The sequence below is a fragment of the Stegodyphus dumicola genome, chromosome 8 (assembly GCF_044657685.1).
Source record: "Stegodyphus dumicola isolate Sdum_Otavi_A_Nest chromosome 8, ASM4465768v1".
NCBI classification, from domain to species: Eukaryota; Metazoa; Arthropoda; class Arachnida; order Araneae; family Eresidae; genus Stegodyphus; species Stegodyphus dumicola.
In genome coordinates, this window is record NC_140775.1 from 21,947,809 (window position 1) to 22,019,897 (window position 72,089).

Genomic DNA, 72,089 nt, shown 5'->3' on the forward strand with positions numbered 1-72,089 from the left:
AGCGAAAACTGGTGGACCTCTGGTTTCATATAATGTTCGATGTTATGATTTTTAACTTTATTATTAACTACATTCAGTTTTAACAAATCCGGAAAATCGTTAATGATACGTTTATATGGATCATTTACGGCATTTAAAATCGGAATATTATTATTGTTATTTTGAAAACAAGGAGTTCCATTGGTTGTTAAGAATGTAGTACCATCAATCAACTTGCGATTTTTAGAATCTACCAAAAGGTTAAAATTTGCAAGAAAATCCATGCCTATTATCGGTTTGTTTATGTCCGCAATTACAAAAGGCCATGTGAATGATCGTCTGAGTCCAAGATCAAGCTTGAGTAATTTTTGGCCATATGTTTTAATTTTCGTACCATTTGCAGCAAAGAGTTGTAATTTTGAGATTTTTTTTTTATTTGCAGGCAAGGGAGGAATGACAGAAATTTCTGCCCCAGTATCTATTAAAAATTGGGTAGCCTATTCTTTGTCGCTGATGAAAAGACGACTCAGCTGCACCCCTTGTCCCTCCGTCGTCAATGAGAGACGGGGAGCTGGTTTTCCGGACTATTTGTCTGTGATGTTGATGAGTAGTTGCAGGGTTGTTTACACTTAAATGACTTATCACCGAATTTTTTATGATAGTAACAAATATCACTAGATCTGTTACCACTGTAACTCCTATCTCTTGATTTGGATCGGTTACGACAATAGGGACGACTGTGGCGTTGCTTGTTTAAAGCAGAAACTTGTAAGCTAAGTTCACTAACCTGTTTTTGTAAACTTTCAATCACTTTCGTTTTTACCGTTATGGATGAGTAACAGGGTTTAATTCCCAAATCTTATCGGCCATTGTAGCCACTTTTGACAAATCTTCACTACTAACAGATATAATGTTACGCATATTAACGGGTAAACGTTGTAGCCACAATGTTTTTAGGAAAGTATCTGTTACTTTATCGCCAGCCAAATTACGCATCTCACATAGCAATTGAGATGGCTTTTTGTCATCCAGTTCTAACTCACTCAGTCATTTTTGGGTTTTTTGAGTCTCTGAATCAGCATATAATGAAATTAGTCTATTTTTAATTGCTTCATAATTATTATCTTGTGGTGGACTTAGCAAAATATCAGATACCTGTGACAAAATATCGGGTTCAATGGAACTTATAACATAATCATATTTTGTTTGATCTGCATTAATTTTTGCATTTCTAAATTGTGCTTCTAGTTGAATAAACCATATTTTAGGATCTGGCTTCCAAAAAGGAGGAACTTTAACGCTTACCTTGGCGACAGATGCAGTTGTTGCTTTAATTTCGGTTTCGTCTTCGTCAACCATTGTAGAATTCGATCACGCCGGGATACACCAGTGAAGTGTGTGGTGTGCAAATATAGAAAAATAACACTTCCCTGACTCCTATGGAACCAATATTTTATTCCTTACGATGTTATAGATTCTTATTCATAAGATTTATTTACATTTTACATGCACGTAGCATCGCGTGACAAAAACTCGAAGTTTGTTTACTTCGTTCTTCGCGGAGACTAGAAGGTGTTGCCATTCCGCTTTAACTAAATTTTTTTAGAAACTTGACGGAACTGAAGCGACACTACAGTGATTTTACATTTTTGTGCTACTGAGCAGAAGTGGGTTCTGAAGGTAAGTTTTTGATCTAGGTTGAGTCAAAAAATATTTGGTTTCTTAATCCAGTCTATTTCTTCGTCAAATATTTCAGGGGGTAAGTTTCTAACGCAACGGTCCTCTGAGATTGGTTGAATTTCTTCAGTTCCTGGCGGAGTTCAGCCGCCCGTGTTATTTTACTACTTTACTTTGAGGTCTCAGCCTAAAAATGGCCATTGCCCGCCATAAAAAGCAAAGAAAATAAATTTTGAGTTCTTAATTTCTAACTGCTATTTCGATTAATGATCTTTTCATTTAATTAGCCAAACAAGAAGTTTTGCTGCGCCACCTGTCGGTTAGCTCAAATGGGTCCGGCGAACGAAATGTCGGAACGACTAGTGGTGGGCTGGCGACTTTTCGATGTGTGTTTCACGTTCTGGATAGGAATCTGAAAGTTATGTTATTAGTCAACCGAGTCGATTACTCGTGCGATTCCTGAATACTATAATACTTTATAACTTTATTTTATTCTATAATACCATTTACGAAGAGCTGATTTTGATTTAATATGGCTTTACTATCGAAAAAGACTACGGCTAACCAGTTTGGAATCATGATAGCTTTTTTCGAAAAATACCCTTATTTGATAAACAAGGTAAATGATAATTTTAGTAAAAGCGATGTTCAGTCTAAATGGCAAGAACTGGCGGAAATTTTAAATGCAGAGACAAACGGGCCATCCAAGAGCATAGATATGTGGAAAAAGGTAAGAAACCACTTTATTTTAAACAGGAGAAGATTAAAAATGAGAAGAAATAATATATTTTTTCCCGACATAGTACGTCAGCAATAAACTTTATGTTTATGCTAATTTTTCTCGGTTGAATTCTTCATTTCATTGCTGTTTTTCTTTCAAAATGTCTCAATGATAATTTTTTCTGAAAGAGGGCATGTTGTTTTGTCTCTTAAAAATGCAGTAATTTTCTAATTGCAGTGTTTAAAGATTGTTTTATAGCAAAATGGTCTGTGTTTTGAGTTTGGGATATTGGGAGAAAGAAATTTGCAAGGTCTTATTTACTGTAAGTGAAAATGAAACAAAAATAAATTTTCAACTCATAAATGTAAATGAATAAAATATGCTAATAAATTGCAAAATCTTTACTTTTTATTTAAAAAGTCAAAGAAGTAATTTTGAAAATATTGACACAAGTAGTCGTGGTGGTAGTATCCAAAATGCAAATATGTTAGATTCATTAGAAAAGTTACTATTTATATGAAGTTTAACAGTATTATTTATAACATTGTGTAAAGTTAATGTAACATTGAATTATTGTAAACAAAGAGCAGCCTTCAGTTTGCTAAATGAATGATGGAAATTGCAATCACAATTTGACTAATTCTTAGAGTGATTGAAGCATATAGCACACAGTATGAATATTTGTGACACCTTTCTTGAATAACAAAGTAAGAAAGAAAGGAAGATTATTTTCTGAATTAGAAGAAGATGTAGAGCAAAACAGTCAGGTTAAAAAAATTTAGATGTTGCTTCATTCTCAATGGTCTTGAATCCAAGTGGCATGTTGACCAAATGCATGGTCTGAAAACAGCTGCTTGGCCAGAATTTTTTTAAAAAATTTTAATAAAATGAAATTTCTTATTTACAAAAGAAAAAACTTGTGTTTTATTACAGGTTTGTGGATTTGGAGATTACAGGTTTTGGATAACACTTTTCAAAACCAAATTTATTTGTCAGTATTACACAGGACTGTTCCAAAGATACATTTGCAGTTCTCGAACAACTATGATAGACACACTGAAGCAATCAACAACACAACCTTCAGGCTATAATGGTGAAGACAGCTTTATGGCTTTATGGTCGCTCACTGTCAAGCTAATCTCTGAACTCAAGACACACTACTATACTACTCAAGGTGTTACTTTCTCTGCATACAGGCAGGGTATATATAGCTTTAAACTATCTTCAAGAATATTCTTGGGAAAAACCATTAACAAATGCTTTCTATAATGTTCTCGCTCCATCCATGGTATATCGCCAATTTTTTCCCTACCACTTTCTGGCAACCTTAATCCCAATTTGTGGCGAAGCTATCTTACTGCAGCTGGGCATTTTGCAGCAATACGTTAACAACAATAACAGTATCACAAAAAGGAAAAAAAATCAAATTTATGTTTATTTTATATCTGAAATCTAAAGTTTGATACCTGCAAGTAATTTTTGTTGGTTGTTCTTCTTAATTCAAATATATATTATAATTTTTGTTGGTTGTTCTTCATAATTCAAATATATATTAATAACCAAATATTAAATTTTCATACTGGCATTCATTAAAAATAATTCTAACAGATTTAATTAATCATTAAATAATTTACTTTTATTTAAACTAAAAATAAATTATGAAAATTTTAAAAGATTTTAGAGAAAAAATTTTTAGTGGAATGAAACTTAAGAATAAATAAAGACAACCTAGTCACTTTCTCTTATTTATTATATTTTTCTTTGATGCATGAATAAAAATACATATGTTTATATGTAAATAATTATTAAACTTCCTTATTTCGTACTATAGCTTGACACTTGAATGCATTTGATTCTGATACGGTTGTTAGCCTTGGTGAGAAATTACTCGAAATTATCTTCATCACAAGCCGTAGATGCTCATCACTCAGTTTCTTATTAATTTTTAGCTGTGGAGAAAGCTGTTCGCATATAAATGTACTCCCAACCAAAGCGTTAATAAAAATCTATCCTCAAGTGTTCTAATACGATTTTTTATCATGCTATAAATTAGCTCCATTTATAGATTTTCTATTCTCTTATTCATGCTCAGTTTGAATAATTATAAAAATAGCATAAACTTGCACTTCAAATAACTGAACTCTCTTAAAATCTTTGCAACAAATGTATCATTAAAATGTTTTTTACAATTTCTTAAAATCGGCTTGAAGAGTCGCCAGTTTGTGCTCATTGCTCTAACTGATACAATTAATGTGCAGATGGAAAAAGTATTTAAAAATATAATTAAACTTGGAACTGCTCTCATATATGCCCTTGGTTGGCAACAAAGAAACTCCACGCTGCCATATTACTACCTAAATTTTTTGTCTACATTTCGAACTGTAAGCCTAAAATATCTGCAAAAACCACGTTTTGAACACACAATTTAAGCTAAAAATCTGAAACAAAAACAAAAAATTTAGATAGCAAAAACATAAAGTTTCTAACCAAAAATATTTCAGAACAATCCATGTACACAACGATATGTTTTAACTTAGAAAAACATCACAGAATTGCACAATCTATGCAGGGAAGGAATCTACAAACTACGCACACCTAGCTTAAATAAATTAACATAACAACAATAAATTTCGAAGAATATCATGTACACAGTGTTGTGTTTAAACTTTAAAAAACATCTATGAATTGCACGATCTAAACATTATGCACTAATCAACAAAATAAACTTAAAAAAAAAAAAAAAAAAAAAATTCAAACAATTAAAAAAAAAGGTTAATCTTTGGATTATGGTAACTTGGCGAAAATTTGGCGACCAACTCTGCTACAGCAACCCTCTATTTTTTTTTTCGCCACCATTTTGTCTTCACGAAGTAAAGACATGTTTCTTTTCTTTTTATTTACTGAACACTTTTTCCAACAATCTGCTATCCGAATTACACTTATGCTAGAAATGTTATGGAACAAAATTGCTTAATCATGACAAATATTAACTGCAAAATTGGGAAAAAGTGCAGAATCGCAAACTCCTTGCCGTGTTTTTCAGAATTGCACGTACACATAAACCATGTACACGTCGATTTATTTTTACTTAAAAAAACATCCCAGAATTGCACAAAAATGGCATTGCACACACTCTTAACTTTATCCATCTACACTGCTATTTTCTCATAAATTACAAAAATTTGCACGAAAATGCAGGAAAATTTTGTGAATCTTTAAACTCGGTAAAAAGCACATATATGAAATTACCTGATCGCGAAAAAGTATATACCCTTTCCAAGGATGAACGTTTCCACGTATAAAATAAAATATCCAAAAACTTTTACCTCTAAATTATCTATTATATTATAAACCTCACCAACGAATTTATACCGCAAACATTAAAAATGGTTGCAAATACTTAGTGTCAAATATTTAAATTATTTCCATGCACGTTTACTTCTATGGAAATGTATTCCAAAATGCTACAAACATATAATTCACAAAATAACTATCATTTAATTAAAATATAGTTAAACCATGTACACGTCGATCTATTTTTACTTAAAAAAACATCCCAGAATTGCACAAAAATGGCATTGCGCATACTCTTGACTTTATCCATGTACACTGCTTTTTTTCTCATAAATTAGAGAAATTTGCTCGAAAATGCAGGAAAATTTTGTGAATCTTTTAAGTCGGTAAAAAGGACATATATGAAATTACCTGATCGTGAAAACGTATATACCCTTTCCAAGGATGAACATCTGCACATATAAAATAAATAAAATATCCAAAAACTTTTACCCCTAAATTATCTATTATAAAAGTCACCAACGAATTTATTACGCAAACATTAAAAATGGTTGCAAATACTTAGTATCAAATATTTAAATTATTTCCATGCACGGTTACTTCCACTGAAACGTATACCAAATTGCTACAAACATATAATTCACAAAATAACTATCATTTAATTAAAATATAATTAAATTAAAAAACACTATTTAAAATATAAATAAGCACATACATTAAATTAATAAAAATTAGCTTACAATCCTAATTACGTTAAACTAAATCATTGCTAATAACAATTTTCCAATAATACCATATTAATTTAATTACTCCTTACATTTAGAACAATGCATAAAAATAATATCTTCAAATAATTAAAAATACTAACTTGCCTAATCTTCTTCAGAATCTTGATTACGTGGCAGATAAACTTTTCTTATTTCCTCCGCTAAATAAAAAGCAATCGTATGTGCGCCTGTTTAAGGATCTTTAAAATATACTTATAGTTCACAGCAAGATGTTGAAAACCTTCATCCTCCAAACAGACATATGACTTCCAGCAATCAGATATTATTATTGTACCAGGTAGAATAAATAACTTAATAAAACTTAATAAGCAATCTTTACTTCTATCTCGCACAACCTTAAAAAAACACTTATTACTACCTCTTTCAATCCCACTAAATACTCATTTCGAATTCACTTTAGATAGGGCCATGGGATCCAAAAATTAACCAACACTGTTTCACGCAACACAGAATAAAGCTAAATGCAAAATTTCCAGATTTCCCCCCCTTTTCCGATTAAAGAACTGTAATTCTTCCATTAATGTCACATGACATATCTCATGATCTCTCGTTTCCCTCACACAAAATAATGCGTAATCGGAACTGAGTACTTCTCACATTATTCCCAAAGTCCTAGGTAGTAACTTTTATCGCCTACCAAAATGTCGCCAAACTACCTGTTACCGTATTCCAAAGATTAGCCTACATTAAGTCCTTATCCAAGAAACACAGACTGAAAAAAGATCCTGGCTCTCTGCAGTTGAAGCGAAAAAGTCAGCACCAGGTGTTAGTCCAAGGTTTTTCATAAAAGGGATGATTTTTGTGATTTGGACATCCATATACAGAGTCTTCATTTTAATGACAAAAAAAAAAAAAAAAAAAAAAAAAAAAAAAAGCAAATAAGTAAAAAAACTTAGACAAGTAGTACTTACGTATTAATGTAACCACCTTGGTGCAATTGGATGATTTGGGCATCCTTGTACAAAGCCTTTATTTTTCATAAATATGCCAAACATTTAGTTTATAAATTAATCAATAATTGAAAGAAGCATAAAGATACTGCAACATAAAGGTGCCTGTGACCTTTTTTAAGTTTCCTATTTTGAAGTTAGAAACTTTGTAAGAGGGTAGATTCACCTTTATGCCAAAGCTGTCTTATGAAGGTTTCTGTGTTTTGGAACCTGAAATAATTTTTTGGCCCCAGCTGGTATAATGATTAGTAATGCTGACTACTGTACCAATGGGTCCAAGTTTGAATCATGGAAAAGGCATGAATGTTTATAAGCATATGTTGTCTGTGTGGCAAGAGGGCACTCAAAATACACAGCAAGAGGAAAGTCCTCAAGAGCTTGCAGCCTTTGAAGGCATTCTGCTGCAACAAGACATTGGGAAGTTTTCTTGAATTTCTTAGTTTTAAATAATCAAGTTTATAATACAGTGCTTTTGGAAAGTAACTATGCACCTGTCATTCAGTAGAAAAAGTAATACATAACTTTCACTTACCTCACAGTAACTGTTGAAAATGTTCACCTCAAGCCTCCAGATGTGTGCACATGTTTTTCATGTTCTTGAAAAGTCTGGCAAGTTGTGCTTGTGGAATATTTTTGGTGAAGTTACGAATAGCAGTTTCCAGTCCCAGGAGCGAGTGGGGATTCTGTTGATAAACATTAACTTTCGCATAGCCCTAATGGTAAAAGTTGGGAGGTGCTAAGTCTGGAGAACGAGGTGGCTTCAAAATCCTTTGAAATTAAATATCTTTGAATCTCGAACATCTTTCAGTAACTTCATAGGCTTGCAAGCTCTGTGTGTAGTGTTGTTGAATCCAGGCATTGTTAATTTTGCCCTCTGTTAGTTCTTTCATGAACTTGTAAATAACTTCACTATAACGATCAGAACTGATTGTATTTCCGAAGAATATTGGGCCTACTATTTTTCTCCTGAATGCTGCAATCTACATGCCAAGTTTTTTGTCACATAGCAGAGTTTCATGAAGTGCATTTGGATTTTTTACTTGACCATAAACCTGAGTTTTCTGCATGGACATAACTTAATAAATGGAACCATGCTTCATCAGAAAAAAAAAAAAAAAGTATTATCCGATATGTAGTCAGATTTCTTCCCAAGTAACTGTTGAAATTGACAAAACTGAATTCGTTTTTCAGTGTCACTGCGGACTAATTGTCGAGCCACTTTCACTTCGTATGGGATGAGACTGAGTTTCTTTGGAAGGGCTTATGTGCCACCACAACACCAGTGTTTTCCTGCAGGGCCAGTTTTTGCTTGTACTTAGTGGGGCTATGTAACATTGCATCTGATATGTCCAGCAGTTTTTCTTCAGTGAGTACTGATAGTCTTCCACTTCATGGAAAAACATTTACTGATCCAGTCTTCCTAAATCTCTTGATAAGCACTCTGACACTGTTTCGATTAGGCACAGGTGTAGCTGAAAATTTACTTGTCAATTGCTCTTTTACTGCCTGTGGTTACTGGCCATGATCATGGAACACATATCCAATAAGGACTATTCGCTGTTCCAAAGTTTAAACTTTGGAACCAAAAAAAAAAAAAAAAAAAAAAAAAAAAAATTCCTTACAACGGAAGGAAAACACTAAACTTGGATTAATTTGTTTAAACCTGAGTACGCCAACAGTGTGCTACACACACCACTCTTCTCAAGGTCAGCAGGCAGACTGACTCAGAAAAAGCCACTACAGTGTTACCAACTGCATAAAAAATGGTAACTAACTGTTGCATAGAGCATTTCCTCGAATCACATTGGTTCGAAAAATATCTCGCAATATAATCGTGCAGTGCATAGTTACTTTCTGAACACACTGCAATTCTGGCTTTCAGTTTTACAGTTTGCATGTGTACATTAATTCCAGCACTGTGACCAAAAGATATTTTATCATTTGGTATCAGATTGAAGCAGAGATTTAAATAAGTGAAACCATTTGTGATAATTATCAAAATATCTATGTTTATTGTATATTGCTTGACTTATGTGCTGTTTTATGTCATTGGTAATTAAAAACTGTTTCCCATTCAAGTAAAATATTTAATAATGAATTTCAATATTTACGTTCTGTGTAGACTTGGAGAGATTATAAATTCTGTGTTAAGAAGAAAGCAGCAAAATTTGCACATTATAAGAAAAGAAATGAAGGTGGTCCTATACCAAATATGTTGTCACCAATAGAGGAAAGAGTCCTGACACTTTTTGATGATGTGATATCAAATGGAGATGAGGAAACAGAGTCTCGAGCACATATAAAAAATTATGTAAGTACTTTTGTATATCTGAAATTTAAACCATGTATTGAAGTTCAAATTCATATTCCTGGTTAACTGGTTTTATAAGTTTAATTAATTTGCCTGGTTTTATAAGTTTTTAATTTCTGTTTTAATTATTCACTGTAAGTAAACAAGTTTTGAACATGTATTATTTTATATGTAATAAATATATAAATTATTTAAAAAATGTAAAATTCTTAATTTTTCTCGTTGCTATTTAAACCTTTTGTTTAATTAAGATAAATGTTAAAATACAACAGTAAATGTTCACCATTTTGTCAACTCATAAACTCATTTCTACCTAAATAATCTCTGTAAAATTTAAACACAACCAAACAAGTTTACTCTATCAAAATATATAACTTCTTACAACTGTTGCCACTCAAAGCAAAACTAAAGGGAAAATAATATTACACTGGTTGAATGTACAGAGGCTTTTCGCACATTTTTTAGACTATTTTGGTAAGCGGTAATAAAAAATCGTTTGCTGAAAAAGAAGTAATTGCAATTGTACTATGTTTTTAAAAGTCAAAATTATCGTTTGTGGCTTGAAAGTTTTGTTTTTATTCAAAATGGCGAATTTAACACAGTGGTTCGAAGGCTACATTTACGCTCTTTCTGAAGAGAAATATGCATACTCCGTTATCCAAAAACAATGTGAGAGTCATGGTTTTGTGATATCTAAAGTGTCGGTAGGTAAAAGGAAAAAAACGTTAAATTGGAGCCTCAAGTGGGACAAAAATTCCTAACAAGTATCCAAGGAAAAACGGACATCTTCGACTATTGCAAAGGTACGTTGTTTAATGTTAAAAGAAAATCCCCCTAGTCAAAGGAAAGTTGCAAAATCATTAAAATGCTCAGTGTCCACTGTAAACAAAATGATAAACGTTGATTTAAATCTTAAGAAAGCGAAAAAACGTAATGTGCATAGTCTTCTTCCAAAGCATATCGCTCAACACAGGGCACGCTGCAAAATTCTATATGAGAAACACTTATCCAAAGAAAAATTGAAAACAATTGTCACAATAGATGAAGCATGGGTGTATTTAAATGATTGTAACAAAAAAAAAAAAAAAAAAGCCATTTATTATCATAAAAAGGGAGAAAAAATTTAACTACATGGTTCAAAGAATCGAAAGAAAGTTTTTCTAAGTGATTCATGATTGTTGTTGTTTTTCTTATATTGGCAAGTAAAAATAAAGAGAGTGCAAAAAAATGTCAAGATTAACTCCAAATACTATCAGGAACATATTTTATCCCCAATTTTTCTGAATGAAATACCATCGCTTTACCCACAGTGCCATCAATCTGCGAGACTACATCAGGACAAAACTAGCAGTCGCACATCAAAATCCACTGTAAATTTCCTAAAAGAAATGGAACAAAAAACTGTTATCAAGGCCATACCCTTCACTGATATCCCTACTAAATCTCCTGATGTTTTTGTGCTTTTGGACTTTTAAAAACTACATTATCCAAATGTTGTTCCCAAACCCTAACAGGACTCTGGAAAGCTGTTCGGGAGGAATGGGATAGAATACCTCTTCTGCCACTTCAAAAGGCATTATTATCCTGGAAATTGTGGTGTCAAAAGATAGTTCAGAATGAGGGATGTCAAATAGAACATTTAAAACACAAGAATTTTATGTAATTTAGTTTTGTGAATACAATATTCATCGTCTAAAAAATGTGTGAACAGCCTCTGTATATGAACAGTGCTATACTTTACATACTCCCACCTTTTGATAACAGGATTTTTATCAAAACAAATATTTAATTAAACTAAAGTTTAACCTAAAAGTCCATTTTGAAGTTCACTTAAAAGTCTATATTAAAGTCGTTGAATCTAGAAGGCACTTTTGTAGCTCGACCACTTCTAGTAACTCTCTCTTTCAGTATATCTTGAAGAATTGTAGGTATATTTTCTTGTTCGGTATCTGCCTTTTCAGCCCTTCTTTCATATTCTGGTTGCGTTTCCAATGGATATAAGCAGTGAATTGGTCTTAGAATCTCTTCATTTGATACCTTAACTTTAACCAATCTGGCGTTATTGTCTTTACAGGAACACAATTTGACTATTCTTCCCAAAGGCCAAAATGCTCGCTTCTTATCTTTGTTTTTGATTAAAACAATGTCCCCAACTTTTAATTCATAAGATGACCTCTTATTTGTTTGCTTGAGCATGAGATTTCGTAGATATTCTACTCTAAAACATTGTCTTAACTCTTCCCGAAGTCTTTGCTGGTACCTTCTATTTAAATTTATCTTGTCTATATGGTGAAGATCTGGCACACCAACTTCTGAAATTTCTTGCAGGAAATTATGCAATGACCTTTTAACTCATCTGAATCTTTGGATACATAAGTTAGTGGTCTCGAATTAACTATAACTTAACATTCACAAAGTAAGCTAAGTATCTCTTCATAAGTTAGTAAAGCATTCTTCAAGACTCTTCGTAGCATTGTCTTAATGATTTGGATCAAACATTTGCAAAAACCACCCCACCAAGCTGAGGGTTGATTAAACTTCCATGTAATTCTTCTATTAGCTGCTTCACCTTCAATCATTTTCCAATCAATAGCATTAAAAAGATTATTAGCTCCTGTGAAGTTTGTCCCATTATCACTATATATTACTTGAGGACGTCCACATCTGGCAATAAATCTTTGTTAACTTAAAGCAATTTGTAGATAGAGAAGTTCCAGATTAATAGCTCTGAATACAGTGCATGTATGCAAAGAAAACCAAACTTTTGTTCCATCTTTAAGAATAAGAGGGCCTGCTAAGTCTATTCCGATGACTTCAAAAATGGTTGTTTCTCTAAGTCTTCTGGAAGTGGCACAGAATCTTTTCTCATTGCTTTTGCACTGTGTCTTCTACAAATTATTCATTTAGAAATAGCTGCTTTTATTGTTTTTCTACCGTTTATAATCCAAAATTTCTCTTAGAAGATTGGTTAAGAGCATATGAATTCCAGCATGATGTAAAATCAAATGATGTTCTAGGATGAGTAGTTTAACTAGTTTATATGTGCTTGGCAATAAAATTGGATACTTAAAATTTTTGAAGTCTTTCCTCTCTGTTAATTTTGTCTTAACTCGCAAAATTCCTTCATCCTTAAACACACTGATGAACTTTAAATTTTTAATATCTTCAGAGGAAAAGAAGTCAAGTTGTATCAGCTTTACTATAAATTTTTCTGCTTTTTCTAGCTCATGAATTTTAATCTCTCCATGCTCCTTTTTCTTCTCTTTTCTTTCAGGAGTTTTTTACAAACCTGTACATCCACCTGATCATCCTTAAAATTTTCATGCACCTCGAAAAGTAGCTAACAGCTTTTGAAGACAAGTTGTTGACAATATTCAATGCTGTTAGAACTATATTTCACCTTTCCGTGTCAATGCTCTCTTTGTCATCATTTGGGGTGTAACAAGGCCATTCTTTTACCGACAACTTCAGCCACTGAGGACCCTCCCGCCAGTGTGATTCTATTAGCTTTTTCGCTGAACAACCTCTTGATGGCAACTCAGCAGGATTCTCAGTGCCTGGTACATGTCACCACTTTGTTTGATTTTTGAGATTTCTTATCTCCTTAACTCTGTTTTTTACAAACACAGTCTATATTATCATGGATTACATGCCATGAATTCTAGTCTAGGAATTGACATGGTTTGCTTTCAGTGGTGCGATTATTGATTTAGCATTTCACTTTCACTCCTCAAGAAAATGATAATTGAATAAGATAATTTAGATACATCACAGAATGTATGCAGGCTGATGGATACACAATTTTCAGGTAGAGTAGACTTTAAGGTACCCCTTGTATTATGACGAAGTTGTTGTTTGATTTATCACCAAGTTGTTGTTTCATTTGTGGTAGCCTGAGTAGTTGAATTTTATGGAAACCCTATTGTGACGTAATCGGGTGCATGATTCTGGGAAATTTTGAATCATGTGATGTTTTGTAAGCGTTTTTGTGGTGTATGTTAAAACCGTTAAATGGATTTGAATGGGTTTATAGGAAGAAAGGTTCAGATGGTCACTATGTGAAGCATTCGATCGGAAAGAGTACCTGGTTTGAAAAAAGTCATTTGAGTATGATTGATATTTTGATTTTTACGTGGCTCTGGGTGTACGAAGCGAACTCGAAAAACATGGTAACTGAATATCTGCTTTTGGTAGTGCTTAAATGTATAACATGTTTTTTCTTTTTTATGTTATTTTATTGTTTGGTTTAAAATGTATGTCATTGAGGTTATGTATTTTTTGTTTGCCTATATTGTAGAATTTGGTGCTTCTTTGACTTTTTAAGTGAAAATATATTGATGTGTACATGGACAAAGTAAAGGGAGTGCGCAATGCAAGTTTGTGCAATTCTGGGATTTTTTTTAAGTGAAAATAGGTCGACGTGTACATGGATAAAGTTAAAAGAGTACGCAGTGCCATTTTTGTGCAATTCGGGGATTTTTTTTTTAAGTGAAAATAGGTCGACGTGTACATGGATAAAGTCAAAGGAGTGCGCAATGCCACTTTTGTGCAATTCGGGGTTTTTTTTTTAAGTGAAAATAAGTCGATGTGTTTATGGATACCGAGTTCGTGCAATTGTTTGTCTTGTTATTTTGGCTTTGTGTAGCGGCAAAAATCGCCTCTTCGCAAGCCAAAATAATGAATCAAAGAATTGCACAAAATCGGTATCCATGTACCACCAAAAATCGCCAAGTTTTGCCAAGGGGTACCCTAAACTATACTTTTACCCAGTTTTCTATTAACATATATCTTGAAATTCAAAAGATGAAAATCCTTCAAGTTTTCAGTTACATCTTTTGACAGTTCATCATCCCAACCATGTTTTGATGTCCAGCTTTCTTGAAGAAGTAATTTTGGATACAGTGTTACAGGGCAACAAAACCCAATCGGATCAAAAACTCTTTCTGCAATAGAAAGTAACTTTCTTCGAGTAAATGGTTCTATCATTTCAGTTCTTAATCAACTTCACAAGGTAAAGTGGCAGTTCTTCTATTCCACAGCACTTCTAAGACTTGAGATATTTCTAATTATGGAGTTGATATATTACAATTGGTAAACTCTCAGCCTTTCGGTTCAAATTTAGCATTTTGCATTAACTGTGTAGCAACTTCTATAAAATGCTGTGTTTCACTTTCTGTATCCAATGAAGTGACACAGTTATCAACATAAAATGATCTCAATAACTTTTCTACAATTTCTGTACGTTCTTTGCATGTGTTCTCTACAAGATGATGAATGACTGCTCCAAAAATAAACAGACTGCAGGCAACTACGAAACCTACTCTCTGGTGCTTAAAAATTTGAATTTCTTTACTTTTACTATCCTTCCACCACTGAAGTGGAAGATTATCCCGATCTTCTTTGGCAATGCTTATCTATAATAAGAAAGCCTTTTTGATGTCCATTATAATACCTTTTTTTTTTTTCCCTAAATCTTACTAACAATGACAGTATCACTTCTAAGTTGTTAGGTTCTTTTTCAAGACAATCATTAGGTGAAGGAAATCCGATCTTTCTATTTGATGCACCAGAAACTGGTCTAACCTTAGTTGTTGAATTTTTCTTGAAAATCCCTCTATGTGGCAAGTAGCAACCAGATTTAGATAGTTCTTCAAGTGGTATCTTTTCAATTATATCTTCTTTTAACCACTCCTTGAACACATTATTATATGCCTTATATTTTCCTTCCATTTTAACATAATTGTTATTTTTTCTAGTCTTCTTTCAGCTTTATACTCAGGAAGATTTTTGTCATGTACCCATGGCAATTTCACTTCATAGCTTCGCTCGTCATCTTTTCTTAAATTTGCCATAAAATGATCGTTTACAACCTTATCAATTTCACTTCTAGATTTCAATTAAAAGGGATCTGTAATGCCAATGGCTTCTAATTCCCAGAGGTTTCTGATATCTTGTTTGTGAATTAAGAGGGAGGTAACTACAACAGCAATAGAATTTTCACCTCCAGTTGTTGGCGATTTACCCATCGAAACCCATCTCTACAATGTTTCCATGGCAAAGCCTGTACTTAATTTCTGTATTTTTCCTGTATAAATATTTCTTGCAAAGTCTGAGCCTATCAAAAGATCAATCCGTGAGTTGACCCAATCAACGTCTGTAATATGAATTCCCTTTCCAGCTAATTCTGATATCCAAGGTACTTTCTATAGACTAGATATAGATCCACAAATTATAGGCCGATCTAACACAGGAATCTTGCAGCTATAACCAGTATGCAGATTCTCAACATTTATTTTATAACATTTATGATTCATGTCAGATATCCTTCCTCCAAACAATTTTTTATGAGCTTTTTGTTCTTATTCCTAAAGATTCTACTGTTGATTTTAAAACATAGGAATATGCAGATCCAGTATCGATCAAAGCTTGAAGATGAAGTTTCTTTCCTTCATGTTGAATGGCAACCACTAAAGCAAAACTCTTCCAGAAATACATGTTGAAGAAAGAGTGCTAATTTCACAATTTTCTTGATTGCATTCGACAGAAACTTTTGATTTCTGCTTAAATTCTAGACAACAAACAATGTAATACTTCCTACCACAAAACATGCATAGAACTTTGATTTTACAATTTTTAGCTCGATGGTTTGTTTTCAAAAATGTAAAGCAACATTTTTTCTTTCATAATTTTCAATTTTTCATCATGACATAAATTTTGTGCTTTGTAGCAGCAGTTTTTAATTTGAAGAGATTTTTCACACAGTATACAATTTATTACATTTTTGTTATTTATTCCTTTTGCTCCCCAAAACAAGTTGCTTGCAGTAGGTATAGTAATATCTTTCCTATCCTTATGAACTTTTCTATAGGGATAACTTTGCTTCATACCTGACTTTGTTAGAGTTATTCTTTCTTCCCATTTGACCTTGCTTGGTCACTAGGCTCTAGTGCAAGGCAAAGACTTCTAAACATCATTAACCTTTTGCTGCGCACTATACGTTAACGTATAGTGCGCAGCAAATTTCAACAAAAAAAGTTGTGTGCAGTCTATTTAGTCCTAAAGGAGTATACAGGTAAAATTTTGTAAAAATTGCACTTACCGTTTTAATTCTGTAGGTGTTCCATGAGGTGGAACACTGTGCCGCCAGAGATTTTGAAAGTGCGACTAAGCAAGCATTGCAGTGAAGCATGAAAATGAGTAAAAGCGTTTGTATAAGAATGAAAAAACTTGGTATTATGGCTGTATATATGGTTTCCTGGATATACACAATATTCTTGAATATATATAGATAAATGAGATAAATATCTATATACAAAAATATTTACAAATTTTCGGAAAGAGTTAGACCTCTCCGCACCATTTATGGAAAATTAATAATAAAGAAATTAACTATGATTAATATTAACAATAAAGGAAAATAATCCTATAATATATACGTACACGAAAAATATCTACACAATTATTGAAAATAAACGGGAATAAAACTAAAATGCGACAGCAAAAAATTTGCGCAGGTCTAAGTAAAGATGAGTCAAGCTACTAATAAAATTCCCGCGTAAAAACTACTCCCAAAAAATTCGAGATGCCAATATTAAGGCTTTCATAACACAAAACACACCTCACCCCTCAATACTGTTTTGTTTGAATTCATTCTCCCCCCCCCAAACAACGGAAACAGAAAACGTAAACAATGGATGTTCTCTCCTAAGCACAGATGTTCTGATTCGTAACAACATGAGATCGCTGAAGGCGCAGTGTTCCCGCTAATGGAACACCTGGCTTTATTCAATGATTCTGCATATGGTTTTTGCATGAAAGATTAAAAAAAAATATAGAACAAATAATTTGGAGTACAGCAAGCAAAATTATGCCTAATTTTTTTTCCAAATAAAATTTTTTATATCATTAAAAAAATAGAGAAAATTACTTGAAAAAAGTGGATTTTAATAACACATAATAAATGAAAATTCTGTGTCTCTTTGTGATATGCTTCTATCTACTGTTTAAAAAGAAAAGTTTAAAGTATATTATAAAGACATTTTTATCTATTTACGGTTGAATTTAAAGGTTTCAGAAGCGATTCAACTTGGGTGTTCCATGTAGTGGAACACTGAGCCACAAAGGGTTAATCAATCTTGGAATCTCAGGCGACTGCTGAGGGAATGGAAAAAAGCCATTATAGTTCCTACCAAAAAATCGGGGCAAGTGGATGGATCTCCCGATAATTATAGACCCATTGCTCTGACTTGTATATCCAGCAAAGTTATGGAAAAAAATGGTCCAAAAACGATTGCTTCATCATCTTGACAACCACAACCTTTTCCCAAAGGAACAATATGAATAACAGATCAGATTCTGTATCTCTGCCAGAAAATCAGAGATGCTCAAAACCTGCGTCTGACAAATCATACAGTTTCTGTTTTTCTGGATCTGTCGAAAGGTTTTGACAGCGCCTGGAAACATAAATTGATTTTTAAACTATACAAGATTTTTGGTATTAATGGAAAGGCTTTATCTTGGATCTATGATTTCTTGAGAGACGGACTGTTCAGAGTGAAGCTCAATACTACCATGTCAAATAGCTTTAAGGTGAGTTAGGGAGTACCTCAGGGTTCAGTGTTGAGCCCTATTGTTTCTCCTTGTATTTGACTGGTGCTGGAAAGGTAATAAAGGAGAGATGTGAAATAGGTATATATGCAGTTGATATTGCCCTCTGGAGCTCTGGCTCAGATGTGGATAAAATTGAGTCTAATAATAATTTTACCCTAGTAGACATGTGGAGCTTTTCCAAAGATCATAAGCTGACTTTTAATCCAACCAAATCTATTGTCAGCGTTTTTACTACTAATAAGCGGTTGTATATCAACCAAAAATTTGTTTAGCTGATATACCTCTCAAATTCGAGAAGCATCCTAAATATCTTGGTTTTACTCTAGACCCTGAATTTACTAGCAACAAGCTTGTGGAGGCATTAGTGCTGAGTAGTAGGAAATGGCTTGGTATACTGAAATATATCTCCGGACGAGATTGAGATGCTGATGGCAGGAACTTGAAGAGCTATTTATTTGGCTATTATCCGTCCCATCTTAGAATGCGGCCTTCCTATTTACTGTTGTGCGTTTACAACTAACCTCCAGAAATTGGAGAGAGTGCAGTTTAGTGCCTTTCGTGTTATGACCGGCTTACGTGCTGCCCAAATGATATTGTGTTATTTGAGGCGGACCTTCAGCCTCTGAGTCTCGGAAGGAACTCAAGGCTACTGAAGTATTACAATAAAATTTACAGCTATGGTTCCCTAAATTGTACCTCGGATTTATTGTGGCACTGGCATAATAACAAAAAACATAAGAAACACAGCCTGGTTAGTCAGTTTGAGAACAGCAATTTACTTCACCCTACGGTAGAACAATGCTTCTTGAAGCAATGCATTGACCTTTCAGTGGGTCTTGCAAGGGTCAGTTTCCATTCTGAACTACTGTCAAAGGTCACAAAGAAAAATGACATAACGTTTTGCCCTTGACAATTTGCCCTTGAAATTATAATAAGATCCCAAACGATACTATGCTTATGTATACTGATGGTAGCAAAATTGAGGATTCCCAGTGGAGTACTTATAAGAGATCCCAATGGAATTGTCAAAATAAAGAAAAGAATTCCTGACTTTAGCTCAATTTTAAAAATTGAACTTTTTACTATCGATGAGGGACTGAGCTATACATATAAATGTTTAGACCCTAAAGCTATTTGGATTATGACTGATAGTTGTAGTGCCATCCGACATTTATCAAACTGGTGTAACGGTGACAAAATTGGAACTTCAATTCTCACTAAATTAAAACAAGTCTTGTCCTCTTGTGGTGTGCACATTGAATGGATTCCCTCGCATGTGGACATTTAGGGAAATGAAGAGGCAGACATCCTGGCAACGAAGGGTGCTGAGGAGGCTCTGGCTACTTTCAATTGTATGACTTACCTTGAGCTGTACTTTTTTCGAAAGGGAAGAACGACCGTAGATAATATGCTTCTTTTAGAGACATCTATTCAAAAAGCTTTTGTCAAAAGAAGTCACCTTGTCTCAATATTCTTTGACATTGAGAAAGCTTATGATAAGGCATGGAGATACGGTATACTTCGCGATCTCCACGAGAGTGGCTTGCGCGGAAAACTACCAATTTTTATTCAGAATTTCTTGTACAATAGAAGTTTTCAAGTAAGAATTGCCTCTGTTTTGTCAGATGTTTTTGAACAGGAAGAGGGTGTGCCTCAAGGCTGTGTGCTTAGTGTAACCCTGTTTAGTTTAAAAATAAACTCTGTTTTAAAGGAACTGCCTCCCACCATTTTGGGATCTCTATATGTTGATGATCTGCAGATTAGCTGTCGAGGGGCAGACATGAGATACGTAGAGAGGCAACTGCAGATGGCTCTGAATAAGATCGAAGAATGGTCAGACAAACAGGGATTTACATTTTCGAAACAGAAAACTGTGTGCGTGCACTTTTGTAGGAAGCGTGGTCTCCATCCTGAACCTGAGTTATATCTGAATGCTACAATTATTCCAGTTGCGCCTGAAGTAAAATTTTTAGGAGTGACGTTCAATCGAAAATTGACTTTCCTTTCTCATGTTTTAAACCTGAGAAAGAAGTGTCTAAAAACACTAAATATTTTAAAAGTGTTGGCGAACACCGCCTGGGGTGCAGAGCGTTGTTCCATGCTTCGCATTTACAGAGCGCTTATCCGCTCTAGACTGGACTATGGCTCAGTTGTTTATGGATCCGCTCGGTCATCTGTTTTGTTAAAACTGGATCCTGTTCACCATCAAGGTTTGCGGATTTGTTCAGGAGCTTTCAGGACTTCTCCTATACAGAGCCTATATGTTGACTTTAACGAACCATCACTTTATCTGAGGCGTGAGCAATTGTCCCTTTTGCAATATTTTAATATTCTATCCCAACGTGAACATCCCAATAAGCTGTGCTTACTTGATAATGAGTGTAACACATTATTTGAAACACGTCCATCCTGTGTTCCTACTTTTCCTTTAAGAGTTCGCCCTGTCATTGAGGAACTTTCCCTCTCTGATATGCACCCCCAAGCAGTACAGAATTTTGAAATTCCACCTTGGAAAAATTCACGGATTCAGCTTCTTGATGTTTTCAAACATCACGTGAAGGCAAGCACTAACGAGATCGTTTACAGACAACTCTTTGCTGAGCACAGGCACAGATATAGCAGTTATTATCCGATATACACAGATGGATCTAAGTCAAATGATCATGTCGGGATGGCTTTTGTATTTGAAGATTACATTGAGGGCAGATGCCTGCACCATGCTTGCTCAGTCCTAACATCTGAACTAACTGCAATATATTATGGTCTTTTGTACATCTCAAAGCTCTGCCACAAAAAGTTCATAGTTTATACAGACTCGTATAGTGCTCTTAAAACCTTGGAAGCTTTTCCCAACACTCAGACTCCTGTGGTAGTGGATGTTCTCAAAATTCATATAAATTTAATGATTCGAGAATATGAAATCCTGTACTGCTGTGTTCTTGGACATGCTGGAATAAAGGGAAATGAGCTTGCAGACATCGCAGCCAAATCTGCTATTGAACCGTCCAGTCGCCTTATCCCTTTTAGAGACATCTTCTGTGTCATCAAGGGAAAGGTCCGGAAAAAATGGCAGCAAATTTGGGATGTTCAGCATCACAACAAGTTGAGAAACGTCAAGCCTAGAATAGAGCATTGGGATTTTGCTGGAAATCGTAAGGAGGACGTTCTTTTGACTCGCCTTAGAATTGGTCACACTAGAGTGACACATAACTATCTTCTCAAAGCTGAAAATGAGTCTGTGTGTTTTAATTGTAATGTGTGTTTATCTGTTCATCATATTTTAATTGAGTGTCCATGTTTTAATAGTCTTCACCAGAAATATTTTAATAGCTGTGACTTACCTCTCGACCATTTAATCGGAAGAGAGGTCAATTGTAATTTATTTTATTATTTAAAAGAGACTGGCTTTTATTACCTAAAGTAATTTGTTTTGAAGACTATGTCTTGAATTTTAATGTGTGCTTTTAACTTGTGTTTATATGACTTCATCCTCTGGATTTGGTACATTTATCTACTTGTTTTTATTTATTGAATTTTAATGTGTTCAATTGTAATCATCCCATCTTGTGTTTGACACGTTATAATCATCTCTGGTTTTTGAGCCATAATTACTCACTCACTCTTGAGCTGTATTCTTCCAGAAAACATACTGATAAAATGACTTGGCTTGCCCCTCCGACACACTTTTGGTACTCTGTTGAATCCCCTGGTGGATTCCTCACTATGAACTGGGACAGATGCAACCAGACGGCACTCTCCCGCTTTCTTAGTGGCCATTTAAGAAGCCTTGCCTTCCAGAGAGGTAAAAAAACACACCTGATTTGTCCAAAATTTAATAATGAACAGGCTTCTCCAGCACATATCCTTGGGTTTGTCCTACGACAACCTGTTTAAGCCTCCTATGCTAGTTTATGACTTTTTAAAGGTGAATAACCTAGTAGATCTCGTCTAGCAGAAGGTGGACTGTAGGATTAGCAACAACAACAACAACAACATAGTTGAATCTCTATTTTTATTTAACACAGTGTAATAAAACAGAACTTTACAGTCTGATCTCTTTCATAATTTTAAATAGTTAAATTTAAAAGAGAAAATTTACAGTAATCAAACTGTAAATATTTTACTACATATATATATATTTTAAATAGCATGTATTTTCAATTCTTCATTTATAAAACTGACATTTCAGGATCCTATGCTTCCTCCAGAAATCCTGTACGGTACGACTGTTGTGAATCTGAATATGTCATTTGAAAAAAACAAAGATATTTCAAGTGGTAAGTTGATTTATCTTTAGAATCCATGTAAATATATTAGTTGGAGATTACTTGGTTTTCCTCTTCTCTCAAGCAATCATTTTTGCATACATTTATTAATCAATTTGACCCCAATACATTTCACTAACTCTTTCGTAATTCGATTTTTCGAATTTTTGTCTTCCCTTTTTTGCTTAATGATGGTTCAGCATCATCAAGCATTTTTTGCAGATTGTGATTCAGTTACGTTTTCTGATTGTGCTCTGTTATACGGAGTAGACCTGTATGCTTTTGTAGAAAATTTCAGAATTGTAAAGCATTTCTTTTAGGGGAAAAATTCGGGGTAATCATCATTTCTCTGTCATTCAGTCAATAACGAATCTGTGCACGTGCTGCAATTTTTGGTATCAGATATGAGGTTGAATGCCAGTGACAAGAGCGATAGAGGAACAACTAAGACAACTGTTAGTAGGTTTTGCTGCATTTAAGAGAGTTTAATACCCCTTTCTCATGTCAATTTTTAATAGCAGATGGCGTGCCAAATCTGTAAGACTACCTACAGCCTGGTTACTATGGCAACGGTGCTTCCCTTTCTCTGTACTCGTTTGGTGGGAAAGTGAGTAAGCCATAAAACACTTAAACACATCCCCTCAGTTGAACAATAGACCTGCTGTTATTTCTTCCGTCTGTGACTCAGACTGCAGGGTATGTTTTGACCAGGAATAGAACTTTTCCACTTTTGTGTTGAATGAAAGATATCTGCGAGATACGTGCAGCAGTTGCAATTCCTTTTCGCAAAATTTGTTCACGCTTTTCAATGTTGTGTAATGTTTTATAATTTGCTGTTATTCTGCGGGAGAAAACAGTTTTTAAAAATACTAGATTTTTAAGCATTTCGGTAATTTCATCGTGACATAAGAATTATATATAAATGATTTTATACTTGATGATATGTGTATACATATATAGCATGCATATAATATTCCATTTACTCATCCATCCATAATATTCCATAAATATGTGTAAGTGCTTTGCAAAGTTTTATATATATATTTTTATTTGTATTATAAAATCGTATAACATTCCTAGCTATATTTTTTTAATTCAAAAGTGGCTAAATCATTATCAAATCTTTCTAGTACACGAAGAAATAGTCTACACATAAACGTAGTAAAAGATAGTATTCTTGATCGAATATCTTTGGCAGCAATATCAAGATGCAACGAAAATTAGAAATCAATTACTAACATGCATTTTACTACAAAAACACTAGTAAGACGTATTATTTTCACAAAAAAACATAGTGTGAAAATAATTTGCGGCACATTATCTGAGTTCCGCTTTAAATGAAAACTACATAAAGTGTTATAATGAACAATCAGTTTCAAGATTTCACTTGATACTGAAATGCATAAAATCAAATTGCGTTTCTATGTTTCAAGTTTATAAAATATAGCTGATAATTGAAGGGGTATCAGGTTTATAAAGTACAAACTGATAATACATGATAAGGGGAAAGAAGTTCCTAAATTACAAAATTGAATATTATATTTTAGTAAAGTAAAATGATATATATTACATATACATCCGGAAAAAACGATATACAATATATATATATATATATATATGTAAGATAAAAATGTATGAATCAGAATTATAATATAACTATAAACATTAATTCTTCCTCTCTATTCTAAAATCGTAATAACTTATCTGCATTGCGTCATTCAAATTAATCATGCGATCTTACGTAACCGTTAATACCAGATGCCTCTTAACAACCAATCACCGAATTGTAAACCAAAACTTTTCTCTTCGCGTGCTTCCATCTTTCATGACTACGCACTTCAGCTTTTGCCCTCTGCTCTGCTAAGATGTGATTTCGCTGGCTTGCTTTCTATCCCAACAATATCAAAAATGTAAATCTTCTGTGGAAAGGCACGACTAGAGTGCCAAGTGATTGTGGCCACAAATATCAATTGGAAATAAAAATGGAATTAAAACTGCCTCGACTGCCAAGTTCTTTAAATACTATGCAATCAAAATTCTTCTTCAATATGGGTCTAATCACGCATCTACAGTGTTCCGTCTTTTCCTTGTGTTTTTATTATGACATATATATATATATATATATGTATGTATGTATGTATATATATTTTATGCATTTATATGTATATATACTCTTTTCCGGATGTAACTCTAATTACATAATGAACTGGTTTATCATATTCCTGTAGAGATGCATTTGGATTTGCTGTGTATGAATTTGTTTCATTGAAGAGGAACAAATAGGGAAAAGAGTATTGAAAATTGAATTTGTTTTAAGCATTAGTAATTTATATATGTTAGATTGACTAAAAAGAGTATATTCATGCAAAGCGTAGTGAATACTTTTTGGCAATCACCTTTCTAGGATGACCATTTTTGAAAAAAACCAGTACTGTTGATAACATAAACATCGGTACGATCTATCTGCCTAAGGGAAAGGATGCCTTAGTTGAAGACTTTCTAAGGGAAACTGGCTCCTATACACGTTACACATGGGAAAACCATGAAAGCACGCATGCAGCCAGTCCTTTAGCGGGATTTGAAACTCGGACCGAACTACTAATGTTCAGCTACTTTACCACTTCATGCTTCATTTCAGAGTGGATTCGCTATATATGAAACAGAGCAAGGTGCTGTTACCGTATTTAGCAGCCTGCCTTTTTCCTTGACCTACCATAAAAAAATAAAATAGCAAAATTATAACAGCGTTTCTAAAAAGATGCTTTGCTGTATTCTCATTAAATCTTTATCATTCTGCGCTACTGGAAACGAGGTACGAGAATTTGAAATTCAAAATTTTATAACATTACTTTTACAGAAAGTGATCTCATGTCTTCTAAAACAGAAACCCTACATCTGTTTCTATCCAAGCGCTTACTTTCCAGACAAAGTAATTTCAGTGTAACATACGTTCAGTTTTGTCTAACTTTGAAAGGAAAAAAAAAAAAAAAAACTATGTACATAACAGGCAAAGATATTACAGCACATAAATTTACTCAATTATATAGGATTACAAGAGGAGAAAAAAATACTCCGATGAGATAATTCTCTGAGAATTCATAAACGCTAAATTAAGAATCAATTTTATAAAATGTTTACTAATGAATACATGTATTTGCATGGTAAGTTTCCTTTTTAAAAAAAAATTCCGTCTTTATATATATCACGTTTATTGAAGTGTCTCATTTGACTTCACAATTATCCTCTGAAATTGCACTGCTGTAGATTGGATGATTACCTATATATAACCCTACTAGTAACCAGGGCCAGTATTACAGGTTTTTGCTGCTCACTACAATATATGTGGCTCCTACTTCTGCCACGCGCCGCCAGTGGCCGAGTGGTTAAGAATATTGATTACTGGAAGTTCGACCTGGTTTTGGTTCGATCCCAGGCCAACCAGCTGGCTTCATGGTTTGTTTTCCCCGTGTGTAACATGAATACGAGCCAGTTTCTTTCAGCAATTAGGCTCACACGCGGCCGAGCAGTTAAATCACTGAACACTGTTAATTCCGACTTGGGTTCAAATCAAGGCGAACGGGCTGGCTACATGTTCATAATTTTTCCCGTGTGTAACGTGTATGGGGAGCCAGTTTCTCTAAAAAAGTCCATCATGAAGGCATCCTAGTGTGCTTTGCCATAATAAACTAAACTAAGCCTTCAGAAACTTCCTCCACGAAGGCATCTGCTATCTGCCATCTCATGGCTTTGCTATATTCAAAAAGCCTAACCCAATTCTAGCACTCGGATCCTCTCTAAATTCTAGCGGGCGAGCGCTAAAGTCGCCGATTACTGGTAGTTCAACCGCGGCAAATTATCCGAGTTCTGCTTTGAATGAAAACTACATAAAGTGTTTTAATGAGCGATTAGTTTCAAGATTTCACTTGATACTGAAATGCATAAAATCAAATTAAGTTTCTACATATCAGATTTATAAAGTACAGCTGATAATTGTAGGAGTATCAGGTTCATAAAGTACAGCTGATAAATATACATGAGAAGTGGGAAGGAATTCATAAATTAAAAAATTTAATGGTTGTAACGAACATTTTAAGCCCGAACGTTCTTCATATAGTTTTTTTTTTTAAAAAAAAAAGCAGTCAGTACCTTTAGTGCGGGTAGTAATCACTACCCAAAATCTATGCTTTTCTGCCAATTTTTTGGTAGTTTTTCAAAAACTTCGGCCTGGAAACTTAATGGCCCGAGTCCAAAAACAGGTCAACCTCATTTTGGACTCCTGTACAGAAAGGAAGATAGGACCAGCAAGATGTAGCTGCAAGTGTGAAAAAAGGTAGAAGTCCGAAGGTGTGATGTCAGGGTTATATGGTGGGTGTGGTGAAAGATCCCTTTTGAGTCCGTACAGAGGCCAGCCGGTGAATGTAGACACATATGGTATTATCTTGATGTAACATTACCTCTCTGCGCCGGAACTCAGTTCGACTCTTTTCCTTGATAGCAATGTCAACGTGCACTAGCATCTCGTTGTATTCCTTACTGTCAAGGGTTTTAATTTTTTCCAAATACTATTTGTGATTAATACCACTGCAATCCCACCAAATACAAAAGCATGATCTTTTAGTTAGTCAAAATACGCTTTGCGATGCTGCTGACGGACTCACGGGCGCAGATCAACGAAATTTTTTGCCTATGTTGCTGAAATAAAACAAAAGTGAAATGGGCTCACCGGGCGCAGACCAGCTCCCTTTTCGGCATTTCGGTATTTGTGTAAACTTATCTAACTTTGAACGGAAAAAACTATGTATATAACACGCAAAGATATTACAGAACATAAATTTACTCAGTTTTATTGAATTACCAGAGGAGGAAAAAATACTCAGATGAGATAACTCTCTGAGAATTCATAAATGCTAAATTAAGAATAAATTTTATAAAATGTTTACTAATAAATACAAATATTTGAATAATAAATTTTTCTTTTTATTTTTCCATCTCTACATATACCACGTTTATCGGAGTGTCGCATTTGACTTTACAATTAAGCTCCGAAATTTCTTTGCTGTAGATTGGATTTATTACCAATATACTTAAATTCCTACTAGTAACCAGGGCCACTATTAGGGATTTTTGCTGCTCATTACATTATCTGTGGCTCCTACCACACGCCACCAGTGGCCGAGTGGTTAAGACGACTGAATGCTGAAAGTTCGAACTGGTTTGGGATCGATGCGAGATGAAACAGCTGGCAGCATTGTTTGTTTTCCCCGTGTATAACATGAATACGAGCCAGTTCCCTTCAAAAATTAGGCCCTCCCGTGGTAGTGGAATTAAATTGCTGAACACTGGTGGTTCCGACCTGTATTCAAATCAAGGCTAGCGGGCCAGCTGCATGGACGTTTTCATAGTTTTCTCCGTGTGTAACGTATATGAGGAACCAATTTCTCTAACGTATATGAGGAACCAACATGAAGGCATCCTACTGTGCTTTTCCATAATAAACTAATTAAGCATTCATAAAATTCCTCCACGAAGGCCTGCCATCTTAAGGAGGTAACCCTCGTGGCTTTGCTGCTTTCAAAGGGCCTAACTCAATTCTAACAATCAGTTCCTCCCTAAATTCTAGTAAGTGAGCCGCCGAACACTTGTACTTCATCTGGAGTTCAAGCCTTGATGAACGAGTTGGATGCATGAGCGATTTTGAGGTTTTCCAAATTCACCTGCTTTGGCATAATCAAACTCTCTAAATTCTAAACAAATTGTCGTTCGATTCGGCTGCAACGGCTCTAGCATCACGTTCCAAATTATATTTACAGTTCAACAAATAAATGTCTGGTGTATACATTTGAATACGCTAAGTCAAAAAAGGCCTTTTAATTTCTTCCACTACCAAGCATGCATGCACAAAAAGCGAATAAACAAAAACTTATGGAGTGCTTCCCATCAGGCTTCTAATCCATAACATATTTTGTTAGTGATCGCCATCATTGGGAGCTATGAATATGGTATATTGACGGGAAGGAGAAAATTTCACTTCCTGAGTGAGCTAATTCAGAACTAGTGTTATTTCATCTGTCAACTCAAATTTAGGATACAAAGTTACGTGACTAACAAAAACCTAGTATTTATATGAAGCGTGATAAAAATCAAAGTTTTGAAGACAGTATATGTAATCATGTTCGGTTGATTACCATTATGATCAGCAAATAACAACAACAACAGCAATTTACTGATGGCTTTTTTTATCTTTACATTCAGATGTAGTTTAAGCGCAACTAGAGAAAATTTATTACTTTTATTATTTTTGATACTTTATACATACGAAAATACATATTTGTAAGAAGAGAGATCTAAATATCATATTCGAACAAATAAAAATAAATCGTGATGTAAAGACCCTAGAGATATGACATATGATTGCTTTTCAAATTTTTACCATATTAATAACGATATAATGAGATAACCTTTCAAAGATTATTGCTTACCGATTTTATGTAACAGCTAGGAAACATTTTCTCGAACTTATCCTCAAACAAGTTTGGTATTGGTAATGGATACTGCTGTATCATGAATCATGTATGGCGCTATGCATTTTGCTGACTTTTTAGGCAATAAATTCTGTTGTCAAATGCCCTTCCCCCAAAATTCTAAAATTTTATTGCTTGATGCTTCACTGAATTTAACAATTTTACTGTACCTAAATTCTGCCGTACTGGCAGTGATCATGATTTCAACCCCTCCCCCCGAGATTTACTGTGTTATCTGAAAAACTGCTCACAAATTGCTAAAAATAGCTATAAAACTGGTTCCACGGCTTTTAGCCACAGCCTCTCGCTTCGCTGTGCTGACACAGGCGTTTGGAAACTCAGCTTTTGAAACGAAATGGAAGGGGAATAATTTCTCCTTGACTGTAGTATAGATCAGGTCTGTGACTTTTTTTGAACTACTGCAAAATGTTTTGAAGTACACTCTTTTCTGTTATTACACACATACACACACGATATTTCGGGAACATTCATCTTCAACAATTCAACACCTGTTCATTAGCCCTTAGTAATTGACAAAAATGCTTTTAGAAAGGAGTGGGTGAATTTAGAAAGAAAATGGTTGGTATCAATGAACTGTGAATACGTTAGTTCCAATTGTTGGGTTCAAATGAACCCTTCAAATACTAAAGTCCTTTTGCATAATCGAAAGGATTTCATCTGAGAAGACATTTTTCTACTTAAAAACGAGTTTTGCAGTAATTTTTAAATATTACTTGTATTTTATTTTCAAAAATTTTCATAAATATTGTAATTAATTATTTCCAATTTTAATAGCTCGCAGAAAAAACACAGAATTTTCGGGAAATTTTTTTATTATGGTTATTCAAACTTATACGAATATACAGCATCTTTTATACTCCTTATATGTTTGCAACTGCATGCTTCAACCTGCATGTATATAAATACAATCGCATAAATTTTGTAAAATTTCATTCAAAGTCTTCATTATTAAAAAAAACTCTGATGCTAATGAAGTTGCTGATCTGTATCGGATCAAGTTTCTCTTCCTTAGTAACTTCTTACCCAGAGACGTCTCAATAAAGGCTAAATCGTGCACAAAATTTGCACTTGAAAAAAAATATGATAAAATATATTTAGTACCATATTCTTGACAATAGAGTACATCACATACCCACCCCCTCCCCACAAAAAAAATTGCAAGAAGTACAAATACAAATTTCTAACAGAAAAATGAATTTTCAAATAGCTGAAATTGTTTCACAGGGTTCGTAGCAGTCTTTAAAAGTGCTTATAGGTCCTTATATTTGAAAATAAATATAAAAGCCCTTATAGGTGCTTATTTTTTCTCTAAACCACTTTTTTTTTTTTTAAACGAACGCACATTTTTTCTCCGTACCAAAGCTGAAACTAAATACTCAACTTTTCTTACTTATATGGAACGTCAGATGGTGAATCATAATTTCAGAAATAGCTTTCCGCCCCTTTCTCTGCATTAACATAACGTGCACGTCGTTCTATTGGTCAAAGAACTGCAAAAACAGTAGAAAATTTCAGTACATTCCATATTCTTTTGCTCCCACCCAATACTACACACGTTTGAATTTCTATCAAGATTTTAATAATTTACATTCTCGTTCTACGTGGTGAGTTCATAATCACGTTTATTATGATTGGTATGCTTATATTATGAATATATGTATGAATATTTATAATAATATATTTGCAGTAACTGCTGAAGGTATACATAAACTTCAAAAATGAGTAAGTGTGTTTTAACACAAATTAGTTTTCAAAGGAATAATATTCGGAATCGTATAAATAAAGTGAAAGTAATCGAATAGTCAAAATAATTTTTTTTTTTTTTTTTTTTTTTTTGCCAATGCATTATACAGTACGGAAGTTGGGGGGGGGTCTCTCCTTTCTCCGCAAAATCTCGAATATTGAAACCGTTACAGTTCGCAGCAAAGAAAGCAACGAACTTTTTTTGGGGGGTCACTTTCTCATCTGGATTGAATAGGACTAAAACTTCTGCGGTCTACCAACCCAAGCGAAGAATGATTATATTCCGGAAATTTAACGCAGTCTGTTCAAAATTTGAATGATTAGCACCCAAGATAGGTAAATCTCTTTATTACAGCAGGGATATAGCACGACGTGTCCTGCTCAATGATAAATATGCCACATGGGCGCATGACGGTGAAAACTGGATGAAGCAAAGGGGCATTTTCCTTTATTTAGTTATTTATTCTCCAAATACCGGCAGCTGTTGATTTCGATTGTGTAATATCACGTGTGGAAGAATTAAGGCGCACATATTGCGCAATAACTTTTGCGATATTTCCCAGAGATAAAAGTGTTTTACTGTGCTTGCTAAGCTGATTAATTTTCAGTTCCATTGGACTATTTTTTATATGATGTACATATCGAAATGCCAAGAACATTATTTAGCTGAAAAATCTAAAGAATGGCTACAACCTACCCCCCTTTCCACTTTTACCAGTTACGCTCAACTATCCGGGATTTTCAGATATTCGGAAATTTCCGAGTATGTCGGTTAGTTAAGCTTATACCGTTAAAAGATGACTGCATGAAAAAATTTTCCATCTTCTGATTTCAGAAAAGCTCCTTTTTTTCTTATTTTTACTTAAATTACTTTGCTTGCAATATCTGTAAGGGAAAACTGTTATGCGATGAAAATTGAGAAAATGTTCAGAATTTTGATTTAAGTTATTTAAATATTAATAAGAGTGGAAAAATAAATTGTATTTATTTTAGGTGCCAAGGGAATATAATAAATATGGTTTGTTTTTATTTATTTTCTCTATTTTGAACATAAATTTCATCATTAAATCTTGTAATATGATTTAGTTCTGCATATTTTTTTTTCCTCTCATTGTAAACTAGTTCTGCGAATTGAACTGTTATTTAAAATTATATATAAAAAAAAAAAAAAAAAAGAATGTAATTGTTTTCCATGGTTGAGTAATGCTCATTCTCTCTTAATTAATACTGAATTTTTCATATTTTAAATGACAAGTCTAATTTTTCTTTTAAGATCATGCAGTTGTGTATAATGTAATTAGACAGGTGCTTTTTTTTTTCCTAAAATGTGCTTAAAAAGGGCTTATAGGTGCTTATTTTTTTAACTAAAATGTGGCTACGAACCCTGTTTCACAAATTAATAATGCAGATAGCAAATGTAACATATGGCACTAAATATATTGCCACCCAGTGCGATCTCTGCATATTCTAAATTCAGCTGGCTAATGTCTTCATAAGTTCTGAACATTTTTCGCCTCTAAATTCTGCTTGCTCAGTGCCCTCTGCTAAATTATAAAATTTTGCTATGCAGTATTCTCTAAATTCTAAAAATTTTGACTGCCACTGGTTGCACAGGCCCTGATCAAAGCAAAGAGGCAAGATGTTACCTGCTATTGATAAACTGCGTTATAAATACCACAGATTTAAATAAATGTCAGTTTTATCTTCATAATATTCTATGAAAAGTATAATTGCAGTCAGAATTTAACGCACACAACATACAATAAATTGATGGGAATATTCTGTTCAAACAAGCAACGCTGCATAAAAATACGATATTTGGAAATAAATTATCCTCCAAATTTACAATTTAGGGAATGCTGCTCTAACTTCCTAGTCTGCACTATCACATAAGACCAAATTTTTCTGCCAGATGGTAATGGATTTGTCTTTCGTCGATCTTCCCTTTCAATAATTAAAGGTGAATGAGGACACACAAATCCATCATTACCGTTCTCCTGAAGAGGCTCAGACTCCAAGCTAAATTATATATACATATATATAATTAATATATATAAATATTACAAATTAGGTTTAGGCAACAAATTAGGCTTAAATTTAGTTTTTTTTTTTTTTTTTTTTTTTTTTTTTTTATGACAGCAAAGCACTCTATATGCCTAAGAGGAGAAATGCTTTCATGGAGGACTTTCTAAGGGAAATGGCACATATGCACGTTATACAAGGGGAAAACCATGAAAACGCCCATGCAGGCAACCCATTCTCAATTAGATTTAGGAAAATTTAAGCAACAGATAGCAAATAAATTAACAATAATAATACACTGGATTATCAGTATATTACTACAAGAAGATGAGTCATCTTCACAACTGTTGCTTCCATGCTTGCAGTGTCATTTGCTCAAACAATATTAGTCAATACTGTGTGCCGGAGGTTTCACATGAAGAGCCTTTACACCCGAGTATAAAATGTTTGTGTTCCAGTAAACATTGAATTCAGAGGGTCAAGAATAACTCTTTCATGGTGGATGCCTGAGTTACCAAATGGCTCTCTAAGGCTCTGTTCAAGCCGTTGCATAAATGTCATAATTATCAACTAACAACGCTTCGTAGTTAGACCTTGCTATGTCTCAAAAACTAGTTCGGGCATTAAGTTTGAAGTTTTCAACTTTGTGCCGACTTGGTATAAGAGTCGGCCAATCAGAGCATATACATGAAACCTATTGAGAGAGAAAGCTGTGGACACATACGTGCATGCACAAATTTATCTTCTCTAATTGGCTACGGCTTAGACCCTCTCTCGCAGGTGTGAATGGAACTCCCACATTTTATGCCTTATGATTATGTGTCTATGACATTTATACCATCATCTGAATGGAGCCTTAGGATGGCATACTAAGAGCATGCAATGTCTTGTGGGAATAAGCTATTTATATTCCTAAACTTAAAAAAAAAAAAAAAAAAAAAAACTTGGAAAAAAAAGATCACATGAATTAAATTTGTTGTCTATTTGCTAACTTAAGGCACATTACGACAGGAAAGCAAAAGTAGTAATCAGAATTAATTAAAAAATTTTATCCTTGTATTTTTCTTAAAAATTCTGTAAAATAATAAAATTTTTGACTTTCCTCAAATAAATATATATGGAAAAAATAGCCACATAATCACAGGTTTGATTTTGTCATATTTTATTAACAAAATTTAAATTATTAAAAATCTCGGCTAATCTTTGGAATATGGTAACAGGTAGTTTGGCGACATTTTGGTAAGGCGATAAAGGTTACTAGCTAGGATTTTAGCAGTGTACCTGGATAAAGTCAAGAATGTGTGCAGTGCCATTTTTGTGCAATTCTGGGATGTTTTTTTAAGTGAAAATAGGTCGACGTGTACATGGATACTGTTGCAACTCTCAGGGCTACAACGTGCAGGTTACAAATTAAATAATCACAGCAGGGATTATTAATATAAAGATTTAATATGGATATCTCACACAAGCTGAAAACCATTACATTACTCTAAGAACTGCATACATAACTGAGTGAAAAGGGAATCTCCCCGCTTACTTCGCAGTTAAAGGAAAAAATAAGAATAATAAAAAATAGTCCAATGAAATGCGGCGCTCCATCTGTCGACCTTCGCCAAGCTGTTACGTAATCGCCTGTCTGCAGCGGCTGTCTCCAACATTCTTCCCTTCTTTGAGTAGACCTCAGGTTTGCTCAAAGACATACAGTACCTGGTCAAAGAGATCTAATCTCTGACGCACCTTGATCACACGTCCAAATCTTGACACTTTAGCACTTTGCAGGATGTTACTAAAGTCATTTGAAGAATCATTAGAATCTGAATGCTCATCACTAGAAATAGAAGAAATAGGATTAGTAAAAGAGTTATTGTTTATGGGATCAGTGGGTGTGTCCATTAACTGCACTTCCAATGGAAAGACTCGCTGAATGAGACGAAGCAGGGTACCAGCTTGAGTCTTTAGTTCTACAGTTCTGACCTTGCCATCTTTCCCAGGAATTAGTCGAATGACCTTAGCTAAAGGCCAATGCATCCGTTTTTTGATGTCATCTCCTATTAGGACAATTTCACTCAACCGTAGCTCTGACGATGGATCCTTCTTATTTTGGACCAGATGGCCTAAATATTCTGTCCTAAATCTATGCCTTAAATCATTAAGTAGTTTTTGGCGATGTTTAGCCCTTTTTTGAAGACCTTTCGAATCACAGAAATCAACATCAGGAACACCTAAGCTACGATTCTCGATGAGAAACATGGCTGGGGAAAGTGGGATTAAATCATCCGTATTTTCTGACAGATAGGTAAGAGGTCTAGAGTTAATTATTGACTCGCAGTCGCACAATACGGTGTACAACTCCTCAGTTGTAAGAACCGCGTTACCAAGTGTCCTTCTCAACAGTTCCTTTGCTACATGAACTAACCTTTCCCACCAGCCTGCGCACCAAGCGGCTGTGGGAGGATTAAACTTCCATATTATGCGTTGTATAGCCGTTTGCCTCAAAATTTGTTCCCAATCAATGTTACTAAGTTCTCTTTGCGCTCCTTTGAAATTAGTTCCGTTGTCGGAATAAATTATTCTCGGCCTCCCCCTTCTGGCTACGAATCGTCTCAATGACAACAAGAATGCGTCAGTAGACAATAAGGAAGTCAATTCCAAATGAACGACCCTATATATTGCACATGTGAACAAAACAATCCAAACTTTTTCACCTCCCTTCACATACAAGGGTCCTGCCAAATCAACTCCTACCACCTCGAACACCGCTGCGTCATTGACGCGATCGCCTGGTAGCGACACCAGCTCGCAACCGGGAGACTTGGCCTTGTATCGATTGCATCTTACACAACCTTTTACGACTTTCCTGACCGCTCTTCTGCCCCTCACTGTCCAAAATCGCTCCCTTAATATTCCGAGTAATATTTGGGTTCCAGCGTGACAATTTTGTAAATGATAATATTCTATCAGATGCTGGGTGAAAATACACCGGTCTGGTAAAATAATTGGACAAATAAATTCAGGGTCGTCTGATCGCTCTGTAATGCACGTCTCGCTCTGAGATGACAGTCATATTGGGAATAGAGTCGGCGGAGGGAAAATACTTATTTTGGACAATTTTTATAAGAGTTTTTTCGGCATGTTCCATCTCACGAACGGTTAAATCTCCAGTCTCTCGAAATGCACGTTTACATTTTGCGTTTTTCACAAACTGCAATATCCTAGCGACTAATCGAATGATGGATTGAAAATTCGACAACCTAATTGCATACCAATTCTTTTTTTTAGGATTTAAATTTGCTTTTTTATTTTTATACGTATTTGTTAAAAATTAAATTTAAATTTGTGTAAATTTAAATTTCTTATGAAATAATTGCATACCAAGTTATTTCCTCTTCAACTGAATTAAGGTTACACAATCTAACCTTCCTTTTTTCTTGTTCTACCTCAGAGGTCTCGTAAGCCAAACGGTCTAGTGGCCAGTTGTTATTAGGTTCCAGGAGCCAGGATGGACCCTCCCACCAAAGAGAATCGGAAAATGAACGAGGGGAACTGCCTCTTGAAAGCATATCTGCCGGGTTTAAATCACATGGAACATGGCGCCAACACTGAGAAGGAATCAGACAGTTTATCTCTTTTACCCTATTCGCAATGAAAACTGACCAATCACCACGGTTCTTAATCCACCAGAGTGCTACCATAGAATCACTCCATGCAATAATTTTCAAATCAGGCAAGTCTAAGGCAGCATATACTGAGTGAACCAGTCTCGCGCCAATGCAACAGGCCATCAATTCTAACTGGGGTATTGTCAGAGATTTTAATGGCGCTATCCTGGATTTGGCTCTGATCAATCGAATTTTGACTCCCACGGGCATTACAGTTCTAATGTAAACACATGCACCATAGGAGCTCTTACATGCATCAACGAATAGATGCAGCTCTGAATTCTGATTTATCTCTACATATCGTGGAATACAAATTTTCTCAAGATATTTAATTGCATCCTGCCACTTCTGAAAAGTTTTCTGAATGTTATCTGGCAAGGGGTCATCCTATTTTAATTTCATAGTCCAAGCTTCCTGTAATAGCAACTTAGGTAACAAGGTAGTTGGACTCAAAAAACCCTGCGGATCAAAAATTTTATGTACCATAGCCAAAATATTACGTTTACTTACCTCATTATCCATTGAATAATTAAGATTACATTTCAATGTATCATTATCCAAATCCCATAAGATTCCAAGAAGAGAAGTTATACCTGAACTATGGGAAATACAATGACCTGGAACATTACTTTCCCAACCCCGTAGGTTAAAACATCCCCGAGCCATTACTTCTGTCGCCTTAACTATCAAATTTTCATGCTGTTTGATATCGTGAACCCCAGTGACACAATTGTCAACATAAAACGAATGCTTTAATTTTTGGGTCACATTGTCAAACTGGGCAGGGGAATTATCCAAGAGATGCTCTATCGATGCAGAGAGTTGGAACGGAGATGAACAAATGCCGAACACCACTCTGCAGTGTCTGTAAATCATAGGTTCTTCAAGAGTTGGAAGAAAAAACCTCAAATAATCTCTGTGTTCTTGGATAATACTCAGCTGAAGACATGCTTTTTCTATGTTCGATGATAAACCAACAGAATACAATCTAAACCTGTCAATTATATCAGGTACGAGTTCAATTAAGTTTGGCCCTCTATTTAAACAATCATTTAGAGACGGTTGATTTCTCTCTCGGGCTGAAGCGTCGAACACCGGCCTTACCTTCATTGTCTGGCTAGTATATAACAGGTCTATGGGGCAATTAATAACTCAAATTATCAATTTCAGTTTCAGGAACCTTTTCTATTATTTTTAGGTCTTCCCATTGCTTAAAAACTACCTTATATTCATCTAACTGATTTTCCTCATTAATTTGTTGACACATTCTTTGATGCCTTTTAAAAGTCATAGACTTATTGTTAGGTAACAGAATTTCAGATTTTAAGGGTAGTGGCAATTCATATTGGCCATCAGGAAGAACATTTAAATTCTCTTTAAATTGCTTAACGGTGTCAGAGTAAGCAAGTTTATGTTTAACATCTTCAGTTGGATCTGTTATGCCAATGGCATCTAAATTCCAGAGTTCGGTTACGCTAAGATTAGCACAATGCAATGAAACTACATTATTGCACAAATTATTTTCTAGTAATGCTGGAATAGTAGCTGAAGTAGGTTCTTTAGATAAGCTGTTTACTTTACCAATCACAGTGTATCCAAATTTAGTCTCAACTGCAGTTACACCAGAGTTCAGTTTCTGAGAGCTACCAGTAATACTGTCCCCAATGGCATCTGCTCCTAAAAGCAATTCGATGTCATATTCCTTAGCTTGCAAATCAGACAAGGTAATATTTCTTTCTTTTAATTCTTTTAGGGTATTGGGATCAACTACTTTTGGAACACATCCACATATTTTGTTTTGAGAAAGTACTTCAAAGTTATGGTCATAAGTGCCCTCAAAATTTCATAAATTAACATCAAACACTAAATGGGAATGAGAACTTGTCTCTCTCCCCCCAGACAAACCGTGTATAATGGTTTGTTTCGATTTAGGACGCAGTTGCAAAAACTCAATGACCCTTTCTGAAAGATAAGATTTCTGAGAACCACTGTCCAAAATCGCACGAACTGTAAGTTGTCTACCCTCAAATACTATTTTTAAAACAAGTGTTTGCAAATACACTTTTTTAATTAACAGTTGACTGATTAGACAATGCATTACTTGAAATAACAGTACTGTCAGTTTCATTTGGCTTTAGAGATTCGCCATTTGAGCACATAATGGTATAGTGAAATTTATCACGTGTTAAACATTTTACTTTAGTTTTGCATGCCTGTGAACCATGTCCAACTCGTAGGCAGTGAAAACAGGTGCGCTTTTGCACCAGAAGCTTTCGTTTATCTTCTAAAGACATTTTGCGACCAGAAAAACATTCGGTAGAATTGTGGGATCTCTCACAAAAAATACAACGTAAATTTCGCCTACCTGTATTGTCTTGAACATTTACCAAGGCAGCAGCTGTAGAGCAACCCGGATCATCACAATGTGGACGCGAATGTGCAGAACGTGAAGCTCCCAACCCGGTACGAGCGAGCTTAATCATTTCCTCACTTTGCACTTCGTTTCGAAGAAAGCACAAAAGTTTATCCAACGAATGCGCACTATCTTGCTGTGACGTAGTATCTTCCATCGAGCGGCTTCTTTCCTTGACACGAAAAACAGTCTCTGGGAAACAGGACTCAACAAGTGGCTCTAAAAATTCTGCAAATTTTTCTTTAGTTCTACCGAGGCTTTCAAGAGCCATAAGCTTGCTCTCAAGTAAATCGTAAAGTTCAGCTAAATCTACTTTAATCCTACCAGCAGAATTTTTCATTACTATGGAAAGTAGATCCCGTACATAAATCTGAACCAAAAGTTCATCTCTCCCGAAGCTTTCTTTAAGTTGTGCGATGATCTTTGAATAGTTTTCTTTAGTTGGCAGAAAACTGGTTACCAGTCTTGATGCTTTAGAATCAGCTACCACACATAGTAAAAGATATTGAAATTGATCTTCATCGACAATAGAGTTATCTATGTGGATTTTCTCAAACTGGGACCAAAAAGCAAGAAAGTCTTTCAGTTCTCCACTAAATTTCCTGAATTCAAGTTTTGGAAGCTTGAATTTCCTTTTTTGCTCGGTTGTTGTTCCTTCCATGATCGAATTTGCCTTCTTTGCATTTTCTAACAGCGAACAAATTAAGCAGAACTTGTCACGGTATTCTTCTGCTTTCAAAAAATCTTCGGAATATTCATCTTGAAGGGCATCATCACTCAGCAACAAATTCGAAACTTCTTCTTGAGCTGTTTCCAAATGTGTGAATTTGTCTTGAATCTGCCGAAACAACGTACTGACTTCGTCACTTCCTAAACTTTTGTTTTCGATCTTCTGAGCTATATCGTTGCAGCATACCATAAACGCTGTTCTCAGCAACTTTCGTTTTGCTTTCAAAACTTGAGGCTCAAACATGAGGCTCCCATCAAAAGAATCGAACCCCAAAATATTTTCATTTGCTTCAGTGTCCCGTCTGAAAATTTCACTGATTTTAATGAATATATTTACAAAAAAATCTTTACACATGATTTTGATATGTGCTGCATATTATTTACAAGTTCTTTCATGCAAAACGTCCAAATTCGGTACAAATCAAATTCATCCCCCTCTTCTCTTCTGTCCCATCGTAGATTTTAAGATAGTTATATGTTGATTTAAACAGGCATTCAGTAATTGATCGAAAAAATATTAACAAAAATTACTTATAGCGTGAAGCAATTCAAATAGCAAATCATGCAGTATTGAATACAAACATGAAAAAAGGAAGCTCCCACCTAAAATATTAGGCTCCTAAAAGCAGAATATATTTTTTCAATGTTGAGTCAATATTCCTATGAGAAGAATTCCTTTGAGAAGTATACATCTGAACCACGATTAGAAAACATGTACAAGAACAGAGCTTAGGACTTCTGTTTGCAGAAAGTCTGTCACATAACATATAAAAAGTTTCTTAATGGTAGATTATTGATAAGCCAGATATTTTAATGTTATACAGAGAAAGCATTCATTCCCTTTCCACTAGAGATAATTCAATCTGGACAATGGCAAAAAGGCTAGAAAGCAAACATGAACGTATTGGTCCCATTCTCGGCACTAGTATGGTCTACGTTCAAAAGACACGGCAGATATTTTCTGACTACCTGCATCCCAATATCAATCCAATTCAACTTTTGGTGGAATTTACCATCTGTGACATATTTTTCAAAAACTACACTTCAAATCACGCATACATGACAAATACACAGAACCATAAGTAAACAAGCTATAATATATATTTATATATAAATTTTACTAAAAGATAATAAAATGTTCCAACACTAAAAGAAAGTTTTAACATCCAAGTAAATGACATAATAAAGAAAAGCAAGTTGAACAGCGAGCACATGATTGCAATGTGCATACACATGTAAAAATATACCATAGGTAACTGACACGATGATTTTAATTAAATGAATTAGGGAAGGGAGAAAAAGCATTTTGTCGCAAATAAATGACTATAAAGTTTCCAATACACGTAAAAGATGGCGAATTCAATTTAGATCGCAAGAACATGCTCATACTTTTGAAAAGCCCACCAGTAGTCGAGCGGTAAAGTCACTGAACACTTGTAGTTCGGTCCGAGGTTCGAATCCCGCAAACGGGCTGGCTGCATGGGTGCTTTCGTGGTTTTCCCCATGTGTAACGTGTATACGAGCCAGTTTCCCTTAGAAAGTCCTCCATGAAGGCATCCCTCCTCTTAGGCAGATAGCCCTAGTGTGCTTTGCCATAATTAAATACACCACCACTGCACCACACCTTTTGAAAAGATTCATTTATTTAGCAATTCCTCGTAAAGAGGAATTTACCCTTTCAATATTTCCCTATGTAATGTGAATGAAGGAATAAATTGTTATGACAGGATTGAATGAATACTACCATCCCCCTCATACAAAAAAAAAAAAAAAAAAAGAGGAAAAAGAAAACTTACTTTGGAAAAAAATCATTCGGACAATCAAATCTCCTTTGACGCAGATGCACAAATAATTTCTGACCTTCAATAAAAAAATAATGACATTTTATTTCAGAATTAACCTTCTGTGAAATCATAAACACGAAGTAGTCGATATAAAGAATAAATTGTTTCTCACCTCTCGAAACCATCTGCTTGTTCGGAAACTTCTGCATCTCGGGAATTTAATTCTTGAGCACGACGATTTCGTTGACCGTTTGTTCCAACTCGGATTTTTCTACAGTCTATCTTGAAGTTTTACCATCTTTATTACAGTCAAAAGTCGTTAATTCGGACACCCATAATCCGGACCTCAAAGCTAAAAACTTTCTGCGCATGCGCCGCGTTGGCACATGCGCACAGGCGTTTTACGCGTGCGCGTAAGACCTTGACTACTGCGCTTATGCGTGTGCGCAAGTGCAGAATACGTTTTCGCCTGCGCGTAAGACCTTGACTACTGCGCATATGCGTGTGCGCAAGTGCAGAATACGTTTTCGCCTGCGCGTTTAATGTATAACGGACGGTGTAAGCTAAAATTATCTAATTATCTATTTCAGTTAATGTTAATGATTGCGTTGTTCCTTAATCTTCGAATTGGATCCCGCTTATTATTTTTTTCAGACTGTAAAAGCAATTTTATAAAAGTAAACTTGAACTTTCGATTATGTCAAATAGAATTTCCGATGCTGGAACTTCCAAAGGATCTACAAAACGAAAGTATGTTTCGATGTCCAACAAATAAAAAGTGGAATTGCTCCAAAAAATGGATAAAGACATGAAGAATGTGACAGAGAGGTTAGTGAAAACGAAAAAATTTAGATTGACAAGTTAGTCGGTATTCTCGGCACAGCAATTAACGGGACTTGAACAGCGGAACTTTGTAACTGAACAAGAAATTATGTCTGTTTATAGAATTAAAGAGAAAGTATTATCACATAAAACGAAGCAACTTAAACAACTTACATTGAAAGAAATGTTTAATAAAGTAAACAAATAAATATTAAGCTTTTTTTTGTAAATTTTGATACCCTTTAGATCATAATTGTTCTTTATTTCATAAATTACGGTTTCATATTTTTAATATTAGAATTTCTGCATGCCATCTTACGAGATTTAAACTGATGATCTATAATCCGGAAAAATCGATAATCCGGAATCGCCGAAGTCCCGACGATTCCGGATTAACGACTTTTGACTGTAGTAAGGGATCGCAGTGCAAATAAATGTAAACAAACGAGTGTGGAATAGCAATGCTATAGGGTTGCCATAAACATCTTTCCGCCTACAAATGGCAGCTGTTTTTACAACCCTGACACTGTTTAGCGAAAACTATGAGGGGGATGGTAGTATATTGTGTATAAACGAATATATCAAATGCTTCTCAATATTATTTAGGGGGAAAAGTGATTTGTAACTGGTATAAAAATCAATTACTTCGTTAATTTTTGTAGAAATAAGATTACAATGCTAAATTTTAACTTGTAGCGCCATCTATTGATGGCTTGCTAAACTACACATTAAAATTATGTATTTCAAACTAATTTTTTTTAATATAATATTTAAGTAAATTTCATTCCAAACTTGATTCTAACTTTACATTCCAAAACTGACTTATTGCTTATATTTCTGCCAAATTTCACGCAACATAATTTTTTAATTAGCGATTCTAAGTGTAAACAGACACAGACACACTGGGTGAAGGACCTCCCACCAAGGTCCTCATTATATGGGACCCATAAAGAGTTTGAAATATCCAACACCCGTGGGACCTCGTTCTCGCGGGTGCAATCCCCACAGTCCCCGTGCGGCTTTTACTAAGCATTGGCCAGAATGCTTCGTTGCTAATTTTAAAACGCTGTTGCCTTGCCTCCGGGCACCACTCCATCGGCAAAACCACATTGTATTAAGGTGCTCTGTCTGCTTTGTCAGTCCCCGCCACGAAAACAGAATGGGGTCAAATCCCCAGGAACTCAGTCGACAAATGTACTATGTAGCTCCACCACAGCCGAAGGAACAGACATGACAATACCAGTACGGTCCCTGCCAATCCTGAACCAACCTGAGTATAATATTCGGGTTCTAGTCCTGTGAAGATAATTTGTATTCCCCCGTTGCTGAGACTGCCTAGGTACAGATCCTAGCCAATACTTCCCAGGCATTCGCCTGAGTCAACCTCCGTGGGGGGGTGGTCTAAGTGTAAACAAATTTTTAGTATTGTAATGTAGTAGACCACCTTAAAGAAGGAATTAAAGCGGATGAAGAATCCATTAAAGAACCAATGAAAGTGGGCCAAGCATCCGTTAAAGAGGAGATGAAAGCGAGCCAAGCATCCGTTAAAGAGGAGATGAAAGCGAGCCAAGAAAAGATAGAAGGGGGCAGTCTAGTCCATTAAAGAAAAGATGGAAAAACAGGTCAAGAAAAGGTGAAAGGGGCCATCAAGTCAGTTCAAGAAAAGATTGAAGCAGGTCTAGAGGAAATTGAGAGGCATTACTGCCATAATAGTCCATTAAAGAAAAGATGAAAATGGGTCAAAAAAAGGTGAAAGGGGTTATCAAGTCAGTTCAAGAAAAGATTGAAGCAGGTGCAGAGGAAATTGAGAGACATTACTGCCATAATAGAAAACAAATTTGAAGCAATGAAAGGCAGAATAGATGAAGTTGGAGAAACTGAAGAAAGAGTTTCTGCCGCCAAACAACAAATTGAACAAAGAATTTCTGTTGTCAGACAACCAAATTGGAGAAAGTGTTTCTGCTATCAGACAACCAACGAAGGAAGAATTTCAGCTGTCCAAGAACAAATCGATTACATAATTTATGTTGCAGTTACTGACTGCTTAAAGAAATCCATAATTATAGCAGGAAACATTTCTGACACCTTTAAAATCATATATATGCCTTCCTGACTCTCTTTAAAGCTATCCATGTATGATGGAAAGACCTCCTGGGTGGTATACAAGAATCAATTCTCTATAGTGGCAGACACAAATAGATGGGATTCTGAAGCTAAAGCCTGCCATCTTGGCCTTTCTTTGTGAACAGACGCAGCAAATATCCTCCAAACTCTTTCCAAAAACTAGAAGCTAGACTTCGAAGTTCTCTGCAACATGTTGGAGCTGCATTCTGGTGAGAAGTGTTTAAAGGACTATACAATCAAAAGTCTTTAATCTGAACTCGTCGGGACTTCGATGATTCCGGATTATCGGCTTTTCCGGATCATAGATCATCAACTTAAATCTGGTAAGATGGCATGCAGAAATTATAAAATTAAAAATATGAAACCGTAATTTATGAAATATAGAGCAATTATGATCTAAAGGGTATCAAAATTTACAAAAAAAAAAAAAAAAAAAAAAAAAAAAAAACCTTAATATTTATTTGTTTACTTTATTAAACATTTCTTTCAATGCGCACATGCGTAAAGCATACATTCCGCTTAGTCGAAATTAGAAAATTGCAACCAGAAAACTATTTGATGTGTATTCGGGGTATTTATAATGACGAGGAATTTGATTTAAATCATATCAAAGACGGAGTACATCGAGATGAAATACTACATATAGTAAGGAATTGCAAGCCGACTAAAATAAAAACATCTGCCTTGAAGATAAGGATAGTGCTGACAGACCAACTTCCAGTTCAACTGCGCGCCGCGACGTCCCCCTCCCAAAGCAGTTTGAAATTGATATGATAAACAGATTTCGGAATGGTTAGAGAAACAAAGGATATGCCTTTATCCATTTTTTGCAGCAATTCCACTTTTTGTTTGACGGACATCGAAACATACTTTCACTTTGTAGATCCTTTGGTAGCTCCAGAATCGGAAATTCTTTTTGACATAATCGAAAGTTCAAGCTTACTTTTATAAAATTGCTCTAACAGTCTGCAAAAAATAATAAGCCGGATCCAATCAGAAGATTAAGGAACAACACAATCTGCAACATTAACTGAAATAGATAATTAGATAATTTTAGCTTAGCTTTTACTGTCTGTTATACATTAAACGTGCATGCGTAAACGTATTGTGCGCAAACGCATATGCATGCGCAGAAATTTTGTAGCTTTGAGGTCCGGATTATAGATCATTCCGGATTATGAACATCCGGATTAAAGACTTTTGACTGTAGTAGGAAACCAATGGGTGAGCAGCTGTGCCGCCAAGAAGACTTTCAGCTTTATTGCTCACTCAGTGGGACCATGTATATAACTCATAGCTATAATTTTATAACTATGAAATTTGGATATATGCATTAAATCATTACACATAAACATATACATTAAATAAAGTTATAAGAAATATTGATACTTTTCAGTTTCGCCGGCGCAAATCTCGCCAAGCAGACTTTATTGGCGACAACACACAGTATTCACATAAAAAAAAATGTTAACAAATGTTAGTTCTAAGAATTTTTTATTTTGAAGACATAAACATTTTAATATCATTTAAAATTTTGTAAAAAGACTTTAATTTAAGAATTTATTATGCTTTCATGGTACAACATCCTGGTTCACCGTTCATGTCACGTTACCCCAAGTAATCTCATAAAAATCTAATTCTCTCTCTAATTATCTATATTCATTTCAAGTTTAAATGCAAGAATTATTTCAATTTGTATGAATACCTTACTTAGAAATTATGTAAAACCGCAGTACTTTACTTAGCTAGGCCATTCTTATTAGAAATGATGAATTTAACCCTTAACTTTGCCTTTTCTATAATTTCGCCTTCAGATGAGCAGTGTGATTGCATCCTAATTGACATAATTACCATGAATGGCCTTGGGGCATAAAATTGAACTATCTGGTAAAAATTCTATGTAATTGTATGCCAGTATTGGAATGGCAAGTATTGGAATCAATCTGATAAGAAATGGCTGCGACTTGTTTTGAAAATGAGGCGTAAAAGGTTACCAGTGAGGATAATCCGTTTGGCATCGGTTGTACCATTTTTGGCGACTTTATCTCCTGTGCCAGCAAAATGGAAAAGTACCAAAATACTTTGATATATATACATAAAAATTAATGATATATATCAAAAAGACTAGCAGGCTTCAGTTAAAATCTCGCCTACGGAAGCACTCTGGAAGCTCACCATGATATTGAAAGGTTGTCTCATCTTTCTTTTTCCCAACTGCCGAACAGAAGCAAGTAAAATCCTGTCTCTGCAACATATTAATGACATCTGAAATACAGAAAGCCCTGCAAATGGAAATCCTCATATTCAAGGCAGATGTTTTTATTTTATTCAGCTTATAATTCCTTACTAAATGTAGTATTTCTACTCAATGTACTCTGTCTTTGATATGATTTAAATCAAATTCATCGTCATTATAAATATTACGAATACACATCAAATAGTTTTCTGGTTGCAATTTTCTAATTTTGACTACGTGTAATGTATGTTTTACACATGCGCACGTTGTTAAAATAAATGTTTAATAAAGTAAACAAATAAATATTAAGCTTTTTTTTTTGTAAATTTTGATACCCTTTAGATCATAATTGCTCTATATTTCATAAATTACGGTTTCATATTTTTAATTTTATAATTTCTGCATGCCATCTTACAGATTTAAATTGATGATCTATAATCCGGAATAGCCAAAGTCCCGACGAGTTCAGATTAAAGACTTTCGACTGTATTACCAGCAGCTAAAGATATCCTTTTAACATTATTCAACAAAAAAGCAGCTAATAAACTCAATAACATTCCACTATCAAATGATACAGTGAGTCGACGAATTCATGAAATAGCAAATTCAATAAAAGAGACACTTATTCAAAATATAAAATACAATGAGTATTTCGCATTACAGTTGGATGAAAGTCTTGATATTACAAACTTTGTTAAATTATTAGTTTACATATGTTTCGAAGAAGATAAATGAATTGCTTAAGAGTATTTATTTTTTGAATCTGTTCATGATAGAGCAACAGTAAAGGAAATTTTCAGACCAGTTGACAATGTTATGTCTGAGAATGATATTCCTCGGAAATTGCCTTATGCAGTGACAAAGCTTGGGCTTTAACAAGAAAACATTGAAGTATTATTTCTCAAATAAAGAAAATCGCACATGAAACTAAATTTACTCACTGCTCCATTCATCCTGAACCTTTAGTAGCCAAAACAATCCCTGAAAAGCTGAACGTCGTTTTGAATCAAGCTGTGAAAATTGTTACTTTTATTAAAAACTGAGCGTTAAATTCAAGAATATTTATGATTTTATGCCACGACATTAGCAGTGAACATGAAATGCTTTTTTTACATTGCGAAGTAAGGTGGTTATCTAGAGGCAAAGTTTTAAATCAGCTTTTTGAACTTTGATCAGAAATTCAAATTTTCCTCTTTGATTCAAAACTTGAATTGCGAAAATATTTATTTGGTGAATTATGGTTGGCGCGTTTAGCATATTTAGCTGATATTTTTGGAAAGTTAAATTAATTAAATTTAGGATTGCAAGAAAAATTCCGGATTATCGGTTTTTCCGGATTATAGATCATCAACTTAAATCTGCTAAGATCGCATGCAGAAATTATAAAATTAAAAATATGAAACCGTAATTTATGAAATATAGAGCAATTATGATCTAAAGGGTATCAAAATTTACAAAAAAAAAGCTTAATATTTATTTGTTTACTTTATTAAACATTTCTTTCAACGCGCACATGCGTAAAGCATACATTACGCTTAGTTGAAATTAGAAAATTGCAACCAGTAAACTATTTGATGTGTATTCGGGATATTTATAATGACGAGGAATTTGATTTAAATCATATCAAAGACGGAGTACATCGAGATGAAATACTACATTTAGTAAGGGATTACAAGCCGAATAAAATAAAAACATCTGCCCTGAAGATAAGGATAGTGCTGACAGATCAACTTCCAGTTCAACTGCGCGCCGCGACGTCCCCCTCCCAAAGCAGTGTGAAATTGATATGATAAACAGATTTCGGAATGGTTAGAGAAACAAAGGATATGCCTTTATCCACTTTTTGTTTGATGGACATCGAAACATGCTTTCACTTTGTAGATCCTTTGGTAGCTCCAGAATCGGAAATTCTTTTTGACATTATCGAAAGTTCAAGCTTACTTTTATAAAATTGCTCTAACAGTCTGCAAAAAATAATAAGCTGGATCCAATCAGAAGATTTAGGAACAACACAATCTGCAACATTAACTGAAATAGATAATTAGATAATTTTAGCTTAGCTTTTACTGTCTGTTATACATTAAACGTGCATGCGTAAACGTGTTGTGCGCAACCGCATATGCATGCGCAGAAAGTTTGTAGCTTTGAGGTCCGGATTATAGATCATTCCGGATTATGAACATCCGGATTAAAGACTTTTGACTGTAGTAGGAAACCAATGGGTGAGCAGCTGTGCCGCCAAGAAGACTTTCAGCTTTATTGCTCACTCAGTGGGACCATGTATATAACTCATAGCTATAATTTTATAACTATGAAATTTGGATATATGCATTAAATCATTACACATAAATATATACATTAAATAAAGTTAGAAGAAATATTGATACTTTTCAGTTTCGCCGGCGCAAATCTCGCCAAGCAGACTTTATTGGCGACAACACACAGTATTCACTTAAAAAAAATGTTAACAAATGTTAGTTCTAAGAATTTTTTATTTTGAAGACATAAACATTTTAATATCATTTAAAATTTTGCAAAAAGACTTTAATTTAAGAATTTATTATGCTTTCATGGTACAACATCCTGGTTCACCGTTCATGTCACGTTACCCCAAGTAATCTCATAAAAATCTAATTCTCTCTGTAATTATCTATATTCATTTCAAGTTTAAATGCAAGAATTATTTCAATTTGTATAAATAAATACCTTACTCAGAAATTATGTAAAACCGCAGTACTTTACTTAGCTAGGCCATTCTTATTAGAAATGATGAATTTAACCCTTAACTTTGCCTTTTCTATAATTTCGCCTTTGGATGAGCAGTGTGATTGCATCCTAATTGACATAATTACCATGAATGGCCTTGGGGCATTAAATTGAACTATCTGCTAAAAATTCTATTTAATTGTATGCCAGTATTGGAATCAATCTGATAAGAAATGGCTGCGACTTGTTTTGAAAATGAGGCGTAAAAGGTTACCAGTGAGGATAATCCGTTTGGCATCGGTTGTACCATTTTTGGCGACTTTATCGCCTGTGCTAGCAAAATGGAAAAGTACCAAAATATTTTGATATATATACATAAAAATTAAAGATATATATCAAAAAGACTGTAGCAGGCTTCAGTTAAAATCTTGCCTATGGAAGCACTCTGGATGCTCACCATGATATTGAAAGGTTGTCTCATCTTTCTTTTTCCCAACTGCCGAACAGAAGCAAGTAAAATCCTGTCTCTGCAACATATTAATGACGTCTGAAATACAGAAAGCCCTGGAAATGGAAATCCTCATATTCAAGGCAGATGTTTTTATTTTATTTGGCTTATAATTCCTTACTAAATGTAGTATTTCTACTCAATGTACTCTGTCTTTGATATGATTTAAATCAAATTCATCGTCATTATAAATATTACGACTACACATCAAATAGTTTTCTGGTTGCAATTTTCTAATTTTGACTACGTGTAATGTATGTTTTACACATGCGCACGTTGAAATAAATGTTTAATAAAGTAAACAAATAAATATTAAGCTTTTTTTTTTTGTAAATTTTGATACCCTTTAGATCATAATTGCTCTATATTTCATAAATTATGGTTTCATATTTTTAATTTTATAATTTCTGCATGCCATCTTACAGATTTAAATTGATGATCTATAATCCGGAAAAGCCGATAATCCGGAATAGCCAAAGTCCCTACGAGTTCAGATTAAAGACTTTCGACTGTATTACCAGCAGCTAAAGATATCCTTTTAACATTATTCAACAAAAAAGCAGCTAATAAACTCAATAACATTCCACTATCAAATGATACAGTGAGTCGACGTATTCATGAAATAGCAAATTCAATAAAAGAGACACTTATTCAAAATATAAAATACAATGAGTATTTCGCATTACAGTTGGATGAAAGTCCTGATATAACAAACTTTGTTAAATTATTAGTTTACATATGTTTCGAAGAAGATAAATGAATTGCTTAAGAGTATTTATTTTTTGAATCTGTTCATGATAGAGCAACAGTAAAGGAAATTTTCAGACCAATTGACAATATTATGTCTGAGAATGATATTCCTCGGAAATTGCCTTATGCAGTGACGAAGCTTGGGCTTTAACAAGAAAACATTGAAGTATTATTTCTCAAATAAAGAAAATCGCACATGAAACTAAATTTACTCACTGCTCCATTCATCCTGAACCTTTATTAGCCAAAACAATCCCTGAAAAACTGAACGTCGTTTTGAATCAAGCTGTGAAAATTGTTAATTTTATTAAAAACTGAGCCTTAAATTCAAGAATATTTATGATTTTATGCCAAGACATTAGCAGTGAACATGAAACGCTTTTTTTACATTGCGAAGTAAGGTGGTTATCTAGAGGCAAAGTTTTAAATCAGCTTTTTGAACTTTGATCAGAAATTCAAATTTTCCTCTTTGATTCAAAACTTGAATTGCGAAAATATTTATTTGGTGAATTATGGTTGGCGCGTTTAGCATATTTAGCTGATATTTTTGGAAAGTTAAATTAATTAAATTTAGGATTACAAGAAAAAGTGTTAATTAGTTTATTGTCAGAGATACACTAGATGCAATGGTAAAAAAGAAAAACTCTAGCTAATAATGAAAGAACTGGCTAAAAAAAATATGAAGGCTTTCAGATTTTATATTACGCCCTAAAAAGTTTTTTTTTAAAACGTTTTGTGTGTTGCCTTTTTTTTTTTATTAAATATTGTGTTCTTTCCACTTAAACCATAAAATTCAATTTATCAGCAATATCGCAAAGTAATTTTAAAAGAGCATGTCTTTAAAATTTCCGATACACAGTCTCGCACACTGAAGTTAATTATTTTTTTTCTTTCCGTACAATGTTGCCATTGCTCGCTTTGAAATCGTTGAGTTTTTTAATCAAAAACTCATAAATGCTTTACAGAATACAAATAGATAATAAATAATATAAGTGGAAAATAGATAGTAAAACAAATTCCAAATTTGGGCATCCAGATGTCCATATTTTGGTGGAGATATACGTTATTCAAAATTTGATGGCTCTAGGTTGTTTTATCACAATGCAAGAAATACACACACATTTATGGAGATTCTTCAGTATTTAGTTTCTTTAAGTATACTACAGTGCGATACTATTTCTTGGCAACAGTTTGAAAAGTGATTCAGACTTTTCAAGTGTTCGACGCAAAATACCAAAACGAAATTAATAGCCCTTCTGGCTAAATAATATTTTAAGCTTTTTGCACTTTTAGAAAGTTTTCTAACTGGAAATAAAAGAAGAAATAGCATCTGGCATTAACAATATTTTTTTTTTTTTTCATTGATAAATAATTTCAACATTTATTTTCTTGAGGATTATGTTCAAATTTACCTGAAATTTTATCTGTTGAAGAAAAAAAAAAAACAATTGATAGAAGGCTCTTGTTATCGAGCTGTAACTGAAGATTGCAAATATAACACACTCCAAAAAAAAGAATTAAAAAGCATTTCAAGTAAATCTATTTTTTTTTAGCCTTTTCACACAACCTATTTGTATGAACAAGGATTTTTTTGCATGTTATATTTGAAAAATAAATATAGAACAGAATTAAAAGGGGATCCTAATTTATGGTTAAAACTAAATGAAATAAGTCCACACATAAGGACATTGATCTCTTTCTTAAATAAGCCCAAATTTTGCACTAAATTTTAGAATTAAAGTGCTACAACTTAGGTTTTGATAATTAAAATGGTAATCAATTTTTAATCTAATAATTTTTATGTGTGCATATTTAATACAAATAGCCAATAGGTTGTGCAAATGACAATATATATATATATATATATATAATTCGTATATCTATTAAGAAATTAAAAAGTAATCGTTGTAAAATGTACTAGTAGTAGTAAAGATTTTCAGTTTTTGTTTAGATGGTATGCATTAGTCTAAAGGTTGAGAACCACTGGTCTAGACTATTTATCCAGGCAAGTCAATGCCTTGAAATTAAACAGGAATGGCAATAAACCAATTCTAAAGTACTGGAAATGTTGTGCTGTAGGACACTTATGAAGGAAATGCAGAACACCCCGAGGCTTGGAATCTAAGACCACTCCCAGCAAGAAGCAAGGAAACTAATTAGTTGCCATCTCGCGGGTAGGAGCTTGCCAGATAATGAGAAGCCCCATAAGCACTTTAGATTTTTGCTATGAGAGGTGGCAATATGGACTTTTTATCATAGGACACATCAGTGGAATTCCTTGGAGTATGACCATTGATACAGGAGCCGTCATTACCATCATCCAAAATGATATGTCTCAAGAACTGGAATGTCGACTGAACTGGACACTGCCCTGCATTACCTTCCAAACTGTTTCCAGTAATAAAATGCAAATTGATGGAAAGGTTAAAAGCTAACATCTTGTTTTGGGTGCTGCCTACCATCACATTGAATGTGTAGCAAATATTACAAATTCTTGCATACTTGGATGAGACATTTTAAGAAAATACATTTTTTTTTTTTTTTTAACTTCAAAAGTAACGAATTGTATTCTACCTCTGAGGACATAACCCTGTTCAAAATTAAAGATAAAAGTATTAAATTCATCTAACAAATAATAGCTTGAGATGTACAGTACTAGCAAGATCAGATACTTTACTACCTGCTGTTCCATAGCAGAAAACAGAAATTTTTGGTTCGATATAATGGAGTATCTTAAGAACTGTAATGGCACCAAAGGATACTAACGGCCTTGGCACTCATCAACCTATCAACGACCACAATCCCAGTAAGAGTTGCCAACATAAGTGATAAAGCAAAAGTTTTTAGGAAAGGGGAAGTGCTTGTAGCATGTACTTCAATTACCTGTGTTAAACTAATAGTCCTCCAGAATTCCTGTCGTCAGAAAGCCTAACATCGTAGTTATTGTAGAATGCACAACTAAGCATGAAGAGAGAACTGCTGCAGAACATATCATTCAAGAATGGATACAGGAGACGATCCACAAATCAAGCAACATCCAAGATGTCTCCTATCTAGCAAAGGTTCGATAGGAGACATCCAAGATGTCTCCTATCAGTTCGACTCAGATAATGAAAAGGCATTCTGATGACAGGTGATATTTCTAAGATTTTTTTAAAAGCATATCAATTAGCATTGATAAATTTCATTAAAATAATGATAAAATATTAAAATTATATTTAAAAAATAACGTAAAAATAAGACGTTTATTTTTTTGCTGCCATATTATAAAATGACATTACCTTTTAGTTTGGTAACTTATTAGAATATTTTAGATCTGAAAAATCCACGAGGTAATAAATGCTATAAAGAACAATTTACACAACCATTCTTAATGAAAGCAAAATAGCTATGTAATTATTTTTAAAATGGCTTCTTTTATATTATTTCGGGGTATGAGTTTTTCCCTGTGTGATTATCTCAGAATATTCAGAATTCTCAAAATGTGTATCAGTTTCTATAAAATTCATTTTTCACTTTTTTCTCTGAATTTTTTAAAAATATACTTCTGGCTCTTTGGTGTTACAGAATTAGTAGGGATAATTTTTGTTTCGGAATTTAGACATTACACCTCGGAAAGTTTAGAAGGATTTGAAGTCAAGATTTATAGACCTATGATTCCAGAAAAATGTGACAAAATGAAACATGTTCTTCATGATATTAGCACATATTGAATGTATTTTACAGGAAGTTTATGATGAATTTCTTACCTTTTGGAGAATTTTTGGAAGAACAATGAAACTATAATGTTTGAATTTTGTACTTCTGATAATAGAAGTCTTTCTCTTAACATGTTTATCATCACTTTATTTTCTCTTCTTTTAGCTTTCAAGTATGGAAAATACCTCATTTGCTTTAATCTTGTCACACAAACAGGCAATAGAAAGAAATTCTTCTATTAATAAAGCAATTGAAATGTCTCAATGCATCATGCACAAGGCTAGTGCTAGTCATTTTCCCGATGCATTCTCTGGAGATCCTAAATTCTGCTGCCTATTCAATGATCATATTACTAAAGAAATAAAATTAGTTTTCTCTATACATTTTAAATAAATATGAAGTTTCTTAGAATAACATCTTAAGAATAATCTTTTTTAAATCCAAAAATTCTGAAATGAAGAGGAAACTTACTGAGGAAAAAAATGAATACATATGGTGAAAGAAAATTATTCCTCAAAGATATGTATGATTATTATTATTTATATTAACCACCCTGCCTTTCTGTTTCCTAGTCAGAATGCAAATCAATTAAATATATTTAAACTGGGATTTGGGGATTTGTAAGACGGAGCATGTTTTTGGCAGGTACGTGCACATTTTGTTGTTTCTACCAGCTCTGATAATTTCTTAATTTCTAATTATTTGGCTTTGCATCATCACTGCTGCCATTTAAATTTGTTATGCCATTAGTGTTACTGAACTCACTTAGATTAAAATTAAATCATGTAGCCTTTGATTGCTAGCCTGTATTTTAAATTTTAATTTAACTGTGTTTTAGTTATATCACCACAAACTATAGTTGATTTTGTTAGCACAAGAATGTGCATATATGTTCCAAGTTCTGTTTAAATAAAAAGGTTTATTTAAATCTTTAACTGACATAGTTACTTTCAGACATAGCAATAATTTGCTTCACTTCCAATAAAGATTTTGAACTATTTAACTTTTATCGAACATTGGTTAGTTTAAGTATTGAAATTTCTTCTTATTATAAAAAATGCTTATAGAGAAGGAAAATGATATAAATCAGCCAAAATGTCTGGTAAGTTTCCAAATTAAAAAGACGCATAAATATTTTGTTGTGTATTGTTGCTATAAAACATAAATGTTTTGCAGCGTGTATGTTTTAATGTACAGTAATCCTAATATCGTGTAAGAATCAGTGTCATATATTACACGTGTTTTAAACTGTGAAATGTTTTTAGATTCTAATTTTAATAGTGCTTTTTTAACAAATATGTTTAAAAAAAATTAATAATTGCCATTTAAATCTATAATGACTAAGGGTATCTAACTACCTAATTTAATCATTTGTAACTGTTTACTCTTAAAAGTTATCTCTGCATGTTAGGGTGAGTTATTGCCTTTCATTAAGCCTTACTGTGGTCACAAGATATGACAGAAAAATATAAAAGTTAATGTAAAACTTATTCCTTACAGCTAGTGAAACTTAAAACAGCACAAAAAAACTTATTACCTCGGGTGCTTTAGTGGCTTATTGGAACCTTAAAGTATATTAACTGGGTTACAACTCCAGGAATTCTTCACAAAGCTACGATACTAACTGCACCAGACGTACACTGTGCAGGATTTATGTATAAGCTACACTAGCTAAGCTTAGGGTCCTCCAAAACCCTTCTAGGTATCTGAGAATCATATTTGCACTGACATATAATATCTGGACTTATAAAGGGCCCCATATCTCAAATAGCTTAGGCCCTTATCAAGTCTAAATCCTGCCCTGGACGTACATAGTATAACTAACTTTCAACACTTATCAGTCATGCCAACATCAGGCATTCAGATCTATTCTGATCAGCAGGTCTCTCTCTAGGCAAATAGCTGTGGTGGCCATGGCCAAGCTTCTATTACAAATCATGCTGGTTATGATTTTACTTCTCATTTTAACCTATGTCATTTGACATAAAATATGCCTGTTGTTTACTAAACCTTTAGACTGAGCAAGTGCATGATGAAATGAGACATAAAAAATAATAATAATAATAATAATAATAATAATAATAATATAAAGCTAACTGCTAGTAAAACATATATAAAATATCACTAATTTTTAAAATATGTCCAACCATTATAAATTTTAAATATTTAATACTACTTGGTAAATTTTAAAAAGCTGATTTTATTTTCATATTTGATTTATAATGCATTTTACTTATAGACCTGTTTTATTCTTAGAATGGTATTATACAAGTGAAGTTAAATCATAATGGTATATGTAATCGAATTTATTCAGCTTCCATTCGCTGATAGGTCCTTAATTTTTTTCTTTAATGGTCATTAAAAGTATACAAATTTCCAAGTACAATATTGTGTACAAACCCTGAAAAGCTGCAAAGCATGTAGAAAGATTGCATATACTTTTAATAATATATGAATGCTCTTAAAAATATGCATAATCTAAAATTTCAGTTTAATCACAAACCTTATTTTGATATATAATTATTCAGTCAGGTAAATGTGTATGCATTTAATTTTTTTAACTTAATTTTTGTTGAAATAAAATGATTTCCGAATACAAATTTTTTTTTTTTTTTTTCAGGCATTCAAAATGGGAAAACTTCCACAGAGCCGCAAATAATTAAAAATCTCTTTCAAGACCAAGACAGCATTGAGCAAGAGCACTCACAAATAGACGACAATAGAGAGGAAAAGAGTAAAATATTAGAACAAACTTCTTTTTATAGGCAGAAACTGAAACTTTATGAAAGAAAAGTTGTTGCAGCAGAAAGAAAAGCTGCTGCAATGGAAAGAAAAGCTGCTGCAGCAGAAAGACAGGCTAGTGCAGTTGAAAGGCAGTTAACATTATTGGAGAAATCATTGCAATTAAAAAGTGAGCTATTAAAAATCAAAAAACAGAAAAAAGATTTTAATTGGACAAAAGATATTCTTAAATATTTATAACTTGTGGACACATCTTGTAAAAAAGCATGTATAAAGCTGTATGATAATTTTTAATAAATTTCACTCCTAAAATAATGGCAATACATTTCAATTTTTTAATTTCTATTAGAGAATTTCTTAATTAAATAAGCATATGAAATTATATGTCAAAATAAAAACTAGCAACTAGCGAGGGGGGGAATGATTGGAAAACTATTAGATTATTTAATCCTAGCAAGAAATGAAATTAAATTTCAAGTAAATGTTCTGGCAAGAATAAAATATTTTACATCATATTTTTATGTGAATTAAAATCAAAATACTGCATTTAAAAACAACATTTTATATAAATTTGGTGGTTGAATAGTTTCAGGTAATACATTGGGGGTGTAGGTTCACATGTAACGATGGAGGTATGAAGTAAAATGGAGCGGCCATAAGCAGTTTCCCCTATACACTGCTTTAAAGCACTGGCGATCCCTTCGTGGTGACTAAAACATTAGGTCATTTGCCATTAAGTTCAATGGGCTTTGACATGATTGGATGTAATCATTTGGTAATTACGTCGTAAATATGCACATAAATGTATATATTTTCTTTTTCTATAATACTTAAGTATATGAAAAGAATACATTTTTAACAACATTTCATTCTGAATGGAATTAAATGCTGTACTTTTCACAAGTTTTCGTTAATTACATTAGAAAAAATTTTAAGGAAATTCAATTTTATTCTGTTAAGGATTGCAAAAATTAAGGTCAAAGTTTATTGTATTATCTTTTCTATTTATAGAGCTTCTTCTTAAAATATTTTCTCCAAAATGACATGATTTTTTAACTTCTGAGGCATCTTTTAAATTGAAAAATCTAAGTCAGTTTATAAGTTTATAATTAATGCTCTGTTCTGTCCATTTCAAATTAGAGCTCCATTTATTTTAATAGTGAAATGCGTTAAATAGTACTTAGCTTTCTCTGAATATTTCTGAAAGGGAATAAAAAAAAAAGGACGTTTTTTTAAGTATCATTTAAAATTTGTAACTGAGTTATAAAATTTAAGGGGAATTCTTTTAATTATACTTAACAGATTTTTTTTACCCTTAATTTCAACAATACATATTCTAAAACTCCTCTTTATTACTTTCTTAAGTTCGCATCTCGTAGAATTTGCTTTATAATTCCTTTTAACAGATTGCTTTTCAGTACGAAAAATGTTTGCTTAAGTAAATTTATAACGTATTTGTCAATAGGATTTCAATTTATGTTTACAATTCAATGTTAAGTATATATTTTTAGATAATATTTATAATCGTTGTAAATTTAATAATTCAATTTCTTCACAGTAACTTTCACAAGTGTTTATAAATGAAGTAAGTCCTTCATTTAAAATAAATTTATAAGTAATTTAATAAATATTTATGTATGTTGTTAAAGGGAGATACGTGCTTTTTGCAAAATCAGGAGCGAGGGGCAAGAGCACTTTCACGCTACAAGTCTGCGAACTAACTAGTCAACTGAAAGTAGGAGAATGATATGATGATCGTTGACGTACAGCATAGCACTGAGGCTTCTCCGAGGAGAACTTACTCATAGTCCGTTTTGTAGTCAACAAATTACACTTGTTGCTATCAGTATTGTTATGTTGACATGTTTGTTGATCAATTCCGACCTAATTTTGAGAGACATTGGTGGATGTGCTGCACTAAATTGTTCCAATCATTCTAAAAATAACATAAGGATATTTCGTTTTCCGAGAAATCTAGAAAGACGAAAATGGATAATTAATTCTTGTCAAGATCAATGAATTCCCGGCCCAGGAGCGTGTATTTGTGAGGTAAGTTCAGCTTTGTATTTTTCCATAGAATGTTAGAAAAATTACTCTTCATATTTCTTCAAAATGCATATTTTCATTTAAGTGCCACTTATTGACGATCAACTGATTTTTATAAATACAAAATCAATTATGGAATGTGTGTGTTTGTGCAGTAAAATATCGCCAGTAACTGTTTGTGATGTTATTATTCATTTTGTTATCATGAACAGTTTATACTTTTTGTAAAATTGTTATTTTTGTAAAATGTAAACTTTGTGGAAGGGGGGGGGGAATTACGATTATTTTTCAACAAGTCTTCTCATTGGTTGTTGTACTATCGTTTGACGTAAAAATATGAGCCGTGTGAAGGAGGAGCTTCCACCTCTTTTGATCGGCAAAAGTCGCTTGAGGATACCAGTTTTCGTTCAATCCTTGGTAGCAGTCGAATGAGAAAGAGTTGCTTGCTACATCCCTCACGTATCGAGATCTCGTCGCATGGTCGGAGGATATACGGTCCTAAGTCGAAAAAAAGGAACAGAATATTGGACATGAAACCGCATCTCATATTAAAATTAACAACTAGGGAACCAAATTATGATGATCAGTCATCTCAGCACAAACAATATCGTTCTTCTACTTAATTCAAATAAATGTTATTTATATTTTATTATGAATAATTTTATTTCTCTTTTCTTATTACTTTGTGTATGTCACAAAAAAGAAATGCATTTTGATTGTTATTAAAATATGTCTGTTTTATTGATGAGGGGTACTCAGCGTTATGTAAATTATTGAAGGCGTACGGATAAAAGTTTGGGGATGATCCAGTCTTTCTTTCTGTGCAGGCCAAGGAGGTTAGAATAGATGGAGTAAGCCTTCCCCATATGTTCCATGCAATGAAACTGAAGTCATGATACGTCACAACTGATAATGGCAGCTTCTGTGGGTAAGTCGTCAGTGATGTTGTTGCGACACTTTAGGGTTGCAATTTCGGTTGGGGGCCAATCTTTGGCTCTTTAGCGGTGTTGAAACTTTAATTATTTAACATTTTAGAGGACCTTTTAGATAATTTTAAGTTGCAATTTTTCGCATGCATATAAAGATGTGTGACTTCTCTCTCGTATTTTTTTAAAATGCTGAATTTCTCATATGATTCATGATACGTTTTTAAAACATTTTCACATATATTTCAAATTCATATATAAGTTGAAAAAACTTTCTTGTCAACTTACTTCTGAATTTTCAGTTTATACTTTTAAATACATGCATAATGTTAGACAACTCAAAATGTACTTTTTGACAAGAGATTTCCCGCAGCTGTATTCTTAATTTCCATGAGGTTATAATGGGTTTGAAATCACATTTTCACATTTATGTAACTAGTTTTCTTTTATAATTCAAGGTAGTTTCATGTATTATATAAAAATTATAAGCCTTTCAATACAGTACTAGTATGATAATTCTTAATATCTTAACTATGCCATTTCAGTACTGATGGAGTTAAGCATATTACTTTTATTTACATTACACATTAAATTATTTAGAGAACAGTAAAGCTGTGGCTACAAATTTGTATGAAGAAAACTTCAATAATTTTTAAGTTTCTAAAGCTTTTCTGAATCAACAGTTACTTTTCTAAAATTGTAAGCAAATTTTATATGATAAGTGGATAAATACATGCTGATGCTTTAACATATCTAGCCAGTTCACATTTTAAACTTCTAAAAAAATTAATAGCTTGTCTGCATAATAATTCTTGTTTTTCATTTTTAATCTACTTCTTGTTTATCATTTTTAATATGCAGTTTGAAGTTTGCTCACATGGAATCGAATGTCTATTATTGCAACAATTTGTTTAAAAATGTTATTTGGTGTGCATAACCAGAAAAAGGTAGCTAAAAGCTTTATGATTTTAAATACTGATTTCAGATATACACCTTTAAATTTTGATGTTTTAGCAGAATACTATAAAAATATTTCAATGCCCTAATGTCTGTGGGAATTTTTTTTAAATATATTTTTATATAAATTTAGCAATGTAAAAATTCCATATCAAAAATACTTTTTTTGTTCTTATTTAGCAAAAAAGAAAATTTAAAAAATGAATAAACACACACATAAATAAATAAAAAGAATACCTTTCCACACAAAATTTACAGACACTATTTACCGGTACATTTGCTATTGAGCAAATACTTTATACAATACATAGAAAAACTGGTAAATTTATGAATTAAACGAGGGAAAAAACATACATAAAATTTAAAATTTTAATTTTATGTTTGCTTTATATTAGTAGAGAATTTTATATTTGCTTTATGCAAATAGAGGATATTTGTTAAATTCAAATTTCATTCCTTGAAGCAATGGCGCAAGAGAATTATTATTAAAATTTAATTTAATTTTACTATTTTCTTGTAAACAATGTAGTTAATGTATTATTATACATATCTGAATGTTTAATGAGAATTCAGTACTCTTCTGTTATTGGAATGGGAATCAAAAATGTATGTATACACACACATACATATGCATGGTTCATATATGCGTACATTCAATATACACATACATCCATATAGAGATTTCTGAATCCGGTCCCGATAACAGAAGAGTACCAATAATTCTATAATTAATTAATGTCCTTATTAATTAATTTGCATAAGTAAAAACAAAAGTATTATTTAGCTTCTGATCTACATCTTTTGATAACAAACATATGCAAAATACTTATAGTGAAAATAAAGCAAAAATTATTATTTTTTCACTCTTTTTTTTCTAACGCAGTGCAAGTCATTCCATTATATTCAAATTTTATTAAAACACAGTAACTGGATTTTTTCCATTAAAGTCAACACCTTTATATAGAATGATGTAATGCTAGACTTACTTTACCTGAATTTTTATTTATATGAATTTATGGGGAAATCCCAGAATAAATGCAAAAAAACCATCTGAATAAATCTTAGCCGACACTGTTATGATAGTATTTTTGTTTTCAATAAAAAGTTTTTAAGGTATACTATTTTAGTTCAGTTTTTCTCCTTATTGAAGGAGCTACCCTAAAAGATATATTTTATTTACATATATCTCATTAATATGATAAAAATATAGCTTAAGTGAGTTTTATGTGCGTACTGAAAGGAGGGGGAAAGCCTTAATTCAAAACCTGTTTTAAAGCAGTAAGTAAATAAATAAAATACATTGCTTTTATTAGCATCTCAAAAAATAGTGTTTTGGCTTCTAAAAACAAATCCCAAGCATCACATCATGATAGATAAGAGTCTTGCGTGAGAAGAAATATCTGATTAGGAATACACTCTTTATATTTATTTGATAACAAAGAAGAGCAAAACGTATATGCAACATCACATTATGAAAAATCCTGTGAATCAATACAATACTGTAAGACATTGATTAGTAAGGTAAACATCAGTTGATCATTCTTTCACAGTAGCAATAAATTTTTTATTCAAAATTCTTAAAAATATGCCAAAACAAATTTACTACTGGTGCTTAAGATTTAAGGTCACACAAAAGTAAATTTGATTTAGCAGAGCATGAGTTCTTCCATAACATAAAAGTAGCTGCTACATGATGGAAGTTTTTGTGAACAAAATACAAACATTTTATAAATACTTAACCTTAATGACTAACTCCACTCCAAATTAATCCAATAATGATGGAAACAATAATGTAATTGAGTACTGCAAATTTACTATGTATAATATTTCTATGTAAAATCTGAAATTTATAATAGGTGAAGGACTTTTCATTATTTAAACAATCAAGCCCCATTTCTGAAAGGCAGGACTTAGATGAGACATATAGGACATTAAAACATATATTACCATATTATTATATTACTCAAAATTATTACTTTCAATACTGTTCTTTCCTCAGTGTATATTCCATATTTTAAATTTTAGATATATATATTTTATAGATATATATAGGAATATACCTAAAATTTAAAATTAAGCAAAAAAGTTATTTTAGTTTAATCCTGATTTTGAACAAACCTCTGTGGACCTTGAAGGCAATCAAATACAGATTTCTCTTTTTTAGGGGAAAATCTGAAGAAATGAGACTTGTGTCTGATAGGCCTCGAAATCAGTAATTTTATTCAAAACCTATATCAAATTGAGGTTGCTTTTATGCCTCATTTTAAATATGATTATTATAATAAAATACACATTTAATTCTATATATAAAACAGCAAAATTTAAACCAGTATTATGAATTATTATCTATTAAAAATTTCAATTTTTAATCTATTCTTAGGCACTGAAATTAAAGCTTATCATATGCCGTCAAATACGGTATATGATAGACACGGTATAAGACACACTTTTTTCCTAAATTTGGTCTCAAAAAAGTTACCTGCATCTTATACGTGAAGGACACAGTCTTATACGAGAAGGTAATTGCATTCAATAATTGTTTATTTCGCTTTTATGAAACGTGAAAACTAAAAGAAACCACGCTATTGAACCTTTTTTCCTTGTGTGTGTCCGTCTAAATAAGGGTGCGTCTTATATGCCGTCAAATACGGTAATGCCTGAATTTCAATATTTTGATTTATTTATGAAACAAATTAGTCCACTTGTAATATGAAACATTTTTTATGAAAACTATAAAACTTAAAAAACATACATTTAAAAAACTGGATATCATTGAATGATAGTTTGGTAAACCAATGCCTTTTACATGCTGTGGGGTCAACAGCTGTGTTGGATTAGGCACATTACACAGGGCTTTAGGGTTTTAAATCCATCTTTCCTAGAACATTCAAACTGATTTTCTTCAAAATGTACCTTCAAATTTAACAAAAGCATGTATGAAGTTTAACATTAAAATCAAAAGCACTAGTATTTAATTACAGTTACATGTACTAAATGAATTTAATCACACAATTAAGAATGAAATTTTGTGAAAAATTTTAACTGTTATATGAAAATGGGACAAAGTTAAGAATAAGTAATTAAGTTTATGAAGCTACTTAAAACATATTTCCTGTTCACATGTTGAAAGTAAATTTAAAATAACTATAGTCAAAAATACAATGTGAAAGTTTACTAGTACATAAACATGAAAATGTGATCAAAATGAATCATCGATTATTTAAATTCTTCAAATTTCTTGAAAGACACAGAATATATTTACCTTACTATGCAGAATAACCTAACAATTTATAATTTATGTTATACTAACCAATTTTTAACACTGGCGCCGACTGATATATTTGGCGACAATACATCAGAATCAAAATACAGCATGCGACTTGAATTCACTATTCGTACAGTAAAATATAAGATGCTACTTTGGTAGACGGTTGCACGGATTTTGGCGAGCGATACGACTTATGGTAAACCCATTGCTGGACAAGTTATTTATGGTAACTGATACTTTGTTGTCATTTTATTTTAAAAATAATGCATTTTATTATGCATAAATTCCGTGTATTAAATATTATTTATGGCTTCTAAATATTGAAAATCAATTTAATTCTGCATTTTTATTTGAAATAAAAATTTTATTATGATGTTTAATATAATTTTATGTTGTGGATGATGTTTTAAACATTATTTATGGCTAAGACACAATAACATGCCGAATAAATACTAATTCAGAAGTCAAACAACAAAAATCAGCGTTATATTTTCAAAATTTTCACAGACTAGTTTCGATGGTTTTAACAAACCACCATCCTCAGCTGCAAAACCGCAAAATGCTGATTTTTGTTGTTTGACTTCTGAATTAGTATTATTTATGGCTGTTAAATATTAAAATGCAATTTAATTTTGCATTTTAAAAATGATTTTATTATGAATGATTATTTAAGTAATTTTAATTCTACGCGTGATGTAATCAGCTCCCTGATTGGTTACTGAATATCTGTGCATTACCGCGCCATTTTAAAATTTTATTATTCATCTCTTCGAATTCCTTAGATTTCAAAGCGAATGGATATGTCCGTTTCGAAGATGAATGTTGTTATTTCTAATTACCAAGAATTATTGGTATCAGAATAAAAAAAAAAATGCCGTTTGAGACCTTATTTTGGCCAACCTGGCTTTCCTAATCAAAGATTTATTTATTGTTACAAGGATCAGAGGAAATTTATTTTAAATTTTTGGAGGAAACCTCGCTAATTGCTTCTTCAATGAAGTGCGAGAGATGTGGATCACAGATAAAGATCTCTCTCTCTCTCTCTCTTTTTTTTTTTTTTTTTTCCTGGTACTTATCAATATACGACAATTAAAATACTTTAAAAAAATGTAAGTACATATTTTTCTTTTACTTTACAATTGTATACTTCAATTTTTATTAATAAATTAATACACTGTTTTCAAATATTCCTGAGATATTTATTGCCACATATGTTTTAATGTTAAATAATTATATCCTATAAAACTTATTTTAAAGGATTTGAATCTAAGTAATTGAAAATTTTTAATTCTTTTAAACATTGGTATGTTTTTAATTCAATATTCAATTTAAATAATATTTTATTTCAATTAAATGTTGGCGCAATGTTTTTATTCTATAATATGAAAGTAATAATTTAACCTTAATTTTAGCATTTTATACTCTTAGTAAATGTATTTATTTACATAGTCAGCCATCTTAAAAAAAAAAAAAAAAAAAAAAAAAAAACAACGTTTTCAAAAAATTAATCCATTATTTTTAACGATATTTATTTTTTTATAGTTTCGAATACTTTACTATGCGTGAAATATGTAAAAAGAGCATTTTTCAAGATGGCTGACGACTGTAAAAACCGCGCCAACGTAAATCGCCAAAAATCCGTGCAACCGTCTAACAAAGTAGCACCAAATTTAAATAAAAAAAAAAATGCATATTACAGTCCCAACCAGACAAAATTTACATGAAATATAGGATACAATTTTACAAACAATATAAACTATTAGCAACAGTAAAAAACAGTATTGGGGATATTTTGCTGCTCACACATTCCAATTGATTTTATATTTGTAAAATCATTTCAGCATCAATAAGTGAGAGCTAAATGAAAGTACACATTTTGAAAAAAAATAGTAAGGGAATTTTTCTAATATTCTATGGAAAATTACGAAGCTGCACTTATCTCACAAAAACACGCTCCTGCGACCGAAATCCATTGATCTTGGCCAGAAAGAATTACCCATTTTCTTCGTCTTTTTTCATTTTTTGCGAAACAAAACATCCTAAAGTTATTTCTAGAATGATTTGAACAATTTGGTGTAGCACATCTATCCATATTTCTCAAAATCAGGTCGAAACGATCAACAAATATGTCAACAAAACAATGCTGAACTAATAGCGAGTATTGTTAGAACCCAGCCTCAGTTATTTTTCTTTTCATAGTTTGTCACTGCAAGAGTGGCAACCATCTGATCTTTGTTGTAGTTCTACAGATTTTGAAAATAAATATGACGCTTTGGAATTTTATATGTAAAGTTATTTTAAGTCTATTAGGAGAAAGGAGAACGGTTAAGTTCTTTCAAATCTCGAACAATTTTGGTGACTACGGAAGTGATCGGTAAAACAAGTCAAGGTAATTTTATTGGGGTACTACTTTGGTAGACGGTTGCACAGATTTTTAGCGATTTATGTTGGCGTGATTTTTACAAACGTCAGCCACCTTAAAAAACGCTGTTTTTACGCATAGTAAAGTATTCGAAACTTTAAAATAAATAAATATTGTTAAAAGTAATGGATTAATTTTTTGTTGAAAATGTCGTTCTTTAAGATGGCAGGCAAGTGTAAATAAATACATTTAGTATGAGTATAAAATACTAAAGTAAGGTTATTATTACTTTCATATAGCAAAGAAGAGAATAAAAACACCGCTATAAAAACATTGTGCCAACGTTTAATTAGATTAAAATATTACGGAAATTGAATATCGAATTAAAAACCATCATACCAACATTTAAAAGAATTAGAATATTATTAAATTCAAATACTTTAAAATACGTTATATAGAATATAATTAACATTAAAACATAATGACAATAATTATCTCAGCAATTTTTGAAAATAGTGTATTATTTTTTTTAAACAAAAATTGAAGTATAGAATTATAAAATAAAAGAAAAATGTGAACTTACATTTTTTAATCATTTAACATGTTGTTTATTAATAAGTACCACAAAAAAATCGAATCATAATTTAGATAACATCTTTGAAGGAATTCGAAGATATGAATTAAATTTTAAAACGGCGCGGAAATGCACAAATTGTCAGTAACCAATCAGGGAGCTGATTACAGCTTGTTAATGCACAAATATTCTATAACCAATCAGAGAGCTTATTATCATCACGCCTAGAATTAAAATTATTTAAAAATTCATACATAATAAAATCGTTTTTTAAAAAAATGCAAAATTAAATTGTATTTTAATATTTAACAGCCATAAATAATGTTTAAAACATTAGATTAAATTTATACATATTAAAACCAATTACTTTTAAAGTAAGGTGACGTCATTGATTACATCATCCACAACATAAAATTTCATAAAATATGATAAACAATAAAATTTTTATTTCAAATAAAGATGCAAAATTAAATTGATTTTTAATATTTAGAAACCATAAATAATATTTAAAACACGGAATTTATGCACAATAAAACACATTATTTCTTAAATAAAATGTCAACAAAGTATCGGTTACCATAAATAACTTTCCTGCAATGGGTTTACCATAAGTTGTGTTACTCACCAAAAGATAATCGCCAAAATCCGTGTAACCGTCTACCAAAGTAGCACCTTTATTGGTTTTATCGAATTTAATTCTATTTGAATTTATTTTTATTGAAATGGAATCGTTAATTGAGAAACGAAAAACCTGTCAGAGCGTCATTTACGAGAACAATTAATGCAATTTTGCAGGAATTAGAAATTCCTGATGAAAAATCTCTAAAAACGAAACTTGTTACTTTAGAACGTTTACCTGTTGAACTTAATGCATTTGATACTCAAATATTAAATTCGCAATTTTCTTCAAATGATCAGTTTGAAAGTGAATGGGCGAAAGTTGAAGAATGCAAAGAAAAATTAGATTTAATACGAGCAGAAATGGAATTATTCTTCAATCGCCAAACGACACTATCCATTAGCAGTGTGGCGCCGAATTCGAAGAAACGGAAACTGAAATTACTTAAAATAGAGTTAAAACAATTCGGTGGCGAAATTAAAGATTGGTTACCGTTTTGGAGATAATTTCGGCGAATACATGAAGATAAAGAAATTCAAAACGAGGATAAGATGCATTATCTCGTTCAAGCGACTGTACCCGATACGAGACCACGTGATATTGTAAACAGCTTCCCTGCAACTGACGAAAATTATGAAAAAGTTATAGAAAGCTTAAAAAATAGGTTCGGCAGGGAAGAATTGTTGGTAGAATTCTATATTCGGGAATTATTAGGTTTGATTATTAAAAATGTCACTGATCAAAAGGGAAAATGCAGTATATCAGAATTGTATGACAAGTTAGAGTCGTATTTACGTTCATTGGAGTCAATAAGAATGACAAGCGATAAAGACGCTGCAATGGTGTTTCCGCTTGTGGAATCTTGCACTCCCGAGGAAATTTTACGAGTTTGGATTAGAAGTCATGCATCAATAATTACAGCAGAAAATTCTCACTCTTAGAAATTGAAACAATTATTATTGTTTTTAAAAAATGAAGTGGAAAGAGAGCAGAGAATTTCTTTGGCAAACGCTGGATTTAAATTAATAGATTCGAGTGCCTAGAAAGAAAGTAGAAAAGATAAAAAGTACCAGAGTGAACATTTCGTGCCTGCAGCAAATGATTTATTCTCAGGCCATAATAAAGCATCCAATTATAGTGAGAAGAATTCTTGTATATTTTGTAAAAAAAATCATGAAAGTCGAGATTGCTTTGTTGCTCAGAAGATGCCTCTGAGTCAAAAGAATGATGAAATTAAGAAACAGAAGGGTTGCTTCTTCTGCCTCAAAATCGGACACAGAGCCAAGCAATGCAAGACAAATGTACGATGTTTGATATGCTCGAAAAGACGTTGGGGTGTCATGTGTCCGAATTTGCTCACCAATCAAAAGAGCAGTGATATTGAAAAGAATAAAGAAGAGGAAACACAAAACGTATTACTTGCGAGCACCAACTCCCTAGATGAAGTGTTTCTTCAAACACTATTAATATAGACGCAAACAAAAAGCAGAAGACAGTAAGGGCACTTATCGATACAGGATCGCAACGTTTCTGTAGACATAAGGTGCAACGCAATTGGATCTAAATCTTTAATCCATGCACTTTTTGGAGGAGTGACAACAAAGAGAGAAAATCACAAACGCTATGAAGTGAACGTTAGAAGCCTAAGAGGTGATTTTTCTAGATGACTAATCTTGTTGGAACAGTCAAAGATTTGTGGTTTACAGCCTGAACCATGGATAGAAGAACTAAGGCAGAAAAATATCCATGCATCTGATGTAGGAAAAAAGGATTTGAAAATAGAAGTTCTTATTGGAGCTGACGTCGCAGGTGTTCTGTTAACCGGAAGAATTCAGAAATTAGAAAATGGGCTGACTGCTGTGGAATCACTACTTGGATGGACAATCATGGGTGATACGAAAGGTTCTAGATCAGTGCTCCGCAACCTTTTCTCACCTGCGACGCACAAAAAATCTTTCTGGAATTTTGTGGCACACCAAAAGCTAATGTATATATGTATTGATTTATACACAAAATTTACAATAAATTTTTGTTTTTAATTTGAAAAATATACAATTATAAAACCAAAACATATTTATTTATATGCAATCATAATAATTATCAATGTGATACCTGCGCTTGCTTCAATGAACACAAAAGTTTTATATTCGGCTCAGTATCTGACAACGCAACACGAAGTTCTTGGTCAAGATCTTTTAAGCATGACCGCTTATAATTTTTAATTAATAATAGAGTTGAAAAACTTTGCTCTCATAAATATGTCGTAGAAAATGGAAGTAATGTTAAAATTGCTTTTTCGGAAATATGAAGATATTCTTTTTTAACCCTTTAATTGCTTAAGACGTGTTTAAACGTTTTTGGAATTCTTTAAAAATGCTTAAGACGTCTTTACACGAATTTCAAATCGCACGAAAAATGCTTAAGACGTGTATACACGAAGCCCGAATGTCGTGAAGATTGCTTAAGACGTGTTTAGACGACGCGATCTGGTCTTCCTTCCCCTACCTTTCTGCAGGCGGCTGTCAGTTAACACAAAGGTTTTAATAGGGTGTGAAGTCTCTTTGAAAAGAGCACTTTAGGAAAAAGTCCTTAGAGTGAAGTATCTTTGTCAGACAGCAGGTATGTATTATCTTTGTGCCGACTAAAAGTTTGCGAAAGAAGATAAATCGTTTTACAACTGTTTGCTTGTGGTACTTTATACAAATGAAAGTCAAACAGGATCCGACGTTGTTATAGTACATTGTCGAATTTTAGTAGAAACAAGAAAAAATAAGAATTGTAACGGAGGACGCCTTTATGCCTATATGTTATAGAATCAAATATTTTATTTTTGTATTGAAAAATGATTACAATTTCTGATTCGTCAGGAAAAAATATAAAATGTTGCAACCAGCTTTCTTGTTTGCCTTCATATTTCAAATGCGCGTTATTATAATGGTATATTCTTCTTTTTACATTCTTAAATGTTAAAACTGTGCTTTCAGCATGCCTGAGTTTTGTACTCGTATGTGTGGCTCTATGCTCCGTAGAAATGGCGAACTGACATATAAGAATTATATGAATGTTGAAAGGAAGATATTCTACTCGAAACTTCAACTAAATGGAATAAATGAATACGCCGAAGGAATTTCTAGAAATATTTGTTTTAAAAGTTTTATTATTAAGATTTTAAATCCAAAATGTTTTGGAATCTAAAGAAAAAATATGTAATCCTTGAAACATTTTTGGAAAGAAATCTATCGATATAAAATCTCTTAAAATTAATGGAGTGTAAATGAATTAAAACAGTTAGTATACGGAAGGGTTAGATATACTCCGCACAAAAAATTACAGTCAGAAGATCAATTATTTAAAGATATGAATTAATTACATTAAAAGAATTTAAAATAAATTAACATCTGTCCAAATGTCAATGCTAACAGCAATAGCACGAATGAAAGTTATTCTTTAAATTCCGAACTTAATTCATCCGTCGGTACGCAATGATTGTGTCTTTGCGATTACTTTTCTTATAGATACTACAAAAGGCCGCCAACGAAGTAGCGGTAAAATCGTTGAATACTAATAGTTTGAAGCGGGTTCAAATCCTGACGAATGGATTGCCTGCATACCAGTTTTAGCGAATTTTTGCTGCCCATGTTTAATGTGAATATGAGCCAATTTTACTTAGCTTTTCATGATGACGTGCCTTGACTACGAGTCCTCGCTCGGGTTGTGTTTGGTTTGGCTTGTTAGATTATTAAGCACGTGAAGGCGATCTGTCTAAGGGAAGGTATGCTTTCGTGACAGATTTTCTAAGGGAAACAATCTCGCACTACAAAAAGTTAAAACCATAAAAACGCCCATGCAATCAGCTTGTTCACGGGGGTTTGAATGCAGGTCAAACTAAGAGAAGCGATTTCAAGAATGTTTAATTATTTTATTTAGCTCTTCACATTACTGAAATGGCAATAACTTCGAATTATACTATGCTACCACTTTTCCTCTAATATGAAATTTTGAACTTCTCCGTTATCGGACAGCCCACTAGCGACTGAGCGGAGTCTAACGGAACAACTGATGGTTCTGTCCGGGGTTCGAATCCCGGCAAACGGGCTGGTTGCCAGGATGATATTCTTAGTTTTCCATATGTGTAACATGTATGCAAGCCAATTTCCGTTAGGCAGTCCTCGAACGAAGGCATCCTTCACCTTAGGCAAATAACCATCGAGTACTTTGCCATAATCAAATAAACCTTTATCCATAACATGCTTCAAATATTTT

General features: G+C 33.0%; 1 protein-coding gene across 1 annotated transcript; it reads left to right on the top strand.

Moving 5' to 3' along the window:
- Positions 1–1,951: 1,951 nt before the first annotated feature.
- Positions 1,952–57,389, top strand: LOC118194168 (uncharacterized). Its single transcript, XM_085821665.1, has 4 exons — positions 1,952–2,386; positions 9,532–9,720; positions 22,520–22,607; positions 56,953–57,389. Exons 1-4 carry the CDS (start codon positions 2,189–2,191, stop codon positions 57,312–57,314), a joined length of 837 nt encoding a protein of 278 aa, XP_085677791.1. The 5' UTR covers positions 1,952–2,188; the 3' UTR covers positions 57,315–57,389.
- The last annotated feature ends 14,700 nt before the right edge of the window (positions 57,390–72,089 follow it).

What these genes read in the sequence shown, in the direction of transcription:
- LOC118194168 (XM_085821665.1), top strand. Translation starts at nt 2,189, where the DNA reads ATGGCTTTACTATCGAAAAAGACTACGGCTAACCAGTTTGGAATCATG. An exon ending in GCATAGATATGTGGAAAAAG is followed by an intron (nt 2,387 to 9,531) that starts GTAAGAAACCAC and finishes CGTTCTGTGTAG; the next exon opens with ACTTGGAGAGATTATAAATT. An exon ending in GAGCACATATAAAAAATTAT is followed by an intron (nt 9,721 to 22,519) that starts GTAAGTACTTTT and finishes CTGACATTTCAG; the next exon opens with GATCCTATGCTTCCTCCAGA.